Source organism: Vicia villosa, linkage group LG1, assembly GCF_029867415.1.
Source record: "Vicia villosa cultivar HV-30 ecotype Madison, WI linkage group LG1, Vvil1.0, whole genome shotgun sequence".
NCBI lineage: Eukaryota > Viridiplantae > Streptophyta > Magnoliopsida > Fabales > Fabaceae > Vicia > Vicia villosa.
This window is the reverse complement of record NC_081180.1, coordinates 112,187,178-112,259,266: the sequence shown is the minus strand read 5'-3', so window position 1 is coordinate 112,259,266 and position 72,089 is coordinate 112,187,178. Positions and strand designations below refer to the sequence as shown.

Sequence of the window (72,089 nt, the reverse complement as noted above, 5' to 3'; positions counted from 1 at the left end):
TTCCGTAGTTGCACCTACGGAAAAAAATAATTTTTTTGAAAAAATATGTGCTTCCGAATGTACATCTACGGAAATAGATAGCATAATTGAAATATTGTCAGGAGACTAAGAGATCCAATGGTTTAATGAGATATTCTCTTTATTTTTATTTTTATTTTTATTGCTATTGCTTACACTTTAAAATAGTCATTTTTTAAGAAAGTTTCTCAATGGACTCCATATGTCTCTTATACACCACGCAAATTTCCTTTTTTGCCCCCTGCTTCCGTAGATGCACAAGCACTCCATTTTTTGAAAAAAATTGATTCCTTCCGTAGATGCATTTACAGAAGCGTTCCGTAGATGCATCTACGGAACACTCTATTGGTAAAACCCATCAAATCTTTCCGTAGATGTAACCACGGAAGATTTTTCTCAATTAATTGAGAATTTAGGATTTTCTCAATTAATTTATAATTTAATTAGATATCTTCCCAATTAATTGGGAAAATCTCAAATTAATTAAGTTTGATTACATCTACTTAATTAATTGAGAAAATCTCACATTTCGTGCTTTCGGAGATACATCTACGAAAGCACGAAGATAAATTGGTCAATTCGGTGGTGCGTACGAAGGACATTGGTATTAGGGGTGGAAATAGGCTGGGTCGAGTTAGGCTTTGCCAAGCTTGAGTCTGGCCTGTCAAAAAAATTAAAGCCCAAGTCTGGCCTGTAGCCTGTCGTAGGCTTATTTTTAGGCCTGAGTCTGGCCTTTTTGAAGGCCTGGTTAGCCTGTTAGCCTACATAAAAGCCTATTTGTTATAGACATATGTAAATAAGAAATTAAAATAATGTTTAAATAGACTAACTAACTAAAAAAGCAAGAGACTAAAAATTTGTTTGTATTGACTTATTTTAACTTATCTATTAGCATAAGTTCTGTGATACTATTTGTTTAAGAGAACTTATGAAAACCATATTAATCGCGTGTTTTCATCTTATTTTCACAAGGTCTTCAAGATAATCAAGTTTTATTTATGTATTTTAATTCAAAGTACAAAATATAACATAATGATAATAAAAAATTGTTCATATTTATTTAAATAGTTCGGCCTGATAAGTTAAAAGGCTTTGTTTAGGGCCTGAGGCCTAGGCTTTTTAACTATATAGGCTTATAAAAAAGTCTAGGCCTTTTCTATTTAATAAAAATGTGTGGCCTGGTCTGAGCCTATATAGGCTAGCCTGTAGGCCCCTGTTATCGGTCTGGCCTATTTCCACCCCTAATTGGTATGTTAAGAAATTCATTTTTTTAAAATAAATTATCCTTCTAAAAAAACTCGCCCTTTAGCATGCAGCTTCGCTCCAGTCCAAGACTCATTTTCCTACTCAAACGAAAACCGTCGAATTCAAACTGAAAACCAAACAAAACTGTCTCTCACACTGTCACTTGTAACTCAACTTCAAACCAAACCAAGCGTGAACTACCTCTCCTGGTTTCTCTTCGTACAAATGTCTATGAAGCTTCAACTCTTGTACACCCACACACCCATATTCGCATATGGAACCACCAACACAGACAAAGCCGAACAAGTTTCCAACACCCCAGTTAGAAAACAGAGACTCCCTCTCAACACCGGACCAAGCCTCGTTAAGCGCGTACAAAGAACTGGAATTCGTAAAACTCAAGACACCCAGTTGAAGAAACAAAGTCCCGAGAAGAATTCAGAAGATGGGGTTCTTCAAAAAAAGAAACTTGATATGCACACCAAGTGTTCGACGAAACGCGTCTCTTACGGCGGAATCATTCCTTCCATTTTGAATGACTTGGATACGATTCAGGATGTCGAAGAGGCTCTAAGACCGTGGGAGAATAAGATTAACAACAAGGAAAGGAGTATTATTTTGAAGCAGCAGTTGAAGTGGGATAGAGCTTTGGAAATTTTCAACTGGTTTAATGATAACTCTCATGAATTGAATGTGATTCATTACAACATTATGATTAGGATTCTTGGGAAGGCGCGTGAGTGGACGCTTTTGGAGGGTTTGTGGAATCAGATGAATGCTAGAGGGATTGTTGCCACGAATTCTACTTATGGAACTTTGATTGATGTTTATAGTAAAGGTGGACTTAGAGAAGACGCGCTTTTCTGGCTGGAGACTATGCTTGAACATGGGATTGAACCGGATGAGGTTACTATGGTGATTGTAGTTCAACTGTACAAGAAAGCAGGTGAGTTTCAGAAAGCGGAGGAGTTTTTCAGAAAGTGGTCGTTAGGTGAAACTTTGAGGCCGAGTAATAATGATATGACGGCTGCTCCGGAATTGCACGAGAGGGTATCGTTTTCCAATGTTTCTTTCGGGTCACATACATATAACACTTTGATTGATACATATGGAAAGACTGGTCAGCTTAAAGAAGCTTCTGAGACTTTTGTTAAGATGCTTAAACAAGGGATACCGCCTACCACAGTGACATTCAATACGATGATTCATATTTGTGGAAACCATGGACGGTTAGAGGAACTGAGTTCACTTCTGCAGAAAATGGAAGAGTTGCAATGCTCACCAGACACGAGGACCTATAATATTCTTATCTCTCTACATACTAAGCATAATGATATCGATATGGCGACAAAATATTTTAAAAGAATGAAGGCGGCCCGCCTCGAGCCAGATCTTGTGAGTTACCGTACCCTCTTGTATGCATACAGTATAAGGAAAATGGTTTGTGAAGCAGAAGAGCTTATATCAGAAATGGATAAGAAGGGCCTCCAAATTGATCAGTTCACCCAATCTGCTTTGACTCGGATGTACATCGAAGCAGGAATGCTTGAGCGGTCCTTGTTATGGTTTCATAGGTTTCATCTGGCTGGCAATATGCCATCTGAATGCTATGCTGCCAACATTGATGCATATGGAGAGCATGGACATCTTTTGGAAGCTGAGAAAGTCTTCCTTTGGTGCCAAGAACAGAAAAAACTCAGTGTCCTTGAGTTCAATGTGATGATTAAAGCTTATGGTATAGGGAAATGCTACGATAAAGCGTGTCAATTGTTTGATAGTATGGATAAACACGGTGTAGTTCCAGACAGGTGCAGCTATAGTTCTCTCATACAAATTTTGGCCAGTGCTGACCTGCCTCACATTGCCAAACCTTATTTGAAAAAAATGCAGGTGGCAGGATTAGTGACTAATTGCATCCCATATTGTGCTGTGATTTCAAGTTTTGTAAAATTAGGGCAATTGGAAATGGCAGAAAGTGTGTACAAAGAAATGATCGGATATGGTGTGAAGCCTGATGTTATAGTTTACGGGGTATTGATCAATGCTCTTTGTGATGCTGGAATGGTTAAAGAAGCCGTACATTATGCTGATGAATTTAAAAGAGCTGGCTTGCCGGGGAATGCAGTTATATATAATTCTTTGATGAAGTTGTATGCAAAGGTTGGCTATATGAAAGAAGCACAAGAAACATACAAGTTACTTCAATCGTCAAAAGAAGGTCCTGCAGTATATTCTTCAAATTGTATGATTGGTCTTTATACTAAATATTCTATGGTTGATCCAGCAAAAGAGATATTTGAGACATTAAAGAAAAATGGAACTGCAAATGAGTTCTCCTTTGCAATGATGTTATTTTTGTACAAGAAAATTGAAAGGTTTGATGAAGCCATTCAAATTGCAAATCAGATGAGAAAATTAGGACTATTGACAGATTCGTTAAGTTATAACAGTGTGCTTGACCTGTATGCTAATGCTGGGAGACCCAAAGAAGCAATACACATTTTCAAGGACATGGTAACAGCTTCAATTCAACTTGATGATTGTAGTTTACAATCACTTAGAAATCTTTTGCTTAGATATGGAGCATCAAGGCAAGCTCTTGACAAACTACAAGTATCGATGAAAAAGGACACCTTCAATGGTTTACAGGCATGGATGTCGGCACTCACAAGTGTGCTTGAAATGGATGAATATGATGACAAATAGATTTATGCTCTGCAATTGGTCTTCAAAGATCCTGCTTTGTTAAGCTCATAAAGTTTGTTGATAGATATGAGAATGCCATCGGTATGACAGTATGCTGGCAACACTTTGAAGTGCATTCTATATTGCAAGATTGACTTGATTCTGTTATTGGTATGCTTTAGTTTGATCCAGTCTTATGGCTTAATAGGGCCTAAAAGAACTTGAGTTGGAGCTGTTGGCTGTGAGAATAGACAACTTTTATATGTGATATATGTAAATCTTCAATAATGTGAACCACAGTATGAAGTTCATCTTGTACTTTTGGCCAGAGCCAAACCTTATCCAAAGCAACTCTGAAGCCTTGACTTCCTATCCTATGTTATATAATGACAGAGAAGGAATCCGAGGGATGCAAGCTCGATCTCTTGAAGTTTAGATGAACCATGTGATGAAGTGTAAATTAAAAAAAATAAACTTTATGGACCTTTGTTGTATAACAAGTTGTATATGTAAAATTGATAATTTCCTTTGGAGAAAGGAAAAATCTTATAGTCTGTTTACTTTTCTGATTTATTTTCTTTTTTAATTTGTAAAAATATATGCTGATTTTAACTTGTTAATAAGATGTAACTATGTAAGACTCCCAAATAATGGAGTGATCCAAGTGGTAACAAACTTGGACCCCTTAAGCAATTGGATTTAGGGCATTATTTTTCCCATAGTTAGCGGTGATTCCGTATTTTGTGAAATACCTAAAATGTCCCTCAAATACGAAAATGTATTTTCGAATGCACTAAAATTAAAAAAAAAAAAAATCTGAAACTTTAGTTCCATAAACTACTATTCTTAAAAAAACCAAAAGCAGATGTAGAAACAAATGCAGAAAACATAACATAAACTAACATCAATCATTGTTATACCAGCATTAAAAACGTAACATTACATAGATAACCGTTAACGTAAATCTAACAACACATTTCATCATCAAGTCATAGTTAAGGACGTTTCAACATCTTTAGAATATAGTTTCGTATGACATTCAACAACAATTTGGAAATGTATTTTCAAACGCATCGTTCATTTTTCAGATAAAAAATCAGTTTATAGGAAGTAATGAGAAAGGAAATTCATGTATATTATCTTAAATTTCAGCTTCTTTTACTCCTTTTGATATGAAAATACAGAGAAATGTTATTTTAAAGTAGAAAAGTTGATTGAGTGTAGAATGAGGTTTTGATAGGATTTGAAGAAGAAATTATGGTATGATTATGAGTGAAGCAAACATGCAAGGTGGTGTTTTATTAAATTTTCCGCGTGACAATTCCATAAATGCACTTTCGAAATATTCATTGAGTTGGAAAATACATGCAACGTGATGTTTTTTTTTTCAAATTCCCGCTTGACAAATCTCAAACTACACTTGTGTATTTATCAGTGAGTTGTTAAATTAACAAAATCATTGTAGGGGTCTGTCTGGAGATACACTTCCGAACTAGTTTTGGGGAAAATTGACATGTGTCTCACTTAGAACGTGTTTTGATGTCTCACTGACGTGTGAAATAAACAAAATCATTGTAGTGGTTTGTCTTGAGATACACTTCCAATCTAGTTTTCGAGAAAATGGGGAGTGTCTCACTTAAAACGTGTTTTTGTGTGAATATGTGTGGTGGGAGATGTACTTCCAAAATTAGAATGTGTGTTGGTGTCTCACTGACTTGTGAAATAAACAAAATCATTGCAGGGATTTGTTCTGAGATACACTTCCTGACTAGTTTATGGGAAAATAAGGTGTGTCTCACTTTAAACATATTATGGTGTGAATATGTGTGTTCGAAGATATACTTCCGAAATTAAGAAGGGCATTTTCACGTTTCCGTAGGGTGACTCTCCACCACTAAGAATGAGAGAAATAATATCATTGATGTAAGTAAGTCTCACAAATAATGGATTGATTCAAGTGATGACGAACTTGGACTCCTTAAGTAGCAATTGATGTAAATCTCACAAACAATGAATTTATCCCAATGGTAAAGAACTTGAAGCCCTTAAGCAATGAATTGATTCAAGTGATACCGAACATCGACCCCTGATGTAAGTCTCACAAACAACGGTTTTATTCAAGATGTAAAGAACTTAGACCCCTTAAGCAATTGATCACACATTCAATCTCTGATACTTGTGTATGAAAAATTCGATTGAGATGAGAGAATTTATCATGTGTGCCGAATAAATTCTCGATAAAAATTACTCATTTCAAAAAAGATGCGAGTTATTTGAACTAAACTATTGACATTTCTATTATTTCTTTAAAATGCAAACAATTGTTCACTATAACAATTTCTCATTTCTTTGTTAAAGAATATAATCAACACAAAATTTTAAAAAAGAAAAATTAAAAAAATGTAAAATATTATGTTTTGATTACTTAATTGTCATTTGCTATTCCTAAAAGCACATTCCACTTCACGGAACTAGGACTAGATGGATGTATGATTCATGTAATCAAATAGGATTATTCACATATCAAGACAAATAAGTTAGCAAGACTTTTGTTGGGGTGTCTAATACAGAGTTTTAATGGATTTTTAAAAATGTTTTTAAAAAAATAAAAATTGGCCAAGTACTCAATAAAGTCATTTAACCTTACTTTATTTTAAACTAGTAAAGGACCCGTGCGTTCGCACGGGTCACACAAAGTCGATATAAATAATAAATAAATATATAACGATGGTTAATAAATATATATAAAAGATACGCAAATTAAAAAGAAAAAACATTTGAAATTATAATTGTCATATAAATATTAATTTAATTTAGTTAGAAATATATATATAATTAAGTAGTCATCTACCCGTGTGTTCGCACGCATCATACAATATAGTTACAAATCTACCACGAGTAGTCATCTACCCGTGCGTTCGCACGGATTGCACAATGTTATAAATAACAAATAAATATAATATATGTGATTATATTTATTTGATTCGGTAACATGTACCAAATTTGTTTCCAAATTTTGTTCATTGTCACTCATACCCCTATCTTATTATAAGCATTTGAAATCTTTTTCACTTATTTTAAATAAAAATTTCAATTATTTAATAGATTTATCTTTTCAAAAATATCAGTTATGGGTTAATATCAACATATAAAAAATAAAGAAAATAAATAATATAGTACTGGTTAAAAATGTAAATAAAATATATACAGATTAAGTAGCTTTGTCCCGTCGAAAAATGTATATTTTAGTAGAAAAATAAAGAAAATAATTAAGAAATCATTTACCCGTGCGTTCGCACGGTTCGTACAATATCGTTATAAGTAGTAAATTAATATAATATAGTGATGGTTAAAAATGTATATAAAATGCAAAAAGAATAACAAATTATCACAAATTATGTATTCACCAATCATAATTGTCTCATGTTAAATGTAATTTTATAAGTAGTTTCGGCCCGTCAAATTTTTGCTTTTATAAGAAATTATGTATTCAACTATCATAACTGTGTCATGTTAAATTTTGTCAAAAAAAAAAAACTGTGTCATGTTAAATGTAAAGTGACAATAATAACGATATGCCATCAATATTGATGGCATATCGTTATTATTGTCACTTTACTCAATTACATATTAGTTAAAAATTAAATCTAAATAATATAAACAATATTTTTCCTTTTATAAAAATAAGGATCCAGGTAAATAAATAAATAAAAGTTAAATAATCCATTATTAAAGAAGGTTTTTTGTATTAAAAATTTAAATAGATATTATTGTTAATTATTATCCACATATCACATAGATTAATAGTTATAGATAAATTTAAAGAATAAATTAGTCTAAAAAAATGTATTAGTCTAACAATTTCTATCTCTTTTATCTATAGTTATAGATTAATTTTCACATGAAAATAAAATAAAATAATCATATAAAGATCTCTATGATGTAAAAAATCAACATGAAAGAAAGTCTCCTAAATTTAAGTGTCAAATAGATAAATATGTGTAGAGAATATTATTGTACTAATTTACAGAACGGTGATGGAATGAGAGATTATAAAATAATATATTATTTAAAATTAAATCAAATTAATTTTTGAAGATATAAAAACGTGTTATCAATACCTCATAGGATGCAAAGAACGTGTTATCAATTCCTTGTTAATACCTTGATAATAAATGATATAAATCAAGTTAATATATAGAATATTAGATTTGGAATATTAATTTATTGGAATAGGCCATTTATTGGAATATGCAAGTTTGAAAAGTTAAAAAACAGCTGTAAACTAAATTCCAATCATAAATATGACAGTATGAAATATTCATGCGTGTAAACTAAATCCCAATCATAAATGTGACAGTATGAAATATTCCTTCTAATTATTATATTATATACTATAGATAAAAATATGGAGCTATCAAAATTTCAAAAACACAATTTATTATCATTATTAAAAAAAATATAGAATATTAGTATTTGAAATATTAATTTATTGGAATAGGCAAGTTTGACCATTTTGAAAAGTTAAAAAACAACATGCGTGTAAAGTAAATCCCAACCAATCATAAATGTAACAGGTATGAAATACTCATTCTAATTATTATATTATATTATTATATTATATTTCATAACGATAATAAACTAACATCCAAATATCCTTCTAATTATTATATTATATTATTATATTATATTTCATAAGGATAATATACTGACAACCAAATATATACTAACATCCAAATATATTATGGAATGAGAGATTATAAAATAATATATTATTTAAAAAGGTAAATCATATTAATTTTTGAAGAATACATTACAAAATAATATATTTTTTATTATAATTAAAAAAATTATTTATTAAATAATTATTTCTCTTAGTTTTTTTTACAAATAAGAGCGTTAATTTATAATAAAGAGTAAGATTTTAAAAAAAAATATATATATTTTTCTTAAAAAAATGGTTGGTAATTTTAATTATTTTGTTTGATCTTTCAAAAATAAATTGGTATATTATTGTGTATAATTTTAACATATATAAATTATTAAATTATTAAATACTAACGAACAGATCTATTACAGTAATCAATAAATATATTTATTACAGTAATCAATAAATAGATTTATTACAATAACAAATAATGAATTTATTATAAATTATCTTATTTTTTTATACAATAACAAATGTTATCTTTAAAAATAGATATACTATTTTTGTCAAAATACATATATTATAATTATTAAAAGTTAAAATATTTTATACTGTAGGCTGTTTATATATTTTACGTATAATTTATTGGTTGTATATTTTTATTTGTAACTGAATTTCTATTTATAATATTATACATGTATTTGAGTATTAATCATTAACCATTAAGTTTGTCCAAGTAAAAAATAGTCGATTTAGTAATTATACAAAAAATAATTATATTAGGAGATAATCATTAATCAAATATTACAATATCAATACATTGAGATAACCACAATTAACAGCAACAATTTTAATAATTAAAAAAAGAGAGAGAAAACGTGGGATATTTTGTAAACTCAGATTGTTCTCTCTCATACCACTTCATCGTCTCCCTCACTCTCACCACCGATTCCCACAATTGTTGATTTCTCTCACCATAAAAACTCAATCGATTTGAAAATTGTGAATATTGTCCCACTCGTTTCTTTGTCCTCACCATGAATCCACAAACCAAATTCTCAAACATTAGACTATCATCATTTAATTTCAAAAATTTCCTCAAAAACCCTATAGTTCTAAAGCTAAATTAAATGACAATGGTATGCAATTTTACACAATAGTTATGGGGTTATTAGCCCGTGGAAGATATCACATATATTAGTAATGAGAAAATGATGAAACGACATGAAAATTTATGACCCAGAGCTAGTCCATTGATTATCGATTTCGGCGGAGCTTGAAAGTATTAGGTAGGTGTCAAAATCTTCTCTTCTTTCATAAGCTCCATCTTTGTTCTTCTTGCGGTTTATGTTGTTGCTTCTGTCAGGGATGAGTTTTTGCGATGTTGAATTGTTTTGCAAGTTTAATGAGGTTGTACGTTTCAGTTATGTTTCACAGTAGAGGTGTAGAGCTTTGATGTATTTTACTTATTGAAGCTTTTGCAATAGAGGAAATTGAAGGAAACTGTGAATGAGGATAGAAATAAATAGAAGGGGCAAATAAAGTTTGAAATTTGAATCCAAAGGTTTTTAGTGTATTTCCAAGGCGTTTTTGGTGTATTTCCAAGACAATATACGTGCAAAAGTAAGGAATCAAAACGTTGGAATATTGAAAATGTTACTACACGTTGCTTTAGGATTATTTTTGCAGTCAGTATTAATGGTAGGGTTTAACTAAATGGTAAGTAATAATTATGTTACACAGTACTCAATATATATTGGGTGTAATTATTTTTTTTATTAAAAAATTTATTTATTAATTAAAGTATTAAAAGAGATGCAATTACATGTCCCCGTTTATCACCCTCAAATTGATGATTAGAGGGATAATGATAGGATTTCATATGTCATCTCCTTTATTATATTAAATTATATTAAAAGTAGATTTGTTCATAGTATCTAAATATACTATTTTAAAAAGATCCTTAAAACATAAACAAGTGCTCAAGCAAATTATTACTGTCTTAACCTAAACAAGTGCCCAAGTAAACTACATTTTTCACCACTCTTAAATTTTAAAAAGGACGGTTTAGGACATATTAACAATGCCATAATTAAAATATTAATTTGGAGGTAAAAATTGTCCAAATGTCTCATCTTAGAGACAATAACACAATCATCTTAAATATTTATTTTTTTAACAACCTTCACATGAAATCAACATACTTCAAAATGTGGAAACAGTTTCTAACTAATTTGAGGGGTAAAAGTTGTTCCAAATGTCTCAATTATACAGATTTGATCTCTCACTATGATTACATGTTGAAGCCTTCTGTCAACAAATAAGCAAAAATAACAGTGGTGAAACACCGCTCTCTAGTTAAGATTCAGTGAAAGAAAGCAATATTCATAGGCTAATAACCGCCCATGCCACCCATGCCGCCCATGCCGCCTGGCATAGCAGATCCCTCTTTATCATCACTTGGGAGTTCAGACACAATAGCTTCAGTTGTTGTCATCAATGATGACACACTGCAGGAAAATGGTGGTTAGCAAATGCACAACATATAACATAACATAGCAATAAGATCTATGAGCAATGCAAATTTCTTAATATCTTACCTGGCTGCATCAACCAAGGCGGTCCTAATCACCTTCAATGGATCAATAATTCCAGCTTTAATCATATCAACATATTCACCTGAGCACAAAGAAAGTTGAACAGAATCAGCAAATAAAAAATACATGTACCATTATATAAAGGGAACTCCAAAAAGTAACTAACGAATTCTTAACACCATAATTGAAGGAAACCACAAGTAACTATCAATTTTGGTTGGACATTTTTTGAATATATTTGCCCTTAACAACACAATTCTTTGCCAAAACTAAATTAAAAAATATACAACAATACTGAAACTTTATGGGCGTTATGAAACTAAAACAAGCAAATTAAATTTAAAAAATGTCATTATAAATGAAATATATCAAACAAATATACAACGAAGCACTATAGAAAAAGTAGACAGACGGGCATGTTACTACCATCTCTCTACTAGTAATGATAATGTAAATTCAAGAAACACTTTACTATCTTTTGAGAAAATAAAACATGACAGGGAAAAAAGAAAATAAGGAACACTGACCTTTGGCGGCATCATACCCAAGATCAGGATTATCTTGTTCCAATAGTTTACCAACAACAACAGCACCCTCAACTCCAGCATTTGATGCAATTGTATGCACAGGTGTCTGCAATTTTTGTTTAAACATGTAGTAGAAGAGTGAGAAACTGAAGTTGAAGTTAAAAAAACATATTGTGTCTTCAAGGCAAATTCAGCTCAAAATATTGCAGGATGAGACCAAAAACGACACGGTAAAGGACAGTCTGTTGACAAAAACAAAATATGGATGGTCTAAACCTAAAGTCTGTGAAAGTGCAAAATAGACTAACCTTCAAAGCATTTTGAATAATCTGGACACCTATCTTCTGATCAAAATTGGCAGTTACAAGCTTGCTTAACTCATTTGACGCATAAAGAAGAGCAACACCACCACCTGTGCAAAACAGACATTTATCAGATACAAAATATGATTGGAGAATGTAGAACTAAGAACACAAATGTCAGGGCTAATAAGTAATAACTTACCTGGTACTATGCCTTCCTCTACAGCTGCCTTGGTTGCATTTAAGGCATCTGTTACTCTATCCTTTTTCTCACCAACTTCAGCTTCACTGGCTCCTCCAATCTACAAAAGTTCAATTTCAGGTGTTAGTTTTATCAAGGAAAAATCTTAGGATGTTTAATATGTAATAAAAGACCATAAGCAAGCAAGGTCAACATAAATAAGCATATGCACCTTAAGCACAGCAACGCCCCCAGAAAGCTTGGCCAGTCTTTCCTGTAATTTTTCCTTGTCATAATCTGAAGTACTATTTTCAACTGCAGACCTAATCTGTAAATCAAAATTCATCACAAGAAACAGATCAGAAGAAACATCATTGAAAAACCAGACCTATCTCTATATGAAAATGGTAAAATCAAATTGAATAGGAGATTTAAACAAACCTGCTCACATCTTTCCTCAATAGCTTTCTTATCACCGGCACCATCAAGAATGACAGTGTCATCTTTGGAAATTGTAATCTAAAAGATTAAGAAACTTAGATCAGTTGTCTAAATTATTTGACCTTATATATGACTGTTAAGGAATTAGTAGAATATTTAATTTGAGCTAATGCACATCAATCAAGGAAAGTCTGCATTCTTTACCAAAACCAAAAGTTCATGGACATTAAGTGTATCAGAACTCAACAGGCATTAAAATCCTACAATAATCAAGCTAAATTGCTACCTTTTTGCAAGAGCCAAACATTTCCAGATCCACTTTCTCTAGATTGTGGCCGAGGTCTTCAGTAATAAGCTGAATATAGAGAAAACATATCATTCATGGGTTTAAAAGATTGGAGGGAATATAACATTAACCTTATTGTGAATAGATAACTTACTTGACCTCCTGTAAGAACAGCAAGATCCTGGAGACCAGATTTACGATTTTCACCAAAACCAGGGGCTTTGATGGCACATACCTAAAGAGTAAGACCGTGCAACAAATAGCAAATTAAATAAGCAAAACTAAGAATCCAAAACTCAGAGCACCTAAGAACAAATAAATAACACTACTTATAGGCAAAGCAAACCTTGATTCCAGCACGAAGTTTATTTAGGATAAGAGTTGCAAGGGCATCGCTTTCAACATCTTCGGCAACAATCAATAAAGGTCTTTGTTTCTGGTGATGAAGAAGAGTTGGTCAGTATCAACATTTTGCAATTAAATGTAAAACGCTGAAAATAGTATTACTCACCTTTAAAGCTAACTCTAATACTTTAACTATAGCATTTATATTTGAGATTTTCTTCTCGTGGATTATGATGAGGGGATCCTCAAGTTCCTGTTTACACAAAAAGATGGCATCATTCAATATGATATATCAACAAAAATACAGACAGATTCATGACAAAAAGAGATTTAGAAAGCATAGTTGTCAATCCCAAGAAACGGCATATCAAGACCAGACCAAAATACAGCAGGGTGGCTTCCCTATTAAAATTATAGACATAGACATGTATAACAAATATAAGCTTCCTTGGAAGTATTATTCCCAAATATTTATAATGCTGCTCAAGGCATCGAGAGAGAACATACACATTTCTGGTTCTTCTGGTTTGTTATGAAATACGGAGAAATGTAGCCTCGGTCTAGCTTCATTCCTTCAACAACTTCCAACTCATTGAGCAATGTTTTGCCATCCTGACACAGATCAAAAGTTAGATCCCAGCATGAGTGCAGGACATAAATATTCAAACATGAATCCCTTTAAAGGATAATAGGGATGAGCATAAATAGCAAAATAAAGAGTGACTAAGATGGTTATTATATTAAGATAAGCATTACATGAATAACACCGTGTCCCCATATCAATAAATCATGTAAAACCCAGATAAATGACATTGATGATGCTAGCAAGACGAGCATATGAAAACTTACAGCAATTGTGATTACGCCTTCTTTGCCAACTTTCTCCATAGCTTTTGCAATTAACTCGCCAATTTCTCTCTCCCCATTAGCAGATATGGTTCCCACCTGTCATCGCAATATTTAAAATATCAAGTTCACCATAATTCACGACTCACGGTCCTTGTTGCTTTCTCCATATCCTACAATATGCCTTTATCATTAGCTCTAAAACTTTACACTAACCTGGGCTATTTCTTCAGAAGTGCTAATCATACGTGCCCTGCTTTTAAGGCTTGTCACAACAGCGTCAACAGCCATATTTATACCTCGCCTCAGGTCCATCGCATTCATTCCAGCTGCAACTGATTTACACCCTTCCGCAAATATTGCTCGAGTAAGAATTGTAGCACAAGTAGTTCCTGCCAAATAGCAAAAATAATAATAAAATAGATAGAAAATATCAGCATATCAAATATAACAGTATCTAGATTTCTATTCCCAGCATCAATACAATGTCTTAGGGATAAAACCAAATCAACTGTGTAGATTTACAAGTAAAATCTACCATGGATAAAACAGCTTACCATCACCGGCCACATCATTGGTAGCATTTGCAACCTGCTTTACAAGACTGGCACCAATATTCTTGACCTTATCCTTGAACTCAATGCTCTTAGCAACAGTTACTCCATCTTTAGTCACTTTAGGGGCACCATAACTTTGCTCAATAACCACATTACGACCCTAAAAACAGGAAAAATGATACATTGACAATCATGATCAACAACTAAATAAATAAAGAGACAAAGATCGGTAATTTGACATCTTCCATCCCTACAATAAAAACTGGTACTCATTCCATTCGATAAGATTGAACAGGTGTGCGGGATGGAATATAAGTTATAACCCCAGCATCAGCATCATTACATCATATAAGGAACTAGAAGATTTGCTTAGTTACCTTAGGACCCATGGTTACTTTAACTGCCTCAGCAAGTTCTTCAACACCCTTAAGCATCAAAGCCCGAGCCTCCACACCAAATCTGATATCTTTCGCTGCATAATTTCTGCTCCATGCCACCCTACTTCCAATCTATCCAGCATAAATAAATAAAACCATATATAATCAGGTTTAAAGGAATCACCAATCTCAAAAACATTTTCAACAAAAAAAATAAGAAATGCGATTAAAACAAAAGTATTCACCTGCTGAGCGTTGTTTCTAGCAATCCTACATCAAAAAACACAACAATTCACAGTTAGATCCATTCAAGATAATTGGATATTAACTCACAAAGCATACATAAGTAAGCACCCAATAAAAAAAGCTAGAATTTTGATGCATTTTCAATCATTTTCTCAGCGATCGATGTGATCAATTACAAAAAATGAAAAAACTGAACCCAGCTGAAGTGAACATAGCAAATTCAACTTAAACTAGAACGCTGCCATTGATGACTTACCGAGCTTTGGATGCAATTGATGTAGCAAAACGGTACATGGTGTGATTGGGCAGCTGAGAAAATGAAGTACAGCCGAAATTGCAGAGACCGACGTTGAGGGAAGAATGCTGCACAGTTCCTTTTGAAGGAAAGAGAAGGATCTAGATGATGATGGCTTTTAGGGTTTAGGGTTTTAAGTTTTAACTTGTTTTTGTAAATTGTTTTTAGCCCCTGACTAGTTTTAGGTTCACACTTTTAACCACTTACTTTATTTCTTTAGGAGCCCTTGTGGTGCTGATTATTCAATGAACAACTTTTAAAAATAATAATATGATCCCTGAAGTTTTAGTTATTATTAGATATTGCTCTTTGTGTTATAGGGCTCAACAGAGCGAGGGGAGGGGAGGGGAGGGAATATTTAAAATAAAATGTGTTTGGTTCAATTTTTAGGAGGGGAGAGGAGGGGATGGGAGGGGAGCAAAATCCCTCCAAATGACACTTTTTGCGTTCACCCGAATCGGGGGATTCGGAGGGGAGGGGAGGGGAGGGGATATGAGTTTTAATATTAATTTAATTAATATATTTACTAAAATATCCTCAATTTTATTTTATTATTTTAAAAATATTATTTTCTTTTATGTTCTTACTTTTCTTTTTGTGATTTTTTCTCTATTGCTTCCATCAACTTATTATAATTATTTTTCACCTTCAAAATATTTTTTATTTAATAAAAATTATAATTACTATATTTTTTTGTTTTTTATTATAATTTATTTTATATATTCAAAAGTTGTTATCAACGCATAGTTTATTTTGTGTCGAAAGTTATAATACGAATCAAGTGTACTCATTTTTTTTAATATTATGCGATAAGTTATGACTTTTTAATCACTTAGTTATACAAATATTATTTCCAAGAAAATGCTTACGAAGTTTTTACAATTGAATATCATATCACTTATATAAAATTACAAGGATAAAATTGTAAATTATTATTAAAATCTCTCCTCTCCCCTCGTGAACCAAACATATTTTTAAACGAAATCCCTCCCCTCCCCTCGTTTGAACCAAACATATATATAATTACAAAAAATTCCTCCCCTCCCCTCCCCTTCCCTTCCCTCCATTAAAATCCCTCTCCTCCCCTCCCCCTCATTTGAACCAAACAGACCCTTAAGTTTTGATTTTTGATTTTTTTAAATCATATTATATATTATATTAGAAAGAAAAAAAATATCTCAATGCATCCTTTAATACTCTTAGTTGCTTGAAGAAATTCAAAATATGTCTCGTGATTTCGTAGATACACATTGAGAAGCACATTTTTATCTTAAATTTTTGGTTTTTTCCGTAGATACATCTACGAAAGCGTTAAAAAACATAGTGAACGTTGGGAAAATTCAAAATATTTCAGTTCAGTAAATCTTCCGTAAATGTATCTACGAAACGTGTTAAAAATATAGTGTTCTACATATGTACCTATGGAACCTTCTGCTATATTTTAAATCAGTGTTATTTCACTCCAAAACTCTAATATTTTTAACAAAAATTGAACATCAAATTATTGTACATCAAAATAGTGCAAATTAAAGGCGATGGAATATAGTACAACAAAAGAGTACATCATATAGATCATCTAAATAGCGTCAAATACATAATCAAAATAAAGGGCAAAAATGTAATCAAAATACAGACATCAATAAAACTACATGCATCACTATTGTGTGTGTCGGACAACATCTCTCTCCTCTACCCTGCCTCAGGTCTTGCCTCTGCGTCTACCACGTCGTCTGTTGGCTACTCTGCCTCTACCGTCAAGTGGCTCACCGATCCTGTCATGATGTCAAGTGCCCCACCATATGAATTAAGAGGTTAAGCATACCATATTAGATTGGGGTATCATAGTAGAATCCACATTATATTGATACTATATAAATACACATCTTGTGCAATTTTGATATATACTCAATACATTTTATTAATTTGTATGTTTTGGTTAGTTCTTTTATTCTATATTGATTGGTTTGTGAAATGTTTAAGTTATTATGTGAAAATTCCAATATATGAGCATAATCTCTTTATACGTAAAAAATTAATTTCATAGCCCAAATCAGTTATTTTTTCAAACTATTTTCAACTAAGATTTTAATTGGAAGATTTATTTGTCTCAACTCTAAACCATTACATACTTCATATTCTCGTCCAACAATTGACCTCAAAGTTGGTCTCTTGATCACGTCTTTATGACTCAAAAGTTTGAGAATATGGGCGACGACGTTCCAAAGGGAGCGTATAGTAGATCACCATGAAGGATAGAAAAACACTTAGAAAGGGGGGGGGGTTGAATAAGTGTAGCTTTAAAAACTTGTAAGATAAAAACAATTTGCACAATGATTTTTATCCTGGTTCGTTGTTAACTAAACTACTCCAGTCCACCCCCTTGGAGTGATTTACCTCACCTGAGGATTTAATCCACTAATCACACTTGATTACAATGGTTTTCCACTTAGCCAACTGCTAAGTCTTCTAGAGTATCCTGATCACAACCTGATCACTCTAGGAACAAACTGCTTAGACAACCTCTAAGACTTTTCTAGAGTATTCTGATCTACCTGATCACTCTAGTTCTTACAACCTAATGTAAACAAATTCTAAGAGTAATACAATGCTTCTGAAAAGCTATAATCACAACTGTGATATTTCTCTTAAAGTTTAAGCTTAAATCTCACTAAGATATTACAACAGCAATGTAGTGAGCTTGATGATGAAGTTTGAGAGCTTTTGAATTTGGCAGCGATTCAGCTTAATGAGCAAGTGTTGTTTTAGAATTCGTCAGTTGTGTGTTAACCTTTGCTTCTCATCAGAACTTCATATTTATAGGCGTTTGAGAAGATGACCGTTGGGAGCATTTAATGCTTTGCGTATTCCGTACAACATTGCATTTAATGTTTCACTCTTTTGTCAACTACCTCGAGCCTTGTTTCCGCCGTGTCTACTGACGTTGCCTTTAATAGCTTCCAACGTTCCTTTTGTCAGTCAGCGTAGCCTGCCAATCTAGTACTTGCTTCTGATCTGATGTTTGTGTAAACAACGTTTGAATGTCATCAGAGTCAAACAGCTTGGTGCAGAGCATCTTCTTGTCTTCTGACCTTGAAGTGCTTCTGAGCGTGATACCATGAGAACTTCAGTGCTTCTGCTTCTGATCTCAAGTTCTTCTGATGCTTCCCTAGACCCATGTTTTGATTCTGCTTGACCATCTTCTGATGTCTTGCCAGACCATGTTCTGATGTTGCATGCTGAACCTTCTGAGTCAGTTGCCTCTTGCGCTGATTTTGTGCATACTCTTTGTATAATTCCTGAAATGGAAATTGTATAGTATTAGAGTACCACATTATCTCATACAAAATTCATATCCTTGTTATCATCAAAACTAAAAATATTGATCAGAACAAATCTCGTTCTAACAATCTCCCCCTTTTTGATGATGACAAAAACATACATAAATGATATGAATTTGCGATCCGGATATCAGACGGCTAAAGACAATTACACAGCTATAGCACAAGCATATAGACAATGTGTGAATATGTCTCCCCCTGAGATTAACAATCTCCCCCTGAGATAAATAATCTCCCCCTGAAATAAATACTAGGAGAATTTTTATAAATAAAAAACTTCCCTGAGTATTTCAGTAGAGACTTTCACATATGCTTAGATCTTCAGAACATTCACAGCTTCTGATTCTTGCTTCCATAGGACAGCTTCAGAACTTGAATTTCCTAGATCTTCAGAATATTCATAGCTTCTGATTCTTGCTTCCATTGGACAGCTTCAGAGCTTGAATATCTTCTTGAGTCATTGCATGCTAGATTGTATCAGAACATTGTTGAATGTACCAGAGCATCATCAGAGCATCTCTACATCCTGAAATGTTACAGAACAAACTAAACGACAAAAGTCAGCATGAATGATTCAGAACATAAAATATGTATCAGAACATATAATTATGTATCAGTGCATACAAACACAAAATGTTTCAGAGCATATTTTGTAACTAAAACATGCATCAGAACATATAAAGAATAAGAATGAAAGTATATTTTATCATCAGAATATCACAACATTCTTCCTTCTTGCTTCTGATTCTTGAAGCTTTATAGCACTCAGCTTGCTTCAATTTCCAAGAGCTTGATTCTTTATAGAATTGCTTTTCCCCATCTCTTTGCTTCTCATGTTGAGCTTTTAAAGAGGATCTTCAATTCCTGCAAGACAACACTCAAAGACATAGAACTTTGCAAGTTCTGTTAGAAATGTGGAGCCTTTCTTCCAGCAACTGATAAAAGAAATCAGATCATTTATCACATTTTTCTCCCCCTTTTTGTCATAACATCAAAAACATAAAAGATTCAGATGAAAAACACGACAAACACATAGAAGAAAAGGATAAATTTCATTAAGCATGGAGAAAAAGTTCAGAAGTACAAGAGGAAGGGCAAGAGAAGATGCAAAGAAAAAATAGATGTAGCAAAGCAAAAAAAAAAACAGTCTAAGACTCAATCTAAGATGACCCTAGCTTCGACATGATCTTGGCCAGCATATCATGAATCCCATTGTTGCTCTCATTTTGCCTTTCCATGAAAGCACGAAACTCAGCGTTGATTGATCTCTGCTCATCCTGGTTCTTCTGAATAACTTCCAAAGTCCTTGCAGGACGGGAAGGTTCATCAGAAGAAGCTTCACAACTTCTTTCCAAGGGGATGGCATTCTGATCCGCAACTTCCATGATCAGATCATTTGCAGGATTTTCCTCAACAGGAATTGTTTCAGCAACATGATCAGCATCTGCTTCTTCCATAGAAGCATCTCCATACTCTGCAGCAGGAACCTCAGAATCTCCATTCGCAAGTGCCTGAAGAATGGTAGCAAGATTCCTATGAGCAGAAGGACCTTCAACTTCTGGTGGGTCAACAACTTCTGGAATGACCAAGCTTGGGTCTTCCTTAAAAGGGTTTTCCCTCAGAAAGTCAAAGAGAGTCCTGAAATCTCCGAGCAGAACATGATATTGAGGTCTCCAGACCACAACTTCCCTGCAAGGATTAGCTTCCATTGCAGCAGCAATTCTTGCTTCTTCCAGCTCATCCACAAACTTCTTCTCCTCAAAGATATATCTCCCTCCGAGACGAGCAAACCAGAAGTCTTCATAACTTCTCAGAATTCCACGAGGCCGTGGAGCAGATTCTACACAAGCTTCTTGAAGTTCTTCAAAACAAGCATCAGCTTTTCTTCGGAAGATTCTCCAGAATTTTCGCATAGCAACATAATTCAGGCCAACATTTTCAGCGATTCTGAGAGTATCAAAGACTCTTCTGAGATTCCTCTTTACCGATTCAAAAATTACACCAATAGGGTATGCCTGGCGGGATTTTATCTTGGTTATTGGAGAGTCAGGGTTAGGGATAGAATAGGGTTGAGGTTCTCTATCCAACCTAAAAGATGATTCTGCTTCGTTCTCAGAATCTAACACTACCATTTCAGCTTTAGGACGAGGCCTGGGAGTGTAGTTGCAATCATGGAGCAATTACTCATGTGATGCAGAGTCTGGAAGATCAGAAACACATGGGTTGTTTTGAGAGGTGGAAGGAATGGGTTCATAGTTGGCATGGGGAGAAGGTTGAGAAATGGATATATTTGTGTGTGGTGGAAAAAGAGTTTGTAGGGGTGGTATATCTAGAACAGTATTATCAAGGACCTGGTCAGAAGCAAGGTTGGTTGAGGGTGGAGGAGAAGGAATGGGAGAATCTGGAATGGGTGAAGGAGGAGGAGTACGGATTTTGGTTACAGGAGAAGTGGGAGATGTAAGAAGGTGAATTTTGATGGGTGATTCTGATGGGGCTTTATCTGGTTCAGGGGTTTGGGCAACAGCTGTTGGTGCAACTTCTGAACGTAAAGTAGGAACAGAATCAGGTTCAGAGAGATGTATACCTTTGGATACATTCTGAACAACTTCGAACAAAGCCTCAGGCTTTTTCTGCTTCTTACTCTTCTGCTCTTCAACAATCTTTGCCTTTCCACGAGAGATTTCTCTCCTTCTGGCAGATTCCAGAGCTTCCTTCTCATTGACAACAACATACTGACCTTCAACTGCTTGAGTTGTTGGTCTTTGCACGATTTCTTCCTGCTGATTCACAGCTTCTTGAACAGCCTCTTCTTCATCGGAGTCATTTAAAATCAGCTTCCTTTTTCTGATTTTCTTCTCAACAACTCTAACATTTTCAGCATTATTATTCGACTTCTTCTTCTTTTTCTCAGCAGCCTCTTTCTTATTCTTTTCAAAAGCAATTGAAACAACCTGAACAACTTTAGCAATAACTTCTTCTGGAACAACCTCTTTAACAGTAGCAGCAGCTACGTTCTGAACTACCTTCACCTGATTATCAGAAGGATGATCAAATTTTCTTTTGGTCCTTCTTTCCTTCTTTTCAGCGGCTTGAGGAGTAGCTTCTAAAACATCTTCTGAGGCAGCAGCCCTAGAAGTTTTCTTGCGGCCTACTTTAGCAGGAGCACCTTTTTCTTGATCTTTGACTCCTTCATCTTCTTCTAGTGACTTCAAATACCTAGTTCTGACTCCTGGTACCTCACTTCTGAAGAAGGTTTCAAAGTCAGCAAGAACAGGATCTCTTCTGCTTCTTGTTCCAGGAAGAGGTTGAGGGGTCTTGATGATAGTATCAATAATCTTCATCTTTCTCAAAGTGAGAGCATTCAAGCAACTTCCAGTGGTAACGACAAGATCTTTGATAGTACCTTCAGCTTCCAGGTTCTCAACAATCTTGGAGTGAACCAGAAGGTTTGTAATGATTCTTCCAAAAGGAATGATAGTACAATTTTTCACTCTGAAAGCATTTCTGGAATCCCTCACAGTATTCCACATGTGATTGAAGATTATGTAGATAACATCAACCTTCTTCTTAGTGGCAATGCAATACAGAATGTATTTCTGCTCATTGTTGACGAAATCTGCAGCATGTGTTCCTTTCCTGTGATAGAAGCACCCCAGAAGAATCTTGGTCCAGATTTTGTAGAGGTCTTTCATGTCCTTGACATGCTTTGTCTTCTTGACGTCTGTGTAAAGGGTAGACAACACATCATCCCAATCAGCCCTTTGATCAATTTCAAAAGCACCCTCAGGGTTTTTAAGATCAAACATCATTCTTAGGATGTTCTCAGTAACTACCACAAACTTCCCATGGACGAAAGACAATATGGATTTAGGAGCGACAACTGCATGCACCCAAAACTCCTTAACAAGATCTGGGTAGACCGGTCCACAGAACTCAGCAAACAATGAAGTCCATCCTTGAAAAATGATATCTTCTTTGAGATGATATTCATGTTCTTCGATGCTATCAAAATCTACCATTAGTTCACAGATAACTTCCAGATCCTTCTTAGGAATAGAGCAGGCAACAACCGGAGTGATTTGCTGATTTTCTTCTTCTTGAAGATGAAGAGGGACAGATGAGCCAACATTGTGAGATGATGAAGCGGCCATTGAAGCAGAACAGAAATTAGAAGAACAATATTTGATTTTGCGCTTAGGGTTTGAGAAGAGACTGGAAAGGTTGCAAAAATGCATGCAAGAAGAAAGAGAGAATGGGAGCGAAAAAGATAAACGTTATGATTTGAAATGTATTTATAGAGACGGATTTGAAAATGAATGCAATGAAGTTATGTGAATGAACAATTACAGAATCAAATGAAATCAATTGCATTAAATGATGAGTGACGTTAGATGAGAGATCGTGGTAAATGAAATGATTTAACACAGTTACCTAGGGCAGCGTCCCATCAGATTAACTCACGCTTTTACCAACCGTACATACACGTGTTCACTATCAGAATTCTCTTGATGACAGTTGTGTTGCACTGAATAGACTTTTCACCTTCTGATTCTGATCACTGCTTCTGATTGTCATTCCTTAGAAATGATCTAGTTCCGATAGGATCATCTTTCTTTCCAAGAATCACATCTTCTGAGTGAGCAGAGGTGAGTTTAGAAGATCTTCTGACTGTTGGCTCTTCAAAAATCCTCAGATTCTCTAAAGATGCAGCAACTTGATCTTCTGATTCATTGCTTATGAGACTTTCAGCTTCTGGAGCTTTACTTCTTGGTTCTACAGCTTCTGATATATCAATATCTATATCTGCAAAATTCTCAAACTGCTTTGGTTTTTCAAGACCAAGCTTATCATCAAACCTGATATTGATTGATTCTTCTACAACCAATGTTTCAGTATTGTATACTCTGTAGCCTTTAGAGCGTTCAGAATATCCAAGAAGAAAACATTTTTGTGCCTTAGAATCAAACTTACAAAGATGATCTTTAGTATTCAGAATAAAACACACACATCCGAAAGGATGAAAATATGAAATGTCGGGCTTTCTGTTCTTCCACAATTCATAAGGAGTCTTATTTAGAATAGGTCTTATCGAGATTCTATTCTGAATATAACATGACGTGTTTATTGCTTCTGCCCAGAAGTGCTTAGGCATATTGGTCTCATTGATCATGGTTCTTTCTGGCCATTTCTTGCAGAGTCCTATTCTTTTGCTCTACAACTCCATTTTGCTGTGGAGTTCTAGGGCAAGAGAAATCATGGGCAATACCATTTTCTTTGAAGAACTCCTCAAAGAATCTGTTCTCAAATTCGCCACCATGATCACTTCTGACCTTTATGATTTTGCACTCCTTCTCAGATTGGATTTGAGTGCAGAATTCAAAGAACACTGAATGAGACTCATCCTTGTGTTTTAAGAACTTTACCCATGTCCAGCGGCTATAATCATCTACGATGACTAATCCATATTTCTTCCCTCTGACAGATGCTGTTTTGACTGGTCCAAACAGATCAATGTGCAGAAGTTCTAATGGCCTTGAGGAAAGACAACATTCTTAGATTTGAATGCAGGTTTTGAGAACTTGCCCTTCTGACATGCTTCACAAAGAGCATCTGATTTATATTTCAGATTTGGGAGACCTCTGACCAGATTTAGTTTGTTAATCTGAGAAATCTTTCTCAAACTAGCATGTCCTAATCTTCTGTGCCAGACCCATTGCTCTTCAGAAACAGACATAAGGCAAGTCACCTTCTGCTTCTCAAGATCTGAAAGATCAATCTTATAGATGTTGTTCTTTCTCTTGCCTGTAAATAGGATTGAGCCATCCTTCTGACTTACAGCCTTGCAAGACTTTTGATTGAAGATTATATCATAACCATTGTCACTCAATTGACTTATGGACAATAAGTTATGCGTTAATCCTTCTACAAGAAGTACATTAGTTATGGAAGGAGAGTTACCAATACTTATGGTTCCAGAGCCAATAATTTTGCCCTTCTGATCTCCTCCAAACTTGACTTCTCCACCGGAATTAAGCACCAGGTCTTGGAACATAGACCTTCTTCCCGTCATGTGTTGCGAGCACCCAGAGTCCAGGTACCATGACATTTTGTGCTTTGTCCTCTTTGCAGCTAAGGATATCTGCAACAGAAATTATCTTCTCCTTAGGTACCCACAATTTCTTGGGTCCTTTCTTGTTAGTTTTCCTCAAGTTCTGATTGAACTTGGGTTTAGCATGATAATTAACAGGAGGAACAACATGATATTCTTTAGGTTTGACATCATGATATTTCTTAGGTTGTGTCACATGCTTCTTGGTGTGTACAGTGTTAAAACTCTGTGCATGTGAAGTGAGCCTAATATCATGTGCATGGCCATATTTGAACTGATCATACAATGGCTTGTATGTGATTTTCAAATCATCAACAGGTTCAAATTTATGTGAGGTATCTCCCTCATAGCCAAAGCCAAACCTTCTGTTTCCAGAAACACCATATATCATAGAAGCAAGATGACTTCTGCCAATGCTTCTAGATAGGAACTTTCTGAAGCTCGAGTCATATTCTTTCAGAATATGATTGAGACTTGTGAGCACAGTCCCGTTTTACGTTTTATTACAGTGTTGTATGCTTGCTGTAACTTTAATCCTAAACAAAATCTGCATCGAATCAAACTGCAATCAAATTGTAGCATAGTCGAAGTTAAGACGAAACCATAAAAAATCAACAAAATGGTAAATAGTTTATCGTAACTGATTCGAACTCAAACGTGAAATCTCAAACCAAATCATAAAAAACTTGCAGAAGAAAATTAAAAGATAAAGAAAATATCAAACATCGTGAAAAAATTGAACACTAACCCGTAAATCAACAAACAGCAAGACTTTAAAACCAAATACCGTGAATCGTATTTGAATCGTATTCAAACATGATGGATGGGCATTAAAATGGATTTTAGAATTGCAGAAGTAAAGGAAAAATTATCCAAAAACGATGGAGGTGGAATTGCAAAAATAGATGAAAAAAACCTAAAATCGATGGGGGTAATGGAAGAGGAAGATGAGCTAAACGTAATGGATTGTAGATTAGAGTTTGTTGGTTGAAATCAAAAGCCCTAATATATAGATTATAGATTAATGAGATAAAATTGAAGGGTTTCTCAAAAATCAAAGTGAAGAAGCGTGGAGGAGGTTTTGCTGTATTTCAAGGAAGATTTCACAATTCCAAAAAAAAGGCATCACGTTAGTAATAATGAAGGAAAAAATGGATAATTGAAAGGTTACCAAATGATTAAAAAATTTATTTATTAATTAAAGTATTAAAGGAGATGCAATTACATCTATGTCCCCGTTTATCACCCTCAAATTGGTGATTAGAGGGTTAATGATAGGATTTCATATGTCATCTATTTTATTATATTAAAAGTAGATATGACCCTGAACAGTATGTGAAGAATAGTTAATGATGCTCTGCATCATGGCCCATTTCTTTGTTTTGGTTATTGGCCTTCAAAGACACATTTTCAAATACAATTTTTTCAAAAAGAGAACCAACCAAATACACTAATTCTAAAGCCACCAAAGGGAAGTTACAACTTGTCCTTCAGTACCACACAATAAAACTCCCAATTCACACTTCATATTTGTTCTTTGCGATGAAAAAATTGTTCCTGACATCAAATAATTTGGAATCTTCCCCGAATGGTGACAAATTTTTCTGTGGATTGACGAAGTGTAGCTTGTGCCACCTCTCCAATTCCACTAAGGATATTTATCCGCATCCTTCGACCACGAATATAATCAAATATGCTCTTAGAGACATCTTCTCCCCCAGCTATCTCAAACACATGGCCATCAGTATTGTCACTTGCTACAAGCATCTTGGACTTATTCTTAAACCCAAGGGGACGCCCTCAAGGCCAACGACCAACAATAGACGATGATGCATGGTTGTTATTTTTACTGATATTACTAGTGTTTGGTTTTGAATTTATATTTGTGGTGTCGTGAATTGTTGGAGCTCTTATCCTCTATGATTATCACATCTAAACACCATATCTTGTTTCATACTTATCTTTAGGGTGGCAAAACGGGTCGCCTGTCCCGCCTTAAGTTCGCAAAAAAAAAAGAACGGGATGACTAAGCCACCAAGTGGAAATGAGCATAAAAATCTAGCTCGTTGCGGGTGAGTTGGCGAACGGCGGACTTGTCCATATATTTTTTATTTATTTTTTTCATTTTTTTTAATAGATTAATAGTCTTTTTTTTACCTTTTAATTATATTTTTCACTTATTCTTTAGAACAATTTTTTATAAAGCATCTTTTTAAAAAAAAATTCTTAAAAAAATACTACATATATTCACAAATAAATTAATCAAATAAAACCATCAAAAATTGGAATTACTAAAATTAAGTAAATAATTGTGGGTTTAAGGCGGAACGGACTTTAACGGGTTGCAGACCAAAATCTCAACCCAACCTGCTATTTTTTGACAGATGGACGAGTTAACCCGACAAACCCCGACCCGTTTTGTCATCCCTACTCGACTTCACTTGTTGTCTTACCTTGCCTTTCCACCTTTTAATAGTGGAGATGAAGGATATGAAACTATTATTTGATTAATGTTTTGACTTGTTTTTAAAAATAAAAGACTATTCATTATTTTGAAAATAAATAATATGAGATAAAAAAAAGTAATCGTCCAATCAAATGACCAAATAATTGTCCATTCACGAGATCCACGCACTTATTCTAAAACCAATAATGTTATCTTTCAGCTAATCACTCACGAGATTCACACATTTACTCTAATCTCTCACAAGATTCATGCACCATCAATTTTATCTTCTAGTTAATCACGCACGAGATTCACACATTTATTCTAATCTCTCACGAGAATCACGCATTATACCCTAAAATCAACAATGTGATATTTCAATTAATTACCCACGAGATTCACGCACTTACTCTAAAACCATCAATGTTATCTTTATGCATTGCATTTACTTATTCATTTTAGCCTTCTAATTCATCCTCTTAAATAAACTAATCAAATTCCTGCATCCATATAAAAATAAAATTGGTAAATTGAGCTCTATACTTTATTTTTAAGTTTAAATTTTAATTAAGAAAAATAAAGATAGGATATAAACCTAATTCATAAAAAATAAACGACAAAGAAAAATTTAAATTAAATATTTATTTTTATTTTTATTTTTTACTATCAGTATAGTCTAGTTCGGAGGTCAATTATGAAAATATTACCTTTAAATTTGAGAATTTAAAATTCTATGGTTAAGTTTGTACGACAATAATTTAAACAATAATTTGAGAATTTCTTTACCCACCTCCCTATCTTTTTGGTCACCTCTGGTGAAAAACCCAAAATACGCTCACTTCGGAAATGCATTTCCGAAACGTTTTTTTTTTTTTTTTCAAAATTTGTCTTATTTCGGAATTGCACTTCCGAAAACACGAAAAAAAGGTGTTTTCGAAGATGCATTTCCGAAAACACGAAAAAAAGGTGTTTTCGAAGATGCATTTCCGAAAACACCCCTTTTTTGAGTTTTCGGAGATGCATTTCCGAAAACACCCCCTTTTTTGAGTTTTCGGAGATGCATTTCCGAAAACACTTTTTTTTGGAGAGGGGTGTCTTCGGAGATGCATATCCGAAATATTCCAAGACCAAATTGATCTTGGAATGTTTCGGATATACACTTCCGAAAGAATTCAATAATTATTAAATAATTAAAATCAAGGTGAATTCAATACAATTAATAGGTATAAAATCAAGATGAATCAATAAAATACAGGTGAATCAATAAAATCAAGGTGAATCAAAATTTCCTAAACAATTTTAAAGTTAAAAATTATTTTACTAACTTATATAAATCAAAAACATTTTAATTTCATAAGTAAATTTTGAATTATATAGAATTAAATATAAAATTAAGGGAAATGCTAACGAGTGCCCCAGGGGCACTCGTTAAGAGTCTAAAAAATGAATATTTTGTTTAATATACTTGTATTTAATATATTAAAAACAGAAATAATTGACTTCTTTTAATGAGCAAAAATGCATGTTTTATTAAAAAAACTTGTATTCAGTGTATTAAAAATTGAATTGATTAATTTATTTAGAGAATGTTTTCTTTATATGGAAACCTTAAAGAGTGCCCCTGGGGCACTTGTTAGCATGACCCTAAAATTAATTCATTAAATAAAATTAAGACAAAATCTTTTTTTAATTTTTTTAACTAAATAAAAAATTATAACTCATTTTTAATTATGAATCAGAATAGAAATATATAAATATATAATAATAATTATTAATTTTGTAAGTGAAATATATAAATATATAAATATATAATATATAAATATATAATATATAAATATATAATAATTAATATATAAATATATAAAATTATAATAATTATTATAAATTAAAACACTCATTTTTTTAATTTTTATAATTATTATATAAATATATAAATATATTTATAATTAATATATAATAATTATTATATAAATATATAAATATATAATAATTTTTATAAATACATAATAATAATTATAATTATTATATAAATATATAAATTAAACCACTCATTTTTTTAATTTTTTTTTGTAAATACATAATAATTATTATAAATATATAAATAAAAAATTATAACTCATTTTGTAAGTTAAATTATTTTAGTTTTTTTAATTAAAATTATTTTAAATTTTAAAATATGAATCAAAATAGAAATATATAATAATTATTATTCATAACTCATAAATTATATCAAAATATATAATTATTATTATTCATTACTCATAAATTATATCAAATTTATGATATATGAATTAATTAATATCCTAAAATTAATTTTTAGGATTTTTAGATTTTTTTTTGTTTTTTCGGTGATGCATTTCCGAATTAATCAAAATCCCAATTTTTGGGATTTTTTCGGAAATGCAGTCCGGAAAAATTTAGAAAAAAAAATATTTCGGAAATGCATTTTCGAAACAGGGGGTAAAGTGGGGTTTTCGCTGGGGTGACCCCATAGGGAGGTGGGTAAAGAAATTTTCAAAAATTACTATCAAATAATTTAGTCACAAAAATATTTTAGTAACTTAGTACTTCTATTAAAAAAAACTTAGTACTCCCTAGGTTATAATTATAAATAAAAATTAGGCTTAATTGCAATTTTGATTCTCCTATTATTTTTTTTTTTAGTTTTGGCCCCACTATTTTAAAATCCGGAACTTTAGTCTCTTTATTTTAGTTTTTTTGAAGATTTTGGTCCCCTGCAAATTCAAAAGCAATTTTTAATGAAATGAAACTCACATTGATGACATGTTCAACATAAATCTTAAATAAAAATAACTTTTTGAACAGATCACTATTGAACTGGTACTGACACATCATCAATGTGAGCGTCATTTTATTTAAAATTGCCTTCGAATTTGTAGGAGGGGTCAAAATCCTCAAAAAACTAAAATGTAGGGACTAAAATTCTGTATTTTAAAATAGGGGGATCAAAACTCAAAAAAATAGATAATAGGAGGACCAAAATTGTAATTAAGTCTAAAAATTACTTTATAATATTCAAACTTTCTTTTAGAAAATTTTAAATGGTCTATAGAAACTCATTTGAATTCAAACACCACTATATTAAGTGTGTTCAACAATATTATGTTATTTGTATGGTGGGATAGTTCAACAATATAAACTGTTGATCTAAATTTTAATTTTTAACATCTAACATTGATTAAATAACCATTTTTTTATATAAAAAAAAACAAAATTATGTCACTTTATAAAATTCATGTACACTTTTTTTTCCTATGAGATAATATAAAGTTACTCAATAAAATCTTAGAAGATGTTATAAAATAATACATTTATAATTCAATTTTTTTGACAGAATTTATAATTCAATTTAAATAATGCATATGAGCTAATATAAAAAAATATCTAAGTATTTTCTATTTCTCATCAACGGTATATGTGTTGAATTTTGTAATTTTTAAAAAATAATTCACCTATATACAACTCATATGGTATTCATGTCATAAGAGAGAAGTTCAATCTTACAATTTCTCAATTCTCAACACTTAATTTGTGTCAGTAATATTAAACTCTTATGTTTAATTGTAGCTTTGCTCTCTTTATTTTTATATAAATAAATTTATTGTTCCTCCATTTTAATAACTAACTATTTGGTCTATTATTTTAAAATTTTATGAATTATTTTAACTTCATTTAAAAAAATATAAAGGAACCAAAAATAAATTTAATCCAAAAACAAATTAAATATTAAAAATATAAAAAAAATTGTACATAACTAAAGTTATAATTAAAACCAAATAAAAATACATGATTCAATAAAAGATATGCCCATTATATTTCTTTTATAGAAAACTAAACTTTATGATGTAATATAATATACTCTGAGTTGTACCTAATAGCATGACTAATTTTTAATACTTCAATATATTGGTTATTATCTTATATGACGTATTTAAATAAAATAATAAAACATTTCACATTGTTGTTTTTAAAAAAATTTAAAACCTAAACATCATACTATTTTAAAATATTTGAATTTTATAAAAAAAATGATATTTTATAAACTTCCACCTTTATTTAATAAAAGTAATTATCTTTATTAATAAAAAGTATACCATTTATTGATGGAGGTTCCTATTCACCACTCTGTGTCGTGGGTGATAAAAAGCATACTCAAAACCAGACATTTTGTATCCCAGATGCAGGTATGACAACAAAGCCTCTAACACTAGAACCATGTATTTGAGTATGAAGGAACAAGTTCAAGATGTGTTTTAGAAGAAAGCTATGTATGGAAACATGGCACGTCCAAAAGCTATCCACACTCTTTGGAGAGTTTGCCATAATATCTTACCCACCAAAGAGAGAATGCAGCATTTTGGTATGCTTGGAGAGAGTAATTGTGTCTTCGGTAAAGAAACTGAAACTTTTAGTCACATGTTCTATGAGTGCCATGGTATGAGAAACATATGGCAGTCAATCATGGACTAGTTACAACTGCAGCGCAGATTTCATCAGTGGCACAAGAAGTTACAATGGTTTCTGGATATATGCAGAAAAAAGGCGGTAAGCTACGTATTATTCAGTGTGATTTCGCTGAAACTCTTCATGAGAGTTGGCGGTATGTAATCATATTTGTTCTGGTGAACCAGCAACCCAACAACAAAGTATTTCCAACATAATTGATGTTGTGGTTTTTAGGTGTTGGAGCAATAGGAAGATTAGGACCCACGTGAGCCGTGTTATGCTACCTTGAGTATGACGGTTTTAGCTCTCTTTTAGTGCTTTTTGATTTTGTTGGATATGCTCTAGATCACTTGTGCTGTACTGTCTTTTTTTCATCTTCAATATAAAGTTATCCTTTGATTAAAAAAATACCATTTATTTTATAATAAATTATTTTTTAATGAAATAATTGACTCTCCTCTATATATAGAAAGTACACCAATTTAGATATTCATTTTCAAATTCAATTTTAATTCACTATTTTGTTGAACTTGAGACTTCACACACAAGAGGGGGCGAGGGGTTGAATTGTGTGGTTTGAGAAAATTTGATTTTGAAAACTTTTGGGAAATAAAAACAGAGGTTGAAAATATTTTCAGAACCTAAGTAGCTGAAAATAAATTGGAGAAAATAAAAGTTAAGGGAAAAAAGGAACACTAAGATTAATATAGGCTCAATATATTCAAAAGGACTTACTTCTCTCCACAAGAATTGATCTTAAGAGTTTTTAATAATAGTTGAGAGCTTTTAGTAGGAAAGACTCATTAACCCCCTTATGCAAAGAAATGATGGTTAATCTTCAACCGAATATTATAAGACAGTGGATGTGGGCATTTGTGTCTTTTCTTCAATAAATTGTCGAGAGTGAAGCGACCTATCTTCCTTCCCACAGTGGATATTATTTTATAATGATTATTAAACCAATATGGTCAATTTATTATAGAGTGAGTTTCAGAAAAAAATTAGGATTATTATACATACAAATAATAACATAAAAAATAGTATTTTAAAGATTTATGTAATAAATTTAATTAAAGATCAAAAATAATAATTATTATCAGACATGTTATTATTAACAAAGTTGTTACACATTTGCTATTAAGAATTATTAAGTTACAATATTTACATCTAATAAAGTTGAATTAAAAATGGTATTTATTAAACTTTTATTTTTATATGTTCTATATTCTTCAAAAAAAAAATTATCCATTTTTATAATTCATTCTTATTGCACTTATAAGATTATAAATATTATAAAAATGTAATTTTTATTTCTATATATTTTATTAAACTTTCTTTTAATTTATTCGGATTGCAATAAAGATTATAAAAGTGAAGAATTTCTTTGTAGAATATAAAAAAATTAATGCAACAGTGACATGTCTTTTTTAAGAATAATTTTAGTATTTAATAGTTTAATATATACCATTTAACACTCACATAAAAGTTTAATAAAAATAAATTGTACAAAAATGTTTAATAAGAATGAATTTAAATGTAACTGTTAAACATTTTTTTGACTTTTTTTAATTTTATTAAGTGTAATAATAATGAATTAAAGAATTTTAAAGAGAGAATAAAAAAAATTTATCTTCTATATTTTAACTTATTCCAAAAAAAATATTATTTTTTTTATTGAATATACATTACAATTTTTTACTTTTCAATTACCCTCTCTTTGAATTCTTTGCCTTCATTATAAATATCTCAAAAAATGGCCTTCAATTTCAATTTTTTTCACTTCTCTTTTTAAATTTGTTCTCTAGATTGTTTCTTTCAAGAAATATACATCCAATCATGTATATATACTAAATGTTGAATATAGAAGTTGGTTTTGATTTTGATTTGTAATCACTTTATAAAAGCTGCAATTTTTTTAGCCGCTTTTTAATTTTGTTTTGTTATTTTTTTTATCTTTATTAATCTTTATATTATCTTGACTATTCATTAGTTAATGTTTGATTAATTTTTTATTTATGATTGATTTTTTTGTACACTTGAGTGATTAATAAATTAATATTTTGTAAATTTGTAACTTCTAAATTTTATCAAGATTAAAATTTTTAACTAATTCCCAAGTCAGTTGATGGTGCATTTGAATAGAGACCATTAAAAATTCACAATAATTTATTTACCTACAATAGTCCCGAGAGTGACACTTAAACTATATTTGATAAACTTAAAATTTGATAAAAAGAATATCAGTGAAAATATAATTGAATGAGTATATTTTTAAACTTAAAAACCCATGTATTATGGGATGAGTGTGTGATAAAAAATATTATAAATATAAATGAATTGTTATCTATAAATCACATATAACAAAAAATAAATATAAATGATATAAAAATATCCAATCATATGTGAATAAAATATCATCTGATAGCACTATTAAAATAAAATATGATACCATATTTAAAATTGATTGAATAATATAAAATCATCTTAAATTATTTTACTTTTATTTATTTTAAAAAATTGAAAAAATGTCTCTTTTATTAATTGAACAAAAAAAATTTAAACTCAATATCTTTAACAATATAATTTTAACGTTTATCACTAAACCACTATATTCAAAAAAAAATTATAATTTTAATACCAATAAATGATATAAATTTTTTATTTTCTATAATAAACTAATATTAAATATGAACACAGTTTTATATTTAAAAAAATATTTATGTAAGTTCTTATTTACTTAAATTGATGTTTTAAAATTTATAAAATATTTTAAAAATATATTTTAATTAAATCAGTGCAACGCACATGCCATATATCTAGTAAATTAGTACACTTATGCTTCATGGCTTAAAAGTTTGACCTAAGATCAATTAAGGTTGCACCGATAATAATTAAAGGTACACAAAATTACATACTATTGATATTTTATTTAAAATTAATCCCCTCAACAATTTCTCATAATTATTATAATTAGGATTAAATATATTTTTGATCCCTATACATATCTAAAAATTTTATAATTTTAATATCAATAAATGATATAAAATTTTTATTTTCTATAATAAATTAATATTAAATATGAACACAGTTTTATATTTAAAAAATTTATTTATGTAAGTTCATATTTACTTAAATTGATGTTTTAAAATTTATAAAATATTTTAAAGACATATTTTAATTAAATCCGTGCAACGCACGGGCCATATATCTAATAAGTTAGTACACTTATGCTTCAAGGCTTAAAAGTTTGACCTAAGATCAATCAAGGTTGCACCAATAATAATTAAAGGTACACAAAATTACATACTATTAATATTTTATTTAAAGTTAATCCCCTCAACAATTTCTCATAATTATTATAATTAGGATTAAATATATTTTTGATCCCTATATATATCTCAATTTTGTTTTTTAATCCCTATGAAAAATATCGACTTTTAGTTCTTATAAAATTATTTTTGCAATCGGTTTTAGTCCATAGAGAAGAACTAAAAGTGCGTAAAAAATAATTTTACAAGGACAAAAATCGATATTTTTTTATAGGAACTAAAAGTCATTTTTAATAATATTATAGGGACTGCAAACATATTTAACCCTTATAATTAGTCAATTTTTTTATAGACCCCAAATCTTCTTGGAAACCAGAGGCGAAATTCCAAAAATGTCTCTATATTACGAAAGTGCATCTTCGAAATCAGTTTTTTATGAAAAAATATGGTTTCGGAGATGCACTTACGAAAACACCATACTTTTTTGAAAAAAAGGTGATTCCTGAGATACACTTCCGGAAACTTTTCTTTTTTTTTAGAAAAAGGGGTGTTTTCGGAGATGCATATCTGTGATTCCTGAGATACACTTCCGTCCGGAAACATTTTTTTTTTTTTTTAGAAAAAAAGGGTGTTTTCGGAGATGCATATCTGAAATATTCCAATTTTTGGTCTTGGAATTTTTCGCATATAAAAAAACTCAATAATAATTCAAAAATTAAAATCAAGGTAAATCAATACAATTAATAGTATAACTAATTATATTAATTAAAATATATTATTAAATATATATCATTATAATCAAGATATAATAATAATATTATTCTAATAAATATTTAAATAAATACCTTATTTTTATATATAAAATTAAGAATTATAATAATAATAAAGTTATTTATTTACTATTTATTTTATTTTTTATGATACATAAAAAAATTATTTCATAAACTAATTTTCAAAAACAATTTATAGTTAAAAAAAAAAATCATTTTATAAACAAAATTTTAAAAACAATTTTAGAGTTAAAAGTTATTTTACTAACTTATATAAATGAAAATACTTTTATTATATTTCAAAAGTAAATTTTGAATTATATAAAATTAAGGCTTAATTACAGTTTTGGTCTCACTATTTTATCTGATTCACTAAATTGGTCCATCTATTTTAAATTTAAACAGTTTTAGTCCCCTTGTTTTAAATTTAAACAGTTTCGGTCCCATTATTTTAAATTTTAAACAATTTGGGTCCCCTTTTCATACTTTTCCACTTAAAATTAACGATGTTTTCATGTTGTAAATAACAAGTTACTTGTGAAATATAACAAATCATCGTATATAAACATATTGTTGTACTTTATACATAAAAATGTAAGTTAAAAAAGTAAAAAATCTCATCGATATTCTATAAAAAACGTGAAAGAGGGACCAAAACTGTTAGAATTTAAAATAGGGAGACCAAAAGTGTTTGAATTTGAAATAGGGGGACTAATTTCGTGAATTAGGCAAAATTGGGGGACCAAAACTGTAATTTAATCTAAAATTAAATATATAATTTATTCACTAAATAAAATTAAGACAAAATTTTCTTATAATTTTTTTAAACTAAATAAAAAATAATTTTTTTTTATCATAATTAATTATTAATATAATTTTTATATTTGTGAATTTTATTTATTATTTTGAAAAATTATGTAATTTTAAATTTATATTAAAATATGAATAAAGTAGTAAATAATTATTAATGTAATTTTAAGACTATTTATGAATTTTTAGAAATATTTTTTTAATGTATAAGAATTTACTAAGAGATAGCTAAAAATAATATTAATGATTGTGTCACAAATGATATATGGTGGGTAATGTCATGAAAATAACAATTGACATTTAATAAGTAATTAAATTCAATAAAATACTATAATTTTATATAGTTGAATACAAGTAAAAGTCAATATAACTATAGTTTTTTTTTATCAACGTCAATTTACAAATATTTATAACTTTCATGTATATTATGTTTATCTTTATATGTTTCTGGAATATATTTATTTTCTCTATATATATATATATATATATATATATATATATATATATATATATATATATATATATATATATATATATATATAAATAAAAGATAATTTTTATTGTCTTTCGTTATTAATTTGAGTTAAATATACTTTAATTTTTTTTTATGTATGAAGGACAAATATATATCTTATATATTTATGTATTAATATGAAGATTTTTAATCTCATATTTTATATATTTATGAGTGATATTTTTATATATTCTTTATTTATAATTGAAATTAGAATAGAAATATCCCAAATTTTTTATTTTTTTTAGGATTTTGATTAATTCAGATATGTATATTCGAAAAAGCCTCTGACCAGTTTTTGGGGGGTTTTTCGAATGTGCATATCCGAATTAATCAAAATTTCATTTTTTTGGTGTTTTCGGAGATTCATGTTTGAATGAACCAAAATCTCAATTTTTTCGGAGATGCATCTCCGAAAAATATTTTTGGGTTTTCAACCGGGGTTTTTACCGCTGGGGTCCGTAAAAAAATTGTCTATAATTAATATACAATAAATTTGTTGTTGTCGTCTTAGAAAATGAATAATGTGCCTGGCCCAAAACTTCATTTGAGTATAATAACCTAATTGAATTTGACAATTTCTTTATGGACCTCCAACCTTTTTAAAAACCCGCGGCAAAATTTTAAAAACGCCTCTATATTTCGGAAGCGCATCTCCGAAATTACTTTTTTCTCAAAAAAAAGTTGATTTCGGAAGTGCATTTCCGAAAACACCTTTTTTTTATAAAAAAACAAAGGTGTTTTCGGAGATGTATTTCCAAAATCACCTTTGTTTTTTAGAGAGATTGTTTTCGAAGATGTATATTCGAAATATTCTAATTATTGGTCTTGAAATTTTTCGGATATGCATATCCGTAAAAACTGAATAATTATTAAAAAATTAAAATCAAGGTGAATCAATATAATTAATAGTATAATTAATTGTATTAATTAAAATATATTTTCAAATATATATCATTATAATCAAAATATAATAATAATATTAGCCTAATAAATATTTAAATTAACACCTTATTTACCATTTTTTTATGATACATAAAAAAATCATTTAAAAAACTAATGTAATTCAAAATTTATATTAAAATAGGAATAAAGTAGTAAATAATTTTATTCTTACTTGATCTTTTTTATTTTAAATTTTTATTGAATAATTATTAATATATTTATTTTTTATATAATCATAATTATATTGTATTAGTTATAATTTTAGTAATTAAAAATATGAAATACGTAAAAAAAAAAAAAATTTTATTAATTTTTTTAATTTAGAATTTGAATTAGAAAAGAAATATCAACCGTATAATTATTATTATTACTATTCATAACTTATAAATTATATCAATTTTATGATATGTGAATTAATCAATATCCCAACTTTTTTTTTTTTTGAAAGAAAGAATTTATATTAATCACAGAACAAATAATACAACCAGTCAATTCTAAAGGAGTAGTTGGGCTGTATACCCTCTAAGCTTCCTACAAGCCCAACTTTTGTAAACTATAGCATCAATAATGGTATTTACATAGTCTATACTACTTATATGATTGAACAGAATATTGTTTCTTCTAGTCCAAAGAGTGTAAAGAGTTTCAGTAAAAGCCATTTTCAGCAGTTTGGCTTTACTCCCCTTCCTGGATATCTCATGCAAAATCCAAACAATTTCATCATGCCAAGGCAATGGTATATGATTGTACTGCAGCCAGTTCAGAATCGTCTTCCAAATGGCAGCATTGGAGGGACATTCAAAGAAGAGATGGGATCTGCTCTCATCCTTACTCTTACACAAGCCACATTGCGTATCAGTAACCAAGTTGAATCTATAGAGTCTATCCTTCGTAGCTTGTTTACCATGACAAATGAGCCAAGTAATAAACTGCGCGCGAGGCCTTGCATAATTCTGATAGAACAAGTATTTCCACTCCACCTCGTCAGGCTTCTCAATCAGCTCCCTATACAGCTTGGTCATGCTAAATCTGTTGAGAGTTAGCATCTGGTTCCAAACAGCAGGCACTTGTACCACTATCTCCCGCATTTCCATAATCCTTTTGAAAATCCAAGAGCTATTAATAGAGACATGTGCAGCCATAACATCATTCTCTTTTAAATAGTACATATGCACCCACTTAACCCACAGATTATCTGTCTTCCTACACAGGTTCCAAAGACATTTAATCATAGTGATCACATTCCAAGTAGCAAGGTTGATGATCCCTTGCCCACCTTGACTTTTGGGCCTACAAACAGTACTCCATGCCACTGGGCTTTTCCTACTGTTGTCAGTCTTCCCTGTCCAGATAAAAGTCCTACATAAACAGTCAATACGAGCAATAACAGCCTTGGGAAGGGGTAAACATTGCATCCAGTATTGAGTGATTGCAAGAATGACACTCTTCACAAGCATGATTCTACCAGAATAGCTTAAGAGTTTAACAGTCCAGTGCTTGAGTCTATGCAAGATTTTATCAACAAGAGGCATATAATGAGTGATGCTCAATCTTCTACTTACAATAGGAATTCCCAGATACTTCATGGGCAAAAGACCTTCAGCAAATCCTGTAATTTGGCTCATTCTAACTTTGGTATCTCTGTCCAGCCCCCCACAATAAATCTTGCATTTGTTGGGGTTTATCACCAGGCCAGTCGAAGCAGAAAAAGTATGAACCATGCTCATCATAACCTGGACAGATAGAGTATCTCCCCTGCAAAACAATAAGATATCATCTGCAAAAGTCAGGTTAGTGATGCCAGCCTTCTTACATTTTGAATGGTGCTTAAAGCCAGGGTCTTTAATCTTTTTCTTGAGTAATCTATCAAAATACTCCATCATGAGGACAAAGAGGAGAGGTGATATAGGGTCACCCTGCCTCAAGCCTCTCCTAGCCTCCATCTGCTCAGTAGGCTGCCCATTGATAGTGAATTCATAAGACACATTAGTGACTGCAACCATGATCCAATTGCTAAACTCTCTAGGCATACCAATCTCATGCAAGACTTGCTCCAAAGCTTGCCACTCAACCATATCATATGCTTTTTGGAGATCAAGCTGAAGCATACATCTAGGTGTCCCACCCTTCCTAGTATAGCCTCTCATCAGCTCAAATGCCATAAGAATATGATTGTGAATCACTTGACCAGGAATGAAAGCTGCTTGATTAGCTCCTACAATAGAAGGCAGAATCTTACCCAGCCTCTGAGTCATAATCTTGGAGATGATTTTATAGAAAGTAGAGCATCCAGCAATAGGCCTATATTCTTTGGCTGACTTGGCTTCATTTGTCTTAGGGATTAGGGTAACACCAGTTCTAGTAAAATCCCTTAAAATCACCCCATTAGTGAAGAATTCCTGGACAGCAGCCTCAACATCCTTATGGATAATACTCCAGCAAGTTTTAAAAAACCTGGCACCATACCCATCAATACCAGGGGATTTGTGATCACCAATGCCTTTGAGAGCACCCTCAATCTCAGCTCTGGTCACTGACTTAACCAGAAATTCACTCTGGTCCCTATTAATCTGAGCACCCTGCCTCATAGCATCAATATCAATATGGATAGTTCTTCCATTAGACTGGCCCATTAGACTCTTGTAGAGGGTAAGGAACTCCTCCTCAATGTCCTTCTGAGCAGTCACTAGAGAGCCATCATCCTTCTGCAGGAATTGAATATTTTTATAGTTATTTCTGGCTTTGACATATGCATGAAAAAAAGCATTATTTTCATCTCCCATCCTAAGCCAGTCTATTTTGGATCTCTGCATCATACTTTGTTCCTCCATCCCATTCCATTTTACTAAATCCTCAGTGTAAACTTTGATTCTCTGAATGGTATCACTATTCATAGGCTGAACTTTTAGATCTTCATAGGCTAAGTGCAGATTATCCCTTGCTTCTGTAATCTTATGTTGTATGTCAGTCACTTGCTTATTCAACTTTCGAAGCTCAGGTTGAAGTCTCATAAGTTTGTGCCATAATATCTCCATGGGCCTGCCATAAGCTTTCTTGCTCCAACTCTGTTGAACACATTCTTTAAAACCTTCATAATCCACCCAGTTATTGTTGAATCTGAATCTCTTCTTATGTTTCATCACCTTAGGTTTACACAAGAGAAGAAGAGCATGATCAGAGATATGTGGTGATAAAACATTCAAACTGCAGTCCTGATACTTTTGGAACCAGTCAGTATTAGCCACCAGTCTATCAATCCTAGAGTAAATAGGATTCTCACTCTGCTTGTTAGACCAAGTAAAATGATCCCCTTTACTATCCATCTCACAAAGACCTGTGTCACTAAGCATGTTGGTAAAATCAACATATTCAGAATCCACAATGAGTTTTCCTCCAATTCTATCATTAGCAGAAGCAACATTGTTAAAATCCCCAATAGCACACCAAGGCCCAACTTGAGTCCTATGAATCTCTATCAAATCCTTCCATAATTTCTTTCTATAATCCAATTGATTAAGAGCATATATAGCAGTCAGCCAGTATTGAAACTGCCCCATCAGATCATAGACCCCACAATGTATGTATTGACTAGAGCTGCAAACACACCTAAGATCCACTTTGGTATGATCCCACTGAATCCATATACGACCATTAACATGATGAATATCCCAACTTTTTTAATTCTTTGGGATTTTGATTAAATTGGATATGCATATCTGAAAAAACCTCTGACTATTGTTTGGGAGTTTATTCGGATATGCATATCCGAATTAATCAAAATTCATTTTTTTTATGATATTTTCGGAGATACATCTCCGAATTAACCAAAATCCTAATTTTTTTGAAAATACATCTCCAAAGAGTATTTTCGAATTTCTAACAGGAATTTTCACCGCTGGGAGTTCGTGAAGAAATTGTCTTGAATTTTTATTCACAACAAATCTTCTCTCCCTGTTAATAATGCGCCGCATCTTAACTTATGTAACATGTTATGCAATTTTTCTTTTCCTGTTCCCATTAATTAAAATCCACCTTAAACAACAATCGAACAAAAAGGAAGATAATATTGAAAATATTTTCATTTTCTCTGCAATGATTTGACAATTGAGTAGAGAAAGAAAAGAAATTAAGGGATTTTTGTCATTTTTTTCGTAAGCAAAAGAAAATCACGACCTAATATTAAGTATTTTGATTAAATCTACTAAACAATTAACTATCAAAACTCTTATGGCGAAAGTTGTTCTATGCAGCTAATCACATTTAGTGGAATAATGATTGGTTGTTGTTATATTGTATGAGAGAGTCATAACGAAATAAATGAAAACGGTAAGCATAAACTATTAAGACAAATATCAATATATAAATTTCATTCAAGCCACCAAATTATTCACTTAAATATATCAGAATGACTTAAAATCAAACCGAAGTTATGCATAATATTATTAATTATATGTCCTAATTGAACATCAATATGCAAATAACATGTCTATCTAGCTAGAATCAAAGATATTTCGGTGGTGAAGTTGCGCTTGCAGTCATATCTTGCTTGATCATACAACCCTAAGAAGATGATGAATGATACTTGATGTTGATGCTCCTCATTCCAATTGTTGATCCTCAAAATTTAAAAAGTTACCACCAATTTTTGCCTCGTGCTCAGCTTCATCGAGGCACACCACATCTTGATTATCCTTGTCATAAGCCACAAAGGTCTCTTTTTTAAATACAATGTCTGCAAAAGAATAAGCGACCAAAAATATCGGGCTCAATGCCACCAAAGGAGGAATTACATTTCCTCCAACCACTTGTCCATTAGTATCGGACAATTTAACAAACAAACCTCCCACCTCTGCCCGTGTGGGCGACTGGGGAATTGTTCCAGATATCGAATTAATCTGGAACCATCCATGAAGGGTTACAATTTTTCCCGTGGATTGCTGAAGCGTGGCTTGTGCCACCTCTCCATTCCCACTAAGGATGCTTATGCCTCTCCCTCGACGACGAACATAATCAAAGAGGCTTTTTGAGACGTCTGCTTTAGCAGCGATCTCAAACACATGAGAACAAATGTCATTAGGAATGACACATGTTGCCGTGATAGGCATATTGGACTTGTTCATGGAGACAAGTGGCTGCCCCGTGAGGCGGTTACCGACAACAGATGACTTTGTATTGCTTTGATCTATGGTGGTATTGGTGTTTGGTGTTTGATGTTGTGATTGTTGTGCCATGAATTGGGGAAGCTCTTGGCTTCTCTCAATGTCACAGGTAAGTTCTTCTTTCTTACTCATCTTCACTTGTTTGGCTTATTTTTCCTTGTTATTCCACCTCTTTAAATAAGGGATTTAGAGACTATTTTTTATTAATATTTTGACTTATTCTTAAAAATAAAAATATATTCAAAGTTTTAGATAAATTTATGAGATGAAAAGTAAACAAATTTGTTAGTCTTATCTTTTTTCAAAATTTGTTAGTCTTATCTTTTCAAATTAGATTTATTTATTTATTTATTTGTATTTCCATTTAATGTTTTCAATAAATATAAGAAAATAATTTAATATATTTATTGTGAATATAAATAATTAAATTTGTAAAATTAATATATCAATTTAGTGATTAAAAAGTTAATATCATGACTTTTTTTTGGCTTTTAAATAAATACTCTATAAATGAATTTTCTATTTTTCAATTAGAAGTATTTGGATCAATAAGAAAAAGAAACTCATAAGTATTAGGTTGATAATTGATATTACATATTTTTCTTTACTCTAATTTTTAAGAAAACATATGGTTATATTAATTTATTCTATACTAGGGGTGAGATAGTTCAACTAATTTGAGATAGATGAGTATAAATATAAACTTCATTCACCTTATTCCACCCCATAACCATAATCCTCTAAAATACTTCATCCACGCTCAACCCATTTTTTCATCTTTAAATCAAATTTCAAGTGTTTTATCATGTTAAAGAGAGCATAAAAAGATATAATTTCAGGTAAACTTTCATCATGTCATCCCTTATTTCATTGCATTGAAGATGGTTTTTGGATAAAAATATTGCGTCGCTTTGGAAATGCATCTCCGAAACTCACCTAAATTATTGCGGAAGTGCATTTCTGAAATTGTCTGTTACAAAACCATAATTCTTAACAAATTTTCTATTTTTGCCCATTTTAGATATGGTGCACCCCGACGGGTTTCTCAAAGATGTTTAGGCCAAGGTGAATGATGATGCTAAGCCAGATGAGGTGAATGATGATGCTAAAACAATTGTTGTCGAGATAGATGTTAGGCAACAATTTAAAAATTATCAAATTTTCAATGCTCGTCAATATATGTTTGACTAGGTCCGAATGAAAGCTAGCAAATTCGGGCTTGGCGTTGTGATTGGAAGATTTAACAATGACACTAATATAAGGCAAACATTTGTAATGATGATATGAGAGAAAGGTGGAAAACATGTTTCAAAAATTCAAAAGTTAAAACATGATGACATCGGATTGAGAAAATGTGTGTCCGTTTAAATTGGCGAATCATGTAGGGTGGATGATACATGTCAATTTAGTGTCATTTGTGGTCAACGTAATCATGTGTTAGACACCAAGCTACAAAGTCATCTTATTGTAGGTCGACTTAAGCCAGAGGAGAAAAAAGTTATTTTGGAAATGTTGATAATTAAAGTTGCGCTGAGAAACATACTTGCAGATTTGAAAAGGAAAAGATCATAAAATGTGTCAAATATCAAGCAGGAATACAATGAACTATATAAACAGAACATTACAAGCAAAGGTCCGAGATCCGAAATGCAACAACTTTTGAAACTTTTGGAAGATAACCACTACGTTTCAAGGTACAAAGTGTGTGATGATAAAGTTAGTGTCCATGACATTTTTTGGACTTATACAGAAAGTATCAAGTTGTTCAACACATTTCCATCCGTCCTTATAATTGATTCAACGCACAAGACCAATAAGTACAGGCTTCTGCTTCTAGAAATTTTTGCTGTCACTTTTACGGAGAAGACATTTTCGGTTGGATTTTCATTTCTCGAATGTGAGAAAGAAGACAACGTTACATGGGCGTTAGACATATGCAAGAGTTTGTTGAAGGATCCACAAAATATGCCTAGTGTCATTGTAACTGACCGATATAACACCCTTATGAATGTGGTTGATGGTGTGTTTCCTACATCCTATGCATTACTTTGTCGGTATCATATAACAAAAAATATGAGAGCCAAGCTCAAACCTGCAGTTAGAACCCAAGATTTCAAGGATGAAGACGGAAACATGGTCAAATTTAGAGTTGTGGTGGAGAATATAATGGATGCATGTGTAAATATTTTAAATTCTTCTACAGAAGAGTTGTATGTTGAGAATGTTGTACATCACAAGAGCTTGTGTGTTAAGTATCCAAAATTTCTAAAATACGTAGAATCTACTATTCTTGATCAGGTGAAAGAGAAACTTGTGTGTGCTTGGATGAACTGGGTTAGAGATTTGAGAAACACAACAACTAATAGAGTCGAGTCTGCACATGCGGTGTTGAAGAAATTATTGGGTGATAGCAAGGGAGATTTGTGTAGAGAATTGGACACGGTGTACCAAAGGCTTCAAAACCAATATAATGAAATTCAAACAACTTTTGGTCTGAGCACAACCGTGGTAGAACACCGATTCAAAGATAACACTCGATACTCACAATTGGTTCTTAACATATCTTGAGCAGGATTGAATTTTATTTTTCATGAAGCGAAGCATACAGAGACAACGGGGCCAAATAGTTCAAAGTGTGGATGTACAATTAGGAAAACTTACGAGTTTCCATGTTCTTGTCTCATTTTTTAAAAAATGAAGTTAAATACCCCTATACGCATGGACGAGGTCTACACTCATTGGAAAAGACTCTTATTTGATGACTACAGTCCGACGAAAGATGGTACGTCGAGTATAACCATCGCAACCGAGTTGGAAGTGATCATAAATAAATTTTCTAAAACGGATGACACTGTGAGATTGCACATTAAAGAACAACTAAGGAAAATTTCCTATCAAGAAACCTCTTATTTGAAACCTTATTCGCAACTGGTAAAAACCAAAGGTTCCCCTAAAAAGGTGAAAAGTACACATGATGACAGTTCAACAAAGCGGACTCCGTCTTACCATGAAGTTGTTGCTTCACATTTTCTGAATTCTCTAATCCCAAAATCCCAAAAAAGTGTTTTCAAGGGAGCTCACATTTTCAAACCACATCGTACAACTTCGATTAAGAAACCACCAATTATTCACATTGAAGAGATGCCGCTTTTTATGCACATACACATTGAAAGGATCGTAGATGTGGGGGGTGATGGTTGTTGGGGGTTTCGAGCCTTATCCGTTTTACTTGGTAAAGGAGAGGAGAACCACACTGTTGTGCGACAAACACTTATTTCGGAGTTCACGGTGCATACGGAAGCTTACACACGACTATATGGGAATAAGTAAGGATTCGATAAAATTCACAATGCTCTTGTTCCAGGTGTTACCGATTCCGCACCACTTGAAAATCGGGCGTGCTTCCCTGAAATGGGCCATCTTATAGCAAATGCATATGATAGGGTGTGTATTGATTTGACAAGATATGGTTTTTCGGAGACATTTTCCCCACTTCAGAGTCGCCCATGTAAAAGACCCATCCAGCCACATAATTTGTATTAGGTATCTTAGATCTCTCTATTTTGTTCTGGTTTATTTGAAACCGGGATGTTCAATTTCGACCACATTAGTGGAGTGGACAACATATTCCGCAAAAGAGGCGGAAACTTGGCCGAATCACTTTTTGGAAAGAGTGACAGGGGTCACCAAATTGTCGGAGCTTGAGAGAGAATCAAATAGGGAGAAGTAGAAGAAATAATCAGTTTTAGATTTAAGTAGTGATAATTCCTTTAGTGCATTTTAGAATGTAATCGAACCATTTTTTGTATGTATTTTCGTGCACAATGTAACCTCTATATGATTCAATACATATATATATATATATATATATATATATATATATATATATATATATATATATATATATATATATATATATATATATATATATATATATATATATATAATATCTATTCAACATTTTAACACTATTTACTTTTACCGATTTTGTTGTTTTTATGTTTCCGTGGTATTGATTCTGCCTAAACAAATTCTATTTTTGGTTCTGCATAATTCCGAAATGCATATCTGAATTGTTTAAAAAAACCATCAGGAAATATTTCGGATATGCATTTTCAAAAATACCTGTTTTTGTAAAAAAAAATAATGGGTGAATTCGGAAGTGTATTTCTGAAACATGCTCTGACATAGGATAAGAATGTTTGGGTTTAAATTGCTTTAAGTCTTCTATAAATAGGGCCTCCAAACCATTTCTTCAACATCACACACCACAAATCATAGATGACCTAAACATATCCCCACCTTGCTTTTATTTATTTCAATGGTGCGAAACCGCCACTTCAATTTAGGTTCTCCGAGGACACGCCTCTCGCCGAGCTAATTACCATACTCAATTCTCTCATGTAATATCCCAAAAATCGCAAGATAGTCAAGCTCGAGTATCGTTCACCATCCCTTGACACTAAAGAAAAAATGCAGTTCACCCAGTTTGCACTGAAGACTAATGACGATATAAAAGTTATATGAAGTACTTTTTGCCGATACTCCACTAAGGGTCCGATTGAAGTCGATGCGAAGATTCAAAAATCTGGAGAAGATATCATTATAATGTTTCAACGTCCTCAGTTATAACAAAATTGTTAAATTTTTGTTTCAATATATATGTAATTTGGACCATCTATGTTAAACTTATGTTAAATTTCTCTGGTTTTAGGTTTTGTTTCTAAAAATCATCATTTCAAATATGTACTTCAAAAATACATCTCCAAAAACACTCTAAAAAAATAAAAGGTGGTGTGTTCAAAGATGTATCTCTGAATTCAATGAGTAAAACTGGTATTTCGATAGAGACCCTTACGAATCTTAGGCTAAGAGGTCTATAAGATATTCCCTTAGTCTCATTATTCTTTTGCCAACAAAAGTCTGGCATTAATCTTGTTATTTTTTTGCACATAATTTTTGAAGTGTCCATTTAAAGAGATGGGAGGTATAGCAGAACAAAGAAAGTCCTTGTCTTTATCTTATGCAAAACCAATATAGTCATATTCCCATAATTTGATTTTTTTAATCAATTTCTCTAGAGATTTTATCTTATGCAAAACCAATATAATCATATTCCCATAATTTAATTTTTGAATCAATTTCTCTAGAGACTATGCAGAATACGCTCTTAACTTTGCAATTTATTTTTAAAACTCGTTGAAAATCAATTTGAGGTTAAAAACCTCCTATAAATGTCAGTGATAAAAAAAAATTAAAAGATTGTTAGCTAGCATTTTTCAAAAATAAGAAGTGCTAGAAACACTCTCTTTTAACACCCTATCATGTGTCTCTCATTTTAAAAATAGATCTCACATAAAGTGGTAAGACTCAACGTGTATTTCAACCAATAAAAAACACAAGTGATAATGAGAATGTTACTAGTGATAAAGAGAATGTTGCTAGTATTTCTCAAAAAGTAATAGGGAATATGCAAAGATTAAAAAAAAACTTAGTTGAATACTTAGTTGGAAAAAAGGTTGAATACTTATTCGAAAAAAATCAACAATTTAAAAATATAAATAAAACAACCTTGTTGCAAAAGGATTTAATCGAGACCTTGATAGTTGATATCAATTGACAACTTATGAAGGGAACAATTCCTAACTACTTTGGAATGCAAATTGTTCCAAATGTCTCAATCATATCATGCAATAACAATCACAAATCTTCCTACCTACAGCTTTCATCTCTCACTATGATTACATGGATGCCTTATGTCAAATTAATAAGAAAAAAAAAAAGGCTATAATAATGGTGAAGCACCACTTTAATCCATTCCAGGTCTTCATAGCAACTAATAATCCATGCCGCCCATGCCTCCAGGCATAGCAGGACTGTCTTTATCTTCTTTTGGGAGTTCAGACACAATAGCTTCAGTTGTTGTCATCAAAGACGACACGCTGCAGAAAAATGGTGGTAAGTAAAGGAGTTATATAACATACCAAATACTTTAGTATCCACTGCAAATTTGTTAATATTCTACCTGGCTGCGTCAACCAAGGCGGTCCTAATCACCTTCAATGGATCAATAATTCCAGATTTAACCATATCTACATATTCACCTAATTACAAAGCAGCAAGAAAAAAAGTTGAGAACATAATCAATAATAATAACGCAAACAAAAGAAACTACTTAAACCTGACAAGGAAAAAGAAAACGGGGAACACTGACCTTTGGCGGCATCGTAACCAAGATCAGGATTATCCTGTTCCAAAAGTTTGCCAACAACAACAGCACCCTCAACTCCGGCATTAGATGCAATAGTGTGCACAGGTGTCTGCATTTTTTGTGATAAAGAGTAGCAAAAGAGTGAGCAAATAAGACTGAAATTAAATTAAAACCATACTTTGTCTTTAAGACAAGGTTAAACTTGATATATAGCAGAATTTAGCATGAAAGGAAGGAATCAGTAATGAAGGAGAAAAAAGTTATGGAATATGGATGGTCTAAACCAAAAATCGAGAGGTCAGAAAACACAAACCTTTAAAGCATTTTGGATAATCTGGACACCTATTTTCTGATCAAAATTGGCAGTTGGAAGCTTACTTAATTCATTTGATGCATATAAAAGAGCAACACCACCACCTGTGCAAAACATTCATTTATAAGATATGATAGGAGAATGTAAAAGTAAGCATACAATGCCAGAGCTATAGTTTACCAGGTAATATGCCCTCCTCTACGGCTGCCTTGGTTGCATTTAAGGCATCTGTTACTCTATCCTTTTTCTCACCAACTTCAGCCTCACTGGCTCCTCCAATCTGCATAAGTCAAGTTTTAGGTGTTAGTTTTAGCACCACAATATCTTGGAATGCTTGATAAAAGCACATAAGCAAGCAGGGTCATAAATAAGCATACCTTAAGCACCGCAACTCCCCCGGAAAGCTTGGCCAATCTTTCCTGTAGTTTTTCCTTGTCATAATCTGAAGTGCTATTTTCAATTGCTGACCTAATCTGTAGATAAAAATACATGATATGAAACAGATCAGACACTTCATTGAACAAATCTCTATATGAAAACAGAATACAACACTAAAAAGAAATCTAATAAGGGATTCGAACAAACCAGTTCACATCGTTCCTCAATTGATTTCTTATCACCAGCTCCATCAAGAATGACCGTGTCATCTTTGGATATTGTAATCTGTACATTACAAAAATTAGTTAAGTCAGTCTGCATCTTTTACCAAAACTGAGCAACAAAGAATATTAACCAAGAAAGACTATCAAAACTCAACTGTGCATTCAAATGGTACAATAATAAGCTAAACCAGTACCTTTTTGCAAGAGCCAAACACTTCAAGATCGACTTTTTCAAGATTCAAGCCAAGCTCTTCTGTGATAAGCTGAATGTGAAGATAAAACGTATCACTCACGTGTGTTTAAAAGATGAGACTAAAGCATAGCAATAACTTCATTGCTAACATATAACTTACTTGGCCTCCTGTAAGAACTGCAAGATCCTGGAGACCAGATTTCCGGTTTTCACCAAAACCAGGGGCTTTGATCGCACATACCTAAGATAATGAGCATAAAGAACATTTAAGATAAGTTAAACAATGAAACAAAGATTAAAGTTACCTTAAGAACAAAAAAGTAAGTCTATATATAAGAAAAACAAACCTTAATTCCAGCACGAAGCTTATTTAGAATAAGAGTTGCAAGGGCATCACTTTCTACATCCTCAGCAACAATTAATAAAGGTCTTTGTGTCTGTTGATGAGGAAGTGTAAGTTAGCATAATATCAATATTTTACAATTACAATTCAATGCAAAGTGATATGAATAGCACTGCTCACCTTCAAAGCTAACTCTAATACTTTAACTATAGAATTTATACTTGAGATTTTCTTCTCATGGATTATAATGAGGGGATCCTCAAGTTCCTGTTGGAAAAAATAGATGACAAGGTCAGTCATGATAAATAAACATACAGACTCATGCCAATTGCACTTTAGAAAGCATATAGTTATCACCAGATAAATATGGCTGCAGAATTGAAATTTTATGTGTTGAAATAAACCAAAAATAAGATTGAGAGGTGACAACAGGTTAAGATAAAAAGCAACAATCGGAAAATAGCCTGCGAGTTAAAAACAGGCTACAGAGTTCGATACAGAAAACAGATATGGGTAAAACAGAGCAAAAATGGAAGACAGAGTGTAGGAGCACAGGTTCTGTCCCGGAAAGAAGCTCTGAAGCCTGATCAGGAGGGTTGAGAAAAGAGGGATAAAACCCCTACTTCCTCCCAAAAAACAAGTTTGTATTAATGTGATACAATAAAGCATGATGCTCCCTTGGTATATCGTGTCGCTAGCTAGGGACTAAAAAGCTTGCTAGAAAGTATTATGCACAAATATTTCTAATGCTACTGTGTAGAGGCAATGATAGAGAACATACACATTTCTGGTTCTTCTGGTTTGTAATGAAATATGGAGAAATATAGCCTCGGTCAAGCTTCATTCCTTCAACAACTTCCAACTCATTTTGCAATGTCTTTCCATCCTGAAAGAGCTCAAAAGTTATATCCCAGCATATTACAAAGTGCATGGCATACATGTTGAAGTATGAACCCCATTGGAGAGTAAAGGGGAAAATAGGAAAGGCACAATAAAAACACTGCGTGAATAACAGTATGCTCCCAAATCCATAAAACAGATAAAACCTAGATAAATGATTATTTATGCACGTTGAGTATATGACAACTTACTGCAATTGTGATTACACCTTCTTTGCCAACTTTCTCCATGGCCTTTGCAATTAACTCACCAATTTCTCTCTCTCCATTGGCAGATATTGTCCCAACCTATCATTGCAAAATTTAAAATACAAAATTCAGAAAAATTACTGTCCAACAATCCTAGGTACTCTCTCCAGTTTCATGGAATATGCCTATTATTAGCTCGAAAAATTTGATACACTGACCTGAGCTATTTCTTCCGAAGTGCTAATCATCCGTGCTCTGCTTTTCAAGCTTGTTACAACAGCATCAACAGCCATATTGATACCTCGCCTCAAGTCCATTGCATTCATTCCAGCTGCAACTGATTTGCACCCTTCCGCAAATATTGCGCGGGTAAGAACAGTAGCACAAGTGGTTCCTGCCAAAATTTAGACCACTAAACATCAGCATGTCCATTATGACAATATTCAGATTTTACTTCTAACAATTATAAAACTGAATCAACTGTAAAGAATAACTAAAAAGTATAATCTCCCACGGATAAAATAGCTTACCATCACCAGCAACATCATTGGTAGCATTTGCAACCTGCTTTACTAGACTGGCACCAATATTCTTGACTTTATCCTTGAATTCAATGCTCTTAGCAACAGTGACTCCGTCTTTAGTCACTTTAGGGGCACCAAAACTTTGCTCAATCACAACATTACGTCCCTACAACAGGTAAAGCCCAGCTTTAATAAATAACAGGTCAATAATTTCTGACATGATATCTACCATTGCTACAACCAAAACTAGTGCTTTTCCCACTTAAACATGAATGAATGTGTGAAGATTGAATTAAAGGAAGATTTGCTTAGTTACCTTGGGACCCATGGTTACTTTAACTGCCTCAGCAAGCTCTTCAACACCCTTAAGCATCAAAGCACGAGCATCCACGCCAAATTTGATCTCTTTTGCCGCATAATTTCTGCTCCATGCCACCCTACTTCCAATCTATCCAACACAAACAAAACAAAAAAAACAGATATTAAGAGTTAAACGAATAAAATCTCAACATTTTCAATAAAAAATAAATAACAAATGCTATTCAAATAACAGTGTTTCACCTGATTAGTGCTGTTCCTAGCAATTCTGTATCGAAATGAACAATGCTTTTACAGTTAGAATCATTCAAAATAATATGAATCAACATGTCTGATCCATCACAATACACAATGCCCAAATAATCAAAAAGTTCAAATTTTTATCCATTTTCATTCATTTTATCAGCGACCCATGTGAATAATATCAGAAAACAATGCAATGAAGCTAGGTGAAGTGTGTGCAGAGGTAATTCTCTGAAACCAAAAAGTACAGTGCCATTGATGACTTACCGGGCTTTGGAGGCAAGGGAGGAAGCGAATCGGTACATGATGACGTTGGGAGTATGAAAATGAAACAGTGGAGAAATTGCAGAAAGTGTTGTTTGTTGAAGGGGAGAAGAATGTGGAGTTAATTTTCAAGGGAGTGGAAGGCTCTAGAAGAAGAAGTAGCTTCTAGGGTTTAGGGCTTTGGTTTGTTTTTTGTTATTTTTACTTTTTACCCTAATTAATTTGAGATTTTTACTTCTGACCCTTGGTTTATTATTTTCATTTTTGGTCATTTCAGAAGATGTTTCTCTTCATTTTTTCTATAATAATAATAAAAATAATATTTTTCTCCAATTAGTATTTTTAATAAGTTTGATTAAAAAAATACAGGTGACATTTTAATATTAAAATAATTTTAATAATTTATATAAAAATGTTAGTTTTATTTTTATTTTTTTTTCTCTTGAGTTTTTTCTTCCGAGAGTTTAGGAATTGTTGATAATTCATTAATTGTCACTGATCAGAATAGAAAACAAATATGCACGATTAGTTAAGACACTCGCTCATCAAAATATGTAAAAAATGAAGCGGGATAGTATGGACAAAGTAGAGGGTGAATCAAATTTTTTGGCCCGATTCATAAAAGACAAGTACATAAGGGCGAGTCTACGTGGACCTTGCCACCCATAAAGTCTAGTAGTGGTAAAACAACATGCATGTCCCGTTTAGGTATGTGTACGTCCAAAAAAATGAGATCGGACGGGCAAAGTAAAGGAGACGACGCGGAAACCTTGTCTCGGCTAAACGGACAAGGCCAATCCATTTTGTCACACTTACCAACTAGTCTTGATTTACAAGAGGAATCACTTCAAGTCACTCAGGTTACTAGTTTTTACCCACATTAGAAATCATTTTCATGGAGTCAAATTAAGATATCTTGATCCACACTATGATTAAGTCCAAGCAAAACTCTAATACTACATGTTGGAGAGTCATTTTTTTAGAGTTTTGGAGTGTTAAAAGTCTTAGATCTATATATGACTTAATCATTCAAAGTTGAATCCAACAATTTGGACTCTAAATGTCAGTCACCGACATCATTATCCTTAATCTATTATTATAAGTTTAAACTCAAAAATCTTAAAAACTAAAGTATCTAATTTTTCGCGGCAATTCATTCATTTACATTCTGTTTGTTTGGGGTGAAATAAGAATGAGAGAAGTGTGTGTGTGAGAGAGAGAGAGGTACATGAGAAATGCATGATTTCTCTTGCTTGGCACATCAAAGAAATAAAAACGACATATTAAATATGGTGGGCCCCATTCACTTTTTCTTTCTCTCCACATATGAGAAGAAACAGAAACTATAGTTATTATTTGAATTATTTTTCCATATATACCCTTTCTCTCGTGTATATTCTCAATTCATACTAATAATTTCAATTTATATAATACTATATAGTATTAATACTTATTATTTTGTGTGTATTTCTAATCAATGATAATAGTTAAATTATAAATTCAATTCATTTATAAATTAAACTTAAGTAAACCGTATTAATGATTTAGTATATGTATGCATTTGTTTCTAGAAAAAAATTATATATTAATACGGAAAAAGTATTAATGATTTAGTAAATAAATAAATAATCTCATATATCTAAAAGAGTTATTATAAAATGTATTTTAAATTAATGATTTGGTAAATAAATAATAATAATTTATTACTAAAATTAATGATTTAATATTTAAATTTTACATTGATAGAAAATAATCTCATATATCTAAAAGAGTTATTATAAAATGTATTTTAAATAATAAAAATATTTGTATAATTATTAATTTAAGGGTATTTTTGTACTTTCAAAAATAATAACACTTCTCTCTCTTCTATTTCTTTTATACTTCTCTTATAACAAACAATATATCAAATCTATTATATTTCTCACCTATTTCTCTCTTCTCACACTCTCTCTCACCTATTTCTCTCTTTTCACTTTCTCTTCTCAACCAAACATACCAAGTCAAACTCAAAATAGTGTTTTGTTCATCTTCAATATTAGACATGATATTATGAGCACTTGAATGTTATTAAATATTACATATAGTATATAGAACAATATTATAAGAGGTGATTCAATTTAATCCAATATACAAGTCTGGTGACATTCAACATTTTTTAGTAACAAAAATAAATGTTAAATATGCTATTAATATTTCCATTTGATAAAGAAATTCTTTGACCTTTCAAGTCAATCATCCCCTAATTAGGTGCAAATCCAAGTAATAGTTCAATGTATAAACCTTAATGTTCTGAGGAATTCAAATTTGAATTGATAACAATATATAGATATACCACATTTTGTATAAAAGTATGTACTTTTCAAGTCACATAAGTGGAGTGATAGACCATACTAGTCAATTTTCTAATCCTTGACCCCCAAGCATACGTTTGATTATTCATCTTGCGTTTCAAACTTTTCTTGACTCACAAGTTTCAGTTGCACATAAAAGCCACCCACCCATAATAAAGGCATAAACAACATTCATTGAGAAAACAAAGAACATGGAGGATGTTAAGCTTTTTGGTCTATGGTCAAGTCCATTTACTCAAAGGGTTATTTGGGCACTAAAATTAAAAGGTGTGAATTACAACTATTATGGTGAAGATCTTACAAATAAGAGCAACATGTTACTAAAATACAATCCAATCTACAAGAAAGTTCCTGTTTTTGTACACAATGAAAAACCATTAGCAGAATCAATGGTGATTGTTGAGTATATTGAGGAAACTTGGTCTAAAATACCTCTATTGCCTCAAGATGCTTATGAAAAATCCAATGTTCGTTTCTGGTCAAAGTTCATAGAGGATAAGGTAAGAAATTTGCAAACCTATGTGTCTTGCTAGTTTTCTAATCATGTTGATGTATTTTTTTATAACATTTTGCAGTCAATGCAAATGATGGAATTTTTTATACATGATGGAGAAAGACAAGAGAGAGCAATAGAAGAAACTTTGGAAACTTTGAGAGTGATAGAAAATCAAAGTGGGCTTAGTGAGAAAATGTTCATTGGTGGTAACACAATTGGGATGGCAGACATAGCTTTGGGATGGGTTGCACATATTCTTCCAGTGATGGAAGAAATTGTGGGAGTCAGGTTCATCACAATTGATGCATTTCCTAATCTTCACTCTTGGGTGAAGAATTTCTTGGAAATTTCTGATATAAAAAACAATCTACCATCCCATGAGCTACTTGTTGAGTATTATAGGGAAAAGAGGAAGGTGTTTCTTGCAATGGCTTTTCATCATCATCATCATCACCATTAGAATTGTGTTTTTGTTTGATTACTATAATGACTAGGTGTTGTTTTCCCTTTTTTTATGAGATTCTTCTTTGAGAGAGTAATGTTATGTAGAACGGTTTTTTTTTATAAAATTTTTGGTAATATTTTAGAATGCAGAATACCTTAGACATATATGAAATGCAGGGCCGGCCCAACACATCTCTAGGCCTTAGGCAAAATTTAAAATAAAATATTTTAATATTGTAAAAAATTCTAAAATTAATATAATTTAGATGTTTTAAAGTATAAAATATTAAATTATTATAATTAATTTTATTTTACTTAATAATAAAATTAACTCATTTAAACACTCTTCTCATTATTTAAAAAAATCATAGTTAAAAAACAATGTCACACTTATAAAAAAAATTAGATATCAAGTGCCCTATTATACTTGTGATTTTTAAAATAACAAATCAAACAATAATATATATGATGAATGATAAATGTTTGTTATTATTATATATTCAAAATAGGTGTTAGTATTTAAGGAAAAAACTTACCTATATTCATTAGGTGGTTTATGATATTTGTCAATGAAAATGTAATAAGTGTGCTTTAATATTATTTAAGCAGTGAAAATAGAAAAAATTTATATATGGATAAAAGAAAATTATACACTTATCATATTTTCATATTAGAAAATAATACTTATCATATTTTCATATTAGAAAATAATACAAATCACGCCTAAGAAATAGTATCTATCTATTCTCCATTATTTAATTGATTTATAATATAATTTAAAAATTTATTTTAAAAAATCAATTAAATAAAACTATATAAATATGAAATGAAGATGTGAGGCCCTAGGCGGTAGCCTTGGTGGCCTACCCCTAGGGCCGGCCCTGATGAAATGAATAAGTGACTCAAAGGCCACTAGTATGGTACTTATACCAAAATCATGGTGCTAATTTTCTCTTTGAGATTTTCACACTTTTTAAGAAAATGATTAATTATATTGATTTCAATGATAAAATGAGTCTCATTTATTAAAATAACCTTATTAATAATAAGTAGTAGAGTACTTAAATGAATTAAAATACAATAAATAAGGGTAAGTTAGTGGAAAGAAATAATAAATATTACACTGATATTCTAAATGGACAAATAATTTAAGACAAATAAAAATTGGAAAGAGGACATTATTGTGAGACGGAGGGAGTATAATGTAAAATAGATTTGTGTTCCGTCAAAACCATTTTTTTCTTGTGGAAGTAGGGGTTGAAAAATGGGTCTAACCCATTAAACATGTCTATTTTGCATGTATTTTTTTATGTCGTGAATTAAAGTTTTAGATATGCACTCTCTATTAAGTTTGTCATGTCTCGCTTCGTTTATTTGCGGGCGCGAACATAATATAAACTTTTGAAACTTTTAGATTAAAAAGGTGCAATGTTCGTGGGTCCGCTCTACCTCAACCTCATTTTTTTCGAGGCCGGCCAAGGTTTTAAGCATGCACCATACACATTGCCCGCTCTGTACCGCTCTATTTTTTACGGGCATTTGTAGAGCGGGTCTAAACAGGGTGAACATGCCCGTTTGCCACCCATATATGAGGGTGTCATTAGGACGATGGGAATGGATGTATGTTTTATTACAAACTTTTCCTTTGTCTTCAAAAAAAGCTCTTCATTTTGGTTTTTGACATTAATCGAAACTCCTTAGAGATGGGGCCATTGGGCCGTCAGAAGGCTCTATGGAATACATGTCTTATATGACAAAGGTAACTCTGACCAGCTCAATGTTTACGACATATCAAAAATTTATGACTGAAAAAGCTTGGCATTGGGATCCATAAGAGTATCAATAGGATGAAAAACAAGCATACAAGTTTCACTGAGGATATCTAATGTATACTTGTGTTGGTTGATTGTAATGCCTGGTGAGGATTGGACAATTTCAATGCCTAAGAAGTATCTGAGTGGATCCAAGTCTTTTGTCTATTTTTTTTAAAGATGGGGTTTGAGACGCCGGATACCCTCTGTATCGTCTATAGTGATAACAATATCATTAACATAAACCACAAGAAAAATGTGCCAACCGGTGGAGGAATCAAGTAAGAAAGCAAAATGATCTGCTTCAGATCTAATCATATCAAATTGTTTAAGGCAGAGCTAAAGCGACCGAACCAAACATGTGGGGATTATTCTAGTCCATAAAGAGAACGGCAAATCTAATAAATAAGTCTATAATTTCCAAGAACAAAAAAACTTGGATCCTGGTCCATATAAACTTCCTCATCCAATTCTCCGTGTAAAAAGGCATATTTAATGTCTAACTGATGAATCGACCAATGATGAATGACAGTCATTGCAAGAAAGAGGCAGACTGAACTGATCTTGGCCACTAGAGAAAAATGTCACCATAATAAAGACCAAACATTTGTGTGTATTCTTTGGCTACCAAACAGGCTATGAAACAATCCATATGACCATCTAGTCCAACTTTAATTGTATAAACCCATCGAAAATCCCGCTATAATTTTTTCTGGAGGTAAAGTAACAATGTCCCAAGCTTTATTTGAATATAATGCAGTCATTTCTTCCACCATCGACTGGCGTTGATTGGGATCAGTCATAACTTCACCCGTAGACTTTGGAGTAAACACAAAATCCAGAGTTGGAACAAAAGAGACGTAGGAAGTAGAGAGCCAATCAAAATTTAAAATACAAGCATATTTAGTATTAGGATGTTGAGATCGAATACCTTTTATGGACGGGGTGCTAGTGGAAGGTCAAGCTAGGTGACGTAATTGGAGGAGAAGTTGGAGCCGAAAATGGTGCTAGTGGATCAATATCATCTCTTACCTCCTATGGTCGGGGTGTCTATTGTTGGTAGATTTGTAATGGAGGTGTATGAGATGCAATGGGTGTGGGGATGATGGAAGGGATATCTCGAACATCTAAAGTACCACTCTCATCAAGTAACACTAAGGAAGAGAAAAATGGCGAGGTTTCGAAGAATATGACATTGGAGGAAATAATGTATCGTTGAAGTTGAGGACAAAAAAAAAATATCCTTTTTGAATAGGTGAGTAACCTAGAAAAATACATTTGAGAGATTTTGCATAAAGTTTGTCTTTATTTGGACTGAGGTCATGAACAAAGCATGTGCAACCAAAGACGTGGAAATGAATGGAGTATAGATCATATTGAAGGATCAAGATAGAGTATGGAATTTAACCTTGAAATACTGATGAAGGCATTCAGTTGATAAGCTGACAAGTTGTGAGAAGAGCATCACCCCAAAAACGAGAAGGGACATTGTGGTGAAGTAAAAGAGTTTGTGCAGTTTCAACTAAATGACGATTCTTCTATTCAACAATGTTGTTTTGTTGTGGTGTGTGAGCATATGATATTAAAAAAGATTGAAACTAGGATATTCACGAGAATTATCAGTGCATAAAATTTTAACGGAAGTTTCAAACTAGTTTTTTATTTTGGCATAAAAGTCTTTGAATATATGGAAGTCATATGAATGGTTTTTCATAAAAAAATAACCAAGTACATCCTGAAAAATCATTGATAAACATTACGAAGTAATAATATCCTAAAGTGGACTGGACACGATTTAGACCCCAAATATTAGAATGAACTAAAACAACAGGTGACACATCACTTTCATTTACTCATTGACAATAGGTGTGACTAGTATGTTTTCCTAATAGACACGAATGAGACTAAAATGAAGAAAGCTTATAAAAACTAGGAACTAAAAGACACATTTCATTAAGGCTGGGAAGACCCAGTCGTTGATGTGCAAGGATTTGAGAAGCAATAGAAGCACATGCCACAAGTGGTCATATATGATATAATCCTCCAGACTCACTCCTTGTTCCAATTGTTTGTCCTGTATGTCGATCCTGGACATAAACAGAATTATCAATATACAAAACTGAACAATCAAGAGTCCAAATGATCTTTTTAACATATATTAGATTGAAAGGACAGTCATGAATATAGAGCACAAAATCTAAAGACAATTTTGGAAGTGATTGTGCCTAACCAAGACCTTTAACTTTGATTTTAGAGCCATCTACCATAGTGACAGAAGGAAAAGAATTAGAGTAAGACGAATAAAATAAAAGAAATTCATTACCAGTCATATGATAAGAGACACCAGATTTAAGGAGCCAAAGACCAAGGGAGGAGGATGTAGAGACAAAGGCTACATAATTATCAAGCCGAGCAACGGTGGCAGAAGATGGTAGTTGGTGGGTTGATTTAAACTAAAGGAACTTTTGTAATCAACAACTGGAATAGTAACTTTTTTATGATAGTTAGTTGAACAACAACAACAACCCTAGGTTGTCGTTGCTGTTCTCTTGCCTTTGTAAGAAATTTAACTATCCCGGTTAGTTTCTCGCACGGGATAAGCAAAACTTTGGTAAAAGTGACGGAATCAGTGGCAAAGTGATCTTCCATGAGAGTTGATGGATGAAAAACATGCAAATAAGGTCGCTTTGTAGTGGGGAGAACAATGACGTCGTGATAAACGGCGAAACAAGGGATGTTTGAACTGAAACACGATTTTTCGTGAGTTGAAACTAAAAACTAAAATTGGATCCGGAACCAAAACAGGGAGATGAGCCGGACGACGAAAAGTCCGTCAGAATCAGCTGTCGGATGCGTTGTCACTTGCAGTGCAGGTGGTGGCTAGCGAAGGTTACAACAGCGCGCGAGGGTGACTGTTGAGGCGGTTTTCAATTGTTCTCTTGGGATGGGTCAGATCGGAGCAGACACGTTTGTCTGCAAGGGTGGTGTGCTAAAAAGTCGTCGGAATCTGTGGCTGCGGGGTTATTGGTCACCGGAGAGTTACGGAAATCTGATGTCGCAATGAATCATTATAGTGTGTGGAAGGCAAACCGGAGTTGGGATATGGTTTGCCGATTATTATTTTTTTACCACTAGGAGATAGTGGATCAACCAGGTAAAGCACAGTGAAAGGTTATCTCTTAATAGGCTATTGTACCTTCTTGTGTGGAAACTTAGTTTTTTTGAGAGGTAAGAAATAAAATGCAGTTGTTTGACAAAGCTCTGAAGCAGAATTTCGAGCTATGACACAAAAAATTTGTGAATTGTTGCGGATGAAACTAATATTAGAAGACTTGAAGATACAATGTGAAAGCCTTAAAAAGTTGTTTGGTCATAATAAATCGGCTATTAGTATTGCACATAATTTCACATTCAGCAACAAAACAAATTAAATTAAGATTTACCGACATTTCATCAAAATTAAACTCAATAATAAATTGATAACTACACCCTGCATTTCTTCTAATAATGTCATTTCAATCTCTTCTTTGTTGTATTGCACAAGTTATTAAAATGAATTGATTTTACTTTTCTATAAGAGTGTGCCTTTTCCTATTATCTAGTACAGCTCTTATTTCTTACCAAAAAAAAAAAAACTAAAAATAAATTACAAACAACTGCAGGAAAATTTCAACTACTTTCTCCTTAAATGTTTTAGATTTTTTTCCTTCCAATTCCGTTTCAATACAAACAAAACATCATAATAGTTAAATAAACCATGATAGTATTTTATTATGCTTTCACTTAATATATATGACATAATAATGTCTCATCAAGTGATGAATACATAATCAATTCAAGAAACTGCATTACCATGATCCTCAATTTAAGCAGAGGTAATGTGGAAGTGATTAATTCTTAATAATAAACATGTTCATGATCATCATGATGAGCTACAAAACAAGACAATAAATAAAGAATGATGTTGGATGTAGGAAAAGTTGACAGCTAACTAAAGCAACATCTTATACATGACCTCTTGTCTTGTTTTATTTTACATAACAATATAGTTAATGGTATGCATCACATTCTTTCTTGGTCACAACCATGTGCATGGATTATAAAGTAATTGAGAAAACAGCTACAATATTTAAAGAAACCTTATTATAACTAGTATACTATAAAGTGCAATAATAAAGTTACATGTAGAGTGAAAGATGCCTAGAATCTGTCTTTCACAAAAAACAATTTTTTAAATAATATAATTTAAGAAAAATTACAATTTATTAATATGACACTGACAATCTCTCTAATTTTAAAATATACATTAACCTCTTCTCTGTAATATATATACATCGTGTAAAGATTTTTGTGCACTGTCAGTCAATCAATCGTAACCGTCGTATTATTAAAAATGTTTGACTATGTTAGAGATTAAACTTTGAAATTCCATCTTCTTTAATTCTTAGTTCAACTAGTTGAAATCAATTGAGCTAACACTTTCCTACTCTATTATCAAAAAATGGTGTTTACTTCTTTAAAGTTGGGGCTCCATGTGTCATGAAACAAATGGAATAACTTAAAATCAGTGCAATGAATTCCACTTAAGAGTGCAACTCTAATGATCATAGCCTCAAATATGGAGGTATGGACAGTGCCATGAGATTCTGTTATACTTTCTTTTCTGCATCAACCATAATAATAGAAGGGAAGGGTTCAGTGTCTTTAAGTCATCCTAAAGAGACATTGAAATGTGGTCCAAAAAGCAAATTCATTTTAAAGTATATACCTTTGTTTTGGCCTTGCAATTGGGTCTTTTGTTTAATACATAAAGGTGGCTATGACTTCATTAAATTAGTACATAGGATATTAAATTTAAATCCTTGGTAAATACTATATGTATAATATTTATGTAGATGATAATATATAAATGAAATTTTGTCACCTCCACCACTAAGCCTTCAAAAATTAATGCATTTTAAATTTTTAAGTATGTAAAATATGAAGTTTGCCACCTCAGAAAGACATTTCTAATACATTTATTAAAAAAGTGGTTGCAATAGAATAAAGACTAATTATCTACCAAGCACCGATACAAACTCAGACACGACACCGACACTGTCACTAGTGTGTCAATATCGATAATAATTTGAATAAATTGAGTGTAATTACAAGTGTCAGCACCGTGTCAACACGGATATGGATACAGACACACATTTTTTCAGAAGTGTCGGTGCTACAATTTAATTATCATGTTAATGTTTAGTATTACCTTGTAAGACAGCTGACTAAAAAAACATGATCTGTCAGATTCCAATTGGCTGTTAAAGAAAAGTGTGAATTAGAATGCAAGCATAATACTTTTTAGGAGAAAATGAAATTCTTATAAAGAAATAAAAACCTGTCAAATGAAACACAAAGTAGGTTCCTTTCAAATGTCAACATGAGGTGTGTGTCTTAAACCTTTAAGGAAAATTATTTGGTGTAGTGACATTTGAATCATTTCTATCTGTCACTGTTTTTTTGTTATCTCATCATAATTCACTGTATAAAGAATCTATATGGAAGATACATTTCCCAAGATGGAAATCTTTACACAAAAGGAATTACCAACTTGTTTGCAAGAAATAGTAACAACAAAAGAATCCAAGTATTTGGAAGATACAATTATAAGAAGAGACTCTTACTCTCTCACTTCTTCATCAATATCACCATCATCACCACAGAAGTTTTTCTGGTGTGCTTCAAATTCTATTTCAATGAAACAAGAGGTAGCACCATTAGGTTTAACCACTTCTAATGTTTTTGCCTCAGATATAAAACATGGTTTTGTTCCTCTAAATCTCTTGGAAACTCTCCCGACGTTGAGCGTTAATCCAGTGTTTGATGAGACAACAAAATCTATAGGCTCTTCTTCTGATACATTGAAGTATCCGAATTTGAGTTTGTTTTTGCAGGAACCATCTATGCTATACTCATCAACATCACATATCAAAAGTAATGAAGTCATGTCAACAACTTCAAATCCAAGTTACCATGTGCCACCGCAATTTGGCCTAACTCAGCATCAACAAAAGATTGGCTATAACAAGACTTTCAATGAGAATTGGTTGAGTGCTACAAAGACTCAACCTATGAAATATAGTGGAAGAGGGAAGCTTTTCAAAGGGGTGAGGCAGAGACATTGGGGAAAATGGGTTGCTGAAATTAGGCTACCAAGAAACCGGACAAGGGTTTGGTTAGGGACATTTGACACAGCTGAAGATGCCGCAATTGCATATGATACAGCAGCATATATACTAAGAGGAGAATGTGCTCAGTTGAATTTTCCTGATCTAAAGCATGTGATTCAAGCGAATTCGTTGAATGGAACAACTGCTTCACTTGTTGAGGCAAAACTTCAAGCCATATCACAACAAGGTGGTTCTTCTTCTGATAGAAAGCAAGGTGATTCACTAGCTAGATCAAGTAATAAGCATGTTGATGAGATTGAAAATGGAAAGGATCATGAAAGTATGAAGGAGTTGAAGGTTGGAGGTGACACAAATGAGAGAAGCAAAAGTATGCAGAATGAGATATGTGATGTTGAAACTGTTCAGCTAAGTAGAATGCCATCTTTAGATATGGATATCATTTGGAATGAACTTCTAGTTTCTGGTTCATGACAAATTTATTACCTTAAAAGAATACATATAATCAAAGTAGCACCAAGATGGATACTGCCTCCAATGTCCAACATGTGTCGGTGTCAGACACTGCCACACCAGACACATATAGTTAGTTATATTCAATAACTTTCATTTTCTTATTATTACTGGTGTGTATATTTCAGTGTCGTATTTGGTGTCTGTGATTCTGTCATTGTTTCATAGATATAATCTTTTGTTTGGTTTATAAATGTAATCTTTCATTTGGAGTAGAGCAACTTTGTCTCAATAGTTCATTCTAGAATTGGCAGTTCCTAGGCCAGATCTCACAGTATACTATACTGAATCAAGATCAGTCTTTTTATTTTCCTCTTATACAAAACAAAAAGTTCATTCTAGACTTGGCAGTTCCTTGGCCAGATCTCACAATATACCATGATAAATTGTTAAGAGGTTATGTTTAAGGATGTTTCATCAGTTACAAAACAAAGCTAGACTGTCACACAACTTCACTATCACAATTCTGATTTCAAACAGAGACACCGCACGCGATACCCAATAATATGTTAATGTGAGCATTGTTGAAAATTACACCTTTGTTTTTAGAAATGAGCAACAAGATAAAAAAAACATATTACAATTGCTGACAACTTTTTACAGTTAAATTCAAACAACTAATAGGCTATTAATATGTCAAAAGAAATTGATAAAAAAAAAAAAAAATCAAAAGAAATCAAAACAGTGTTATATTGGTTAATAGTTATGATAATTTCACAGAGGTAAAGACAATGTAAGTAAGTAGAAGACTCCATTTTACTCTTGTGCTGTGTATCGAATTTCCAGTCACAGTAGTAATTTTCTGTATATTTTAGTATCATTTTCGAATATGCATATCGGGACGTGTCATTTTCACATAAAATAAGTGCTAATTGTAGAGTTCCTCCCACTTTGCCAAAATTTAATTCCGAGATGCATCTCCAAATGTGTTTAAGGGTTTGTTCGCCGATGCTCCATGCATCTCCGAATTAACCTTTGTTTTCAAATTAAGAAATTTTTTTGGAGATGCATCTCCGAACATTTTCAATGTATATATAATGCTAGCCTTTCCCTCCCCTCCCCCTTCTTCATTTTCTAAAACTTTCTTATTCTCCATTGGAGCTCGTGAGCAATATTGTGCAAGTTAATTTTTCAAGCAACAAAAGTATCTCCATTTCAATCCTTCCAATCACAACTCACTTCACATACTACATTTAACATTTTTCATCCTCATGAACACATTTTTGAGTAAGTTTGTCATTTAATTTTTTTTTACTATTAATTAATGTATTAGGTAAAATAATTTACTTTTGATGCATTAGGTAGTAATAGAATTTGAAATAGATAATTTTACAGACGTGCATTATGATTGGGATGCATTTTGGGTTGTTAGAGCTAGATTAGTAATTGTTTTTGTCATTGAAGCAAAACACGAGATTTTTCGGAGATGCATCTCCGAATTGGGTCCTTTCTGCTACATAATTTCAAACTAAGGTCTTTTTCTCATTTTTTCAGGAAAATGGCTGCAAATAACGACGATAGATTGAGACTCGCACGTGAAACCCAACACGCGTCCGTTGCCGGGAGAGAGCTCGACTTCAAAATGAACAAGCCATAATTAGGCGGGGGATCGTCCCTAGGCCTCATGATAGAGAAACATCGAGTTTTAGGAGCTGTGACAAGGGTCCTCATCCTAGGGGCACGCCTCCCCTGCTCACGTACACCAAGATGAAGCTCCTATTGCACATGATGGTGTCCCTTCACTTGTAGACCCTTATACAGGAAGGTCCACTGACACCTCATTACTGCTATGTTATAGAGACCATGTTGTTCGACATGTTTGGGCCAAAGAGGTTTATTTGTTAACATTTGTTATTTTTCTATTTTAAACAAATTCAATGTGACTACTATTGTTATATTTTCTTTTTAATAGGCGCGCGATCGTTTAAATTCTAATTCAATGTGACTGCTATTGTTATATTTTCTTTTTAATAGGCGCGCGATCGTTTAAATTCTGTTAACCACAACATAAAGATTCAGAAGCTTTATCAGCCTGAGGATAATCTTCGATCTTGTCGGTCTGTGTTGCTCTGCCTACAAGACCATCAGTCATGGCATGCTGAGGGATTTTGCTAAGAGATGACATATAGAAACGTCATCTTTTCATTTTTCCATTGGCGAGATGACGATTACACTAGATGACGTCGCTTGCCTTTTACACATTCCCATTAGGGGGAAGTTACTTGATCATTCTAGGATCAAACACGATGAGGACTGGGAGATGATGATCATTTATTTAAGAGTTGATCCAATGGATGCACTAATACACTGTGAGAACACCAAAGGTGCTCATGCCAAATTTTCATACTTGAAGGAGCTATATGAACCAAACTTGGAGTTGGTCGGTGATGCCGACGATGATGAACTACAAGTTACCTTCCACCGGGAGTATGCTTTGAGGTGTTTTTTTTTCTATTTTTGGTTGACACGTCCATATTTGTGGACAAAAGTGCAACCTACATCGATGTGACATACCTTTAGTACTTCATCAACTTGTAGGCCATCCACGAGTGGAACTGGGGGCCGCTTGTTAGGTATACTTCTTTGGACGACAAAGCAAATGACAGACTCTTGCACCCTGTTGACGGTAATTTTCGTAGCCACAATTATTTTAAAAGCACTTTTTATACTTGTTACTAATGTTTTTTTTCTTATTCACTTTCAGGGATGAATCCTATCTCACTTTTACTGCATGCACAGGTTTCATCGTGTGCTAGGGTATACTGAGGATTACTCACGTGCTTGCCTGTATTGTCCACATAGAGGGAATGAAGTTGTGCGGCCATTCCGTGGGTATATCGACAGGACTCAACATGTTGACATCGACAAGACACCATACGCCACTCACCGAGACACTATTGACTTCGACCCCATTTCATATTACTCCAGATGGCTGACATGTAGGAGTAATTTGATGGGCAAGTATCTTCCGAAGCGATGCATGTATTAGTTTGGATCTGTATAGATTATTTCGAGATCCACCTTCTTGGATGCTCATATCAGCAACGTCCACAGACATTTTGATGATATACTGGTGGAGTCACTAGTGCAGGAAATACTTTTTACATCGGGCGAAAAGTACATTTTACATCGGGTCTGGATCCGATGTAAATCCAAGCGATGTAATAAATCAAAAACATTTTACATCGGGCCACAACCCGATGTAAAAAAACCACATACCACATCGGCTGAATGTTATGTCTGATGTGAAAAAAATCAATTTTTTTTTTAAAAAATATATGCAATATTTAACATCAGTTTCCCCAATGGTCCGATGTAATATATTGTTTTTCACATAGGTTGGCCCAATGGCCCGATGTAATATATTTTTTTTTACATCGGTTTCCTCAACGGCCTAATGTAATAGGTTTGCTACTTTTTTAGCGAATTATGTTTGCGGTTTTTTGTGGCGGATTGGTCAACACTAATGGTAATTTCAAAATTAAAACTACAATAAATAACAATAACAATGAAATAAATAAACTTATTTTATAGTTTTCAAATATGGATACAATTTTCATTTCACTTCGTGAGGAAACGTGGCATACATACAGTTCACAATTAAATTATACATACATTAATCTCTTTGACATCATAAATAATAGTACATGTTAATAAGTGAGTGAGTGTAGTACAATAAATAATTAGCTTCAAGACCTTCAATCAGTTCCCAGAGTTGCTGTCCATTTAAAACTTGGCCCTTGAATGATGGATACCCTGCACAATTTTGGAAGATTAAGAAACAAAAGAGGCTTGCATGTGAAACGTCCTAAAGAGATTGAGAACAATATAAAGGGTTTAAACTCAAACTAGAAAGAAAACAAACACTGAGATGGTGTAATAAGAAAATAAATAAAAAGTTGCAACATCAGCATCTACATAAAATGAAGCAACTGACATAGTATTAGGTGACCTTGTGAGACAAAAGTTGGAACTTAGTACTAGACACTTACACTTAACTTAGCCTTTGGTTCTCATAATTGTGATGCTGCCCTTTCCTCCTTCGGTGCATCTTTTTGTCTTACCAACCACTGGCTTTCTTGAGAAGGCAGATTTAGGGTAAGCAAATTCGTCACTGCTTTGCTTTGATTTCGAAGGAGGGGTCAGAATGCGCTGATTGATTTCCTTCAGAGTAACATCTCCATGGGCACCACTTGGTTTAATGAAGGCAAATGGATATGCCACAGTAGAAGCCAACTTTGTCGGTGTCCTTATAAAAGATTTCTTATCTATACATGAAAACAAATATCTTAATTTGTGTTTGTGACAACAAATGTCATCAAAAAGTTACGAATTCCAGGTAGCGAAATTGTACCTTTGAATACAACATTTTTAGAGACTCCGGTGACATTCGGTGGAACCATTTTGTTCTTGCGATAGTGTGATGTTACATAACTCAGCAGGAGGATGAAATTTTTATGAATAAAATTCAATCCACATTAGAAACAGTCGAGAATGACAATGATCAAAGAAAACAATGCAATCTACCTGCAACATCAATATGCACATCATCTGCTCCTAAGAAATTCTTGTTTCAAATAACAAAATTATCAGATTATTCTGTAACCAACCAACCGTAAAGGAAATAAAAATTGGCGGTTGGAAGAAGCATACAAATCTTCAGGACTGAATTACATGTTAGCATCATTTAAGTACTCAGTAAACCATCATTCAGTTGCTTCAAGGTCGGGTACATTTTCCATTGTATATTCTATGTAAAAATTTGGAAAGGATCAATAAGCCACCCTTAAGTACTCAGTAAGCCACCCTTAAGTACTCAGTAAGCCACCCTACAGAATGCGTTACTTTGCTTTGGTTTAATGAAAATAAAAGATACTTACCCATATGATTAGAAAACTTTATAGAATAAATTGGATCCACATCAAAGACCAAAAGTTGTAGAGGAAAAACAACTGATTTATTTCCAACATAGCCCTGAGAGAGTAACAACAAACAAAGCCAAAATGTCACCATACATACATACACACTAAACCAACTTAACTATAACATTCAGAATTCACTATACAATAAAAAACAAACAATAGCATACTTTTGAATATAACGTGAAAAGGTGAATTCTAGCCTAAAGAATCAATCTGAATAATTTACAAATTCAAAATTTAAGAAGAAAAACCACAAGGGACATTAATGTGAAAAGGTGTGAATACCATTCTATCCGGGAAAATATTTTCTTACCATAGTAAAGGCGATCACCATCACAACCTTGGTGATTACTATACATATAGACCCATCCACGAGTATGAGTGGCGCCTATAAAAGCACGAAGACGAACCTCAAGCTTTCTAAGTTGGTGGTGACTTCCACTTGCATTCATAAACACTTCAACCCCATTTAACACAGGCTTGACATGAGGGGGAGATGGAGTAAAAAGCTCTTCGCAAACTTCAGTCGCAATAGTTCTAAAAACAGGAAATGCTTCACATTCAACACTTAATAAACATCTAAGTATAATTTGGAAGGCCCACAAAAACAAAACACATACACAAACAATAGTTCAAACACACTACTTCTTAGAAAACATTAATATAACCATTTTATGTAAGTGAAATGAGATTTTGCAACTTACGTATCTTGAAACTTAACAAAGCCGTAACCAAAAGGAACTGATTTTTGGCCCAATGTCTCGGAGAAATGAAGAGGAAGCTGAAAATCATCAAGTTGTTCCCTTTGTTTCCAAGCAATAAACCATTGAAGTTCTTGATAATTACCATCATTTGCAAGCCACATTTTGGGTCTTACCATAATAATCTTTCGGTTAAAACACAAAACCTGACAGTTATATCTCTCAGAACCTTTGATAATAGGCATTCCAATACTGCACACTATGACATCAGTCTAATCACCAACTAATATATCCTTCAAACATTCCCATCTATAACCAAAAAACAGTTTCACAATAAAAAAATTATAAAAAATACACTCACATGTGAAATAAAAAAGATATAGTGAGAATTCTTACTGGTGGTTAACGGTGTCGAGTTCTAAGAAATGTTCATCGCAGCCATAACCGGAAATCTCGATCTCTGGTCCAAGGCGGATGACAGTGCCGGCTTGTTTGGATTTGGAAATGGGGTCTTTGATTTGCTTAGTGTTGGAGTCGAGTATTTCAAGATTGTAAAAGAAGAACCAAGAAGTAGTAAAGAATTGGAAGCATACGGTTTGAAGATCTGTGAATGATTGTTGAAGTTCAGTTCACCACTGCTAGAGTTTGTGGTTACTTGCATGCAGAAAATGAAGAAGAACGGAGGTCGTTGCAGTCGCGGGTGGTGGTGACGACCACAGAGAGTATCGTCGTGACGGTCGTTGCGGTCGAAGGGAGGAGGTTGGCGATGAAGAACAGAGGAGGTTGGTGATGAAGAACGGTCGGATTCGGTGATGAAGAACGGTCGGCCTCGGTGATGAAGAGCGGATTCGGCGATGAAGAACGGAGGAGGCAGAAAAAGTGATTTTTGTGTTTGTAAAAAGGACTAGGGTTTTAGTGAAAATGAGAAATTTCACAATCGGTTGCTTCTTGGACCGATGTGAAGGGCCACTTCATATTAAATTCCAAACTCTCACCTTCTTATTTTTTTTATTAGTGGGCTTTTCACATCGGGTAAAATCTAAGCCCGATGTAAAATTCTTTATAACAAAATTTCATTTTATTTACGAAACTGCCACCGCGTTATTTTTCACATCAGTGGAAATAAATACCTGATGTAAAATACCTAAATCCAATA

The 72,089-nt window shown here is 32.5% G+C and overlaps 6 protein-coding genes and 1 long non-coding RNA gene across 9 annotated transcripts; 3 read left to right on the top strand and 4 right to left on the bottom strand.

Annotated features, from left to right (window-relative positions):
• The first annotated feature begins 1,350 nt into the window (after positions 1-1,350).
• Positions 1,351-4,601, top strand: LOC131643871 (pentatricopeptide repeat-containing protein At3g23020-like). The gene has a single exon (XM_058914216.1). It carries the CDS (start codon positions 1,489-1,491, stop codon positions 3,967-3,969), a length of 2,481 nt encoding a protein of 826 aa, XP_058770199.1. The 5' UTR covers positions 1,351-1,488; the 3' UTR covers positions 3,970-4,601.
• A 6,113-nt stretch (positions 4,602-10,714) lies between these two features.
• Positions 10,715-15,735, bottom strand: LOC131643869 (chaperonin CPN60-2, mitochondrial-like). Its single transcript, XM_058914214.1, has 18 exons — positions 15,558-15,735; positions 15,301-15,325; positions 15,056-15,187; positions 14,679-14,838; positions 14,338-14,513; positions 14,125-14,220; positions 13,783-13,887; positions 13,442-13,528; positions 13,277-13,366; positions 13,085-13,165; positions 12,931-12,999; positions 12,645-12,722; positions 12,436-12,531; positions 12,225-12,324; positions 12,029-12,132; positions 11,721-11,826; positions 11,197-11,275; positions 10,715-11,106 (listed from the first exon to the last, which is right to left on the bottom strand). Exons 1-18 carry the CDS (start codon positions 15,593-15,595, stop codon positions 10,989-10,991), a joined length of 1,740 nt encoding a protein of 579 aa, XP_058770197.1. The 5' UTR covers positions 15,596-15,735; the 3' UTR covers positions 10,715-10,988.
• Positions 15,736-42,862: 27,127 nt separating this feature from the next.
• On the bottom strand, positions 42,863-43,555 carry LOC131651779 (AT-hook motif nuclear-localized protein 27-like). Its single transcript, XM_058921474.1, has one exon. It carries the CDS (start codon positions 43,553-43,555, stop codon positions 42,863-42,865), a length of 693 nt encoding a protein of 230 aa, XP_058777457.1.
• Positions 43,556-48,979: 5,424 nt separating this feature from the next.
• LOC131643870 (chaperonin CPN60-2, mitochondrial) lies at positions 48,980-53,679 on the bottom strand. The gene is made up of 18 exons (XM_058914215.1): positions 53,526-53,679; positions 53,259-53,283; positions 53,014-53,145; positions 52,704-52,863; positions 52,392-52,567; positions 52,177-52,272; positions 51,867-51,971; positions 51,266-51,352; positions 51,090-51,179; positions 50,903-50,983; positions 50,744-50,812; positions 50,533-50,610; positions 50,325-50,420; positions 50,128-50,227; positions 49,948-50,051; positions 49,638-49,743; positions 49,449-49,527; positions 48,980-49,365 (listed from the first exon to the last, which is right to left on the bottom strand). Exons 1-18 carry the CDS (start codon positions 53,561-53,563, stop codon positions 49,260-49,262), a joined length of 1,728 nt encoding a protein of 575 aa, XP_058770198.1. The 5' UTR covers positions 53,564-53,679; the 3' UTR covers positions 48,980-49,259.
• Positions 53,680-56,057: 2,378 nt separating this feature from the next.
• Positions 56,058-57,070, top strand: LOC131614596 (probable glutathione S-transferase). The gene is made up of 2 exons (XM_058886162.1): positions 56,058-56,376; positions 56,452-57,070. Exons 1-2 carry the CDS (start codon positions 56,068-56,070, stop codon positions 56,830-56,832), a joined length of 690 nt encoding a protein of 229 aa, XP_058742145.1. The 5' UTR covers positions 56,058-56,067; the 3' UTR covers positions 56,833-57,070.
• A 6,973-nt stretch (positions 57,071-64,043) lies between these two features.
• Positions 64,044-65,616, top strand: LOC131614587 (ethylene-responsive transcription factor ERF062). Its single transcript, XM_058886154.1, has one exon. It carries the CDS (start codon positions 64,168-64,170, stop codon positions 65,269-65,271), a length of 1,104 nt encoding a protein of 367 aa, XP_058742137.1. The 5' UTR covers positions 64,044-64,167; the 3' UTR covers positions 65,272-65,616.
• Positions 65,617-68,738: 3,122 nt separating this feature from the next.
• Positions 68,739-71,875, bottom strand: LOC131614581 (uncharacterized). 3 transcript variants are annotated; one of them, XR_009287654.1, is made up of 7 exons: positions 71,330-71,875; positions 70,937-71,242; positions 70,546-70,769; positions 69,925-70,284; positions 69,665-69,837; positions 69,303-69,578; positions 68,739-69,066 (listed from the first exon to the last, which is right to left on the bottom strand). It is a non-coding gene; the product is annotated as an uncharacterized LOC131614581 (long non-coding RNA). The 3 variants fall into 3 exon arrangements; XR_009287653.1 differs by having other exon boundaries at positions 68,740-69,066; positions 69,665-70,060; positions 70,191-70,284; XR_009287652.1 differs by having other exon boundaries at positions 68,740-69,066; positions 69,665-70,284.
• Positions 71,876-72,089: the final 214 nt, after the last annotated feature.

Coding starts and splice junctions, on each gene's coding strand:
- LOC131643869 (XM_058914214.1), bottom strand. CDS start 15,595: ATGTACCGTTTTGCTACATCAATTGCATCCAAAGCTCG. Junction 13,367..13,441: donor TATTAGAGTTAGCTTTAAAG/GTGAGTAATACT, acceptor CTTCATCACCAG/AAACAAAGACCTTTATTGAT. Junction 13,166..13,276: donor AACTTCGTGCTGGAATCAAG/GTTTGCTTTGCC, acceptor CTTACTCTTTAG/GTATGTGCCATCAAAGCCCC.
- LOC131614587 (XM_058886154.1), top strand. CDS start 64,168: ATGGAAGATACATTTCCCAAGATGGAAATCTTTACACAAAAGGAATTA.
- LOC131614596 (XM_058886162.1), top strand. CDS start 56,068: ATGGAGGATGTTAAGCTTTTTGGTCTATGGTCAAGTCCATTTACTCAA. Junction 56,377..56,451: donor CAAAGTTCATAGAGGATAAG/GTAAGAAATTTG, acceptor AACATTTTGCAG/TCAATGCAAATGATGGAATT.
- LOC131643871 (XM_058914216.1), top strand. CDS start 1,489: ATGTCTATGAAGCTTCAACTCTTGTACACCCACACACCCATATTCGCA.
- LOC131651779 (XM_058921474.1), bottom strand. CDS start 43,555: ATGAGTAAGAAAGAAGAACTTACCTGTGACATTGAGAGAAGCCAAGAG.
- LOC131643870 (XM_058914215.1), bottom strand. CDS start 53,563: ATGTACCGATTCGCTTCCTCCCTTGCCTCCAAAGCCCG. Junction 50,421..50,532: donor TTGAGGAACGATGTGAACTG/GTTTGTTCGAAT, acceptor TTTTATCTACAG/ATTAGGTCAGCAATTGAAAA. Junction 50,052..50,127: donor AGAGGAGGGCATATTACCTG/GTAAACTATAGC, acceptor TGTTTTGCACAG/GTGGTGGTGTTGCTCTTTTA.